The sequence below is a fragment of the Ostrinia nubilalis genome, chromosome 24 (assembly GCF_963855985.1).
Source record: "Ostrinia nubilalis chromosome 24, ilOstNubi1.1, whole genome shotgun sequence".
NCBI lineage: Eukaryota > Metazoa > Arthropoda > Insecta > Lepidoptera > Crambidae > Ostrinia > Ostrinia nubilalis.
In genome coordinates this window covers 4,146,032-4,206,979 of record NC_087111.1, presented here as the reverse complement: position 1 = coordinate 4,206,979, position 60,948 = coordinate 4,146,032, and the positions used below count along the sequence as shown (strand labels likewise).

The 60,948-nt window shown below is 38.6% G+C and overlaps 1 protein-coding gene across 2 annotated transcripts; it reads right to left on the bottom strand.

Annotated features, from left to right (window-relative positions):
• Window positions 1-24,061: 24,061 nt before the first annotated feature.
• Window positions 24,062-54,055, bottom strand: LOC135083792 (uncharacterized). 2 transcript variants are annotated; one of them, XM_063978538.1, is made up of 5 exons: window positions 53,951-54,055; window positions 43,440-43,894; window positions 40,553-40,615; window positions 35,390-35,565; window positions 24,062-25,679 (listed from the first exon to the last, which is right to left on the bottom strand). In XM_063978538.1, the coding sequence occupies exons 2-5, from the start codon at window positions 43,876-43,878 to the stop codon at window positions 25,479-25,481; spliced, it is 879 nt and encodes a 292-aa protein (XP_063834608.1). In that variant the 5' UTR covers window positions 43,879-43,894; window positions 53,951-54,055; the 3' UTR covers window positions 24,062-25,478. The 2 variants fall into 2 exon arrangements, with proteins under 2 accessions (XP_063834608.1, XP_063834609.1); XM_063978539.1 differs by lacking the exon at window positions 40,553-40,615.
• Window positions 54,056-60,948: the final 6,893 nt, after the last annotated feature.

Below are 60,948 nucleotides of genomic sequence, written 5' to 3'. Positions count from 1 at the left end.
CCAAAATCCTATCGTAATGGAGCAGGGAGAAAATAAATTTTGCAACGAATAGGGGTTAAGGCCCCGCTATACATAATAAACAGTCTCTAGTACCTGCTTTAGTATGAACAGTATTATCTAAAGGTGCTTTCAAAAAGCCAACGCAACAGAAATTGAATAAATTAAATAACGAAGGATTCGGGTCAAGTGTATGGTAAATAGCAATAATCAATAGAGGTACACGAGGAAACTGTGCAGGCCTTGTAACTAAGAAAGAAGGAAAAAAGAAGGCAAAAGTTTTATTTGGCATCGACAAAAAACAAAATAAAATGTAAAATATGAGTTGCTGTTGTCAAATAAAGTCAGTTAAACACTTTAATCCGGGCTTTTTCAAGGCGAAAGTGAATGAGCCCTTATAGGGCAGATACCTATGTACCATCCTAGACTGCATCTCACTTAACACTAAGGTGACGATTGCGGTGAAAAACCTGCCTTGTTATGTTTTTTTTTCTTTCCTCCAAAATTATTTACATCTACAGGTACCATTCTTTAAGTAAGATAATACATAACTTATCACTTTTAACATCGACCGTACAATAAGATGCAAAATATAGGGTGGAATTTTATGCCACCTGGAGGGAAAGTACTCTTTTCTTTTATTTAAAAGAAATAGAACTGCATTTAAAGATACACACACTACATCCTAACCTATACATGTAATGAATATTATAAATAACTTTCTTTATTCTTATTTAAAAGTTGATGAACATGCGCAAAAAAGAGTAATCGTTTCAGAATACAACTGATTTCGATGACGATACGAAGATAGCGAATGTTCGTTGAGTCGCAAACGAGAACATTAACTGAACTCATCGCATGCCAAAGATGCATGTTATAGACAAGTAGGGAAATTCGTCAAAGTAGAATGTACCCGGATCATTCTCTCAAAAATCCTTTGAGAGATTCTCTCTATAATGTGTACCTAGTACCTAGTAGTAGTAGTTTTTGCTTTTTACTGTACTTTATTGATTGGCCTTTGCTAAAGATTACGATTTCATATAAGATTACAGACGGTCTACATAATATGAATAAGCTTAGCTAGAAGATGCGCTCTTCAATGCTTTGAAGGCCTCAGGCGTGTACAACCACAAAAATAGCAAGTAGCAAGGTACTAAAGCACAATTTCAGAGTGAATTCTGATATTTACTTGTAAAACTGAGAGCAACGGAAGAACAAAAACTGGCCCGTAGTCAGTTGACACAAAGTAGCAAATTCTCAAAGTAATAAAATGTCTGATTTCACAATTTCACCGCGACACAGATACCGTAAGATAACGCGAATAGCCCAAGCACTTAACCGTAACATGTGGCCGTTAAACCAGAAAAGTTACAAGCAAGTTAAATAAAATTAATAAGGGTAAAATAAAATGAGGATCACTAATGTGTCGCTTTCACAAAACCTACTGGGAAACTGTATTCTAATATCGAAAACAAATTGATATTATTTATCATAATATTTGGGCAATAATCAGAAGACGTTTCCTCTTTGGCCAGACAGTTTTGACAGTTCCAGCACCTTGCCAGATAATATTTTAAGGGTTGCTGCCAAAGCCACGATGACCTAAACTTCATGATGCCACCAATTTATGCTAAATTGCTAACCTATATTGGGAGCATACGCTGGCAAACTTTCAGCTATTATAAAATGGCGTAGGTCAGCGTTCACCAGCTCTTAGTCTAGTAGTTTTGTATTCAGGATGTCCAGACTTAATGCACTTAAATAATAATGAAGTTGCCCAGCTCATCTAAAGGTTCTCATCTCCTGTTGTTTATGATTAAAAGTCTATTTATTATAGGCTTAGGGATAGCTCTTTAGCAAAAATGCACTATTTAGTCGTCTTTGAATTTAGATAGATACCTAGATATAAGGTTTATTTGCAAACCATATTGACACACAATAAGCAAAAAGTAAGAGTAATAAACACAAGAGTAGCAAGAAAAAAATTGTACATTACAAGGAATAAAAAAGAAAATCCTGCGCTAAGTGTAAGTGTGCCGCAGCGATGCAAAAAAGCAGAGAGCTCAGTGTAGATACTGAGCAGGACACTGATTTTTAGCTCTTGCTTGAAAAAAAAAGAAGGAAACTTTACTGCATAAGACATCATCATCATCATTCCAACCAATGGATGTCTACTGAACATAGCCCTCCTCCAATGATTTCCAGATAGACCGGTTGGTAGCACCTACATCCAGCGCCTTCCTGCTACCTTTATGAGGTTGTGGTTGGACAGTCTGCTTGAATTACTTCATATATTTTTGATGCAGAACAAGGCAGGTATTTGACCGAAATCGTACCTGATGTTAGGTGAGATCCGGTTTTGCATTTTTGAAAATTTGCATGTAAAGTAAAGTATGCATTGTGCTGCCATCTATTGTCATCAAAACTATAACCACGAATCCACGTTGAATCCGGTCTTCAGCCATTTTCTTCTTTCATAGGCTGACAAAGTATTGCATGTCTCACTCTTTGTACCCCGGTGATTGTGGCAAACTGATATACACTGCTTCTGAGGTTGGCGAACTGACAAAAATTTGTAAAATTTTCCGCCCAGTTTCGGCTGAGGTGAAGGGCCCATTTGGAATGAGTTTCAGAAAATCAAAATTAATTAAATAAGTGGTAGGGCTAATTAGACCTAATTAGCTACTACGATCTTATCTTAGCATTACGCTGAGTAGATGTGAACAAAACATTTTTTTTTTTCATCTTAGTCTGTCGTCTGTCGCCAGATGTTAACTGCATTGTTGTATTCGGACACTTGTAGGTAAAACAATAGGGGTGGGTTGCACCATCTTACTTTAACTTTGACAAACGTCAAAAATCTGTCAAACTCCATACAAAAAGCACCGGTTATCGTCATAGTTACCGTTTAAGTTAGGTGGTGCAACTCAGCCTAAGTAGTTCCTGTATGGTTGAGGATTCCAAAAGTTATTTTTCACTTTCAGCATGAACGTTACTTACTACGAACGAACAAGAGCTTTTCATAGTGATTTCAAAAAACCTTTTTTCCTAATATGCTCACTATTCTACCAGCCCGTGTGTCCCCCAGGGGTCCATAAAAGCTTTTCCTGGGAGTACATTGTCCGCTGCGCATTGTCCGCGACTCAACTGGCACAATACGCCGCCATCATTATGCGTATTTATACCGGGAACTCTAATAATTCTGTTTCTGAAATAGGTATTCGAATGTTACATCGATACCGGTTTGTTTGGGCTCTTTGTGCCCATGACGTTTTCCACTTTGAGCTACACAAATAGCACCTGGCCTATTTCACTTAGAGCACCTATCGTTATTTTGGGCAGGTGCTCTAAGTGGAATTAAATTTACTTTTACGACGCACCTACAACACAGCAGCCTAGTGCTGGCTGATAATTTTGTTAGACAGAACGTTTTTAATTTCTTTATTTTTTTTTCTTTATGAGAAAAACGTACAGCTTATAATATTATAATACAAGTAACATACAAAAAATAAGTCTTTCACCCCAAAAAGTACCAAGGTTAACCTTTACCTTACCAAGGTTTTTTTTTTTCGGGAATACCGAGAAAAATGACAAAAATAGCTCATGTATAAAACTTACCAAGAGTACCACGGCAACATAACTATATTGAAGAATTTAAAAACGACCTGTGGGCTGTGTGAGTTTACATCAATAAATTGTCCTCACTAGTGAGCGTGTTAAAAATATGTATGGCAATTTTAGTTTTTGAACGTTTCCGCTAGGAGCGCTGTACAATCCGTCATACATTTTGATGTCACTTTTTTACGTACGCAAACTCACACTCAGCCCTCTGTCTATCAAATACATTAGCAGCCAGCACTAGTCTGCTGTATTGTGGGTACTACGTCGTAAAAATAAATTTTATTCCACTTAGAGCACCCGCCCGAAATATCGATAGGTGTTCTATGTGGAATAGGCTAGGTGCTATTCATGCAGGTACTATTTGAATGGGTGCTCAAAGTGGAATACGTCGTGCCCATCACTAGCATACGTAAGAGAGTTTGTTGAGTATCTTTTTTTTCTCTATAGGTACCTATTTAGAGTATCAAAGGAAGGAATATATTTCAAACTTGAAGTACCGATGAGAAAATTGATCTAATACTTCAAAGAGCGTTAAGTCGCTCCAATAAAATTTGAATAACCATCGAAAATTGTACGACGTTAAATAAATTGTACTCAATTACAATATGTAGAGTTTGATTATTGATTTATTTGTTGAAATAAACATACAGCTCTTATATTTAAATAATAAATAAATAAATAATTGTTAAAAACGATCGAGTGGACTGTATTATAGAGAGGCCTGCCGGTGGTGATTGTGGTATGCCACTAGAATCAAGGAAACTCCAATAAAAGGGCCAAAACAGTAGGTATATTGTAGCTTTGCAGCTCAAAACATTAACACGAGAGTGTACAAAAAGCAACTTCAAAAATCCAAAAAACAATATTAAAAAAAAGTAAAAAACCATAAACAATTATCAAAAAGGATTGCTGGCCAAACTGCCAGCAACATCCTCCACCCCCCTGGCAGAGCCGATTTAGTCAGGAGGGGGACTGGATGGTAGTTTGACCAGCTTGGTGACTGGTCGCCGCAGAATTCCGCCGGGAGTGGTGACCTCTGTGACGCGGATTATTCCGTCCTTGCCGGGGTGGACCGCAGATATTCTGCCACGAGGCCATGTTCCCCGCGGGAGATTACTGTCCGCGATAAGAACGAGGTCACCAACTCGGAAATTCTGCGACGAAGAACCTTTGGGCGACCTTCTAGGAGCGATTAGAGGAAGGTACTCTTTGACCCAACGCTGCCAAAATAGTTCAGCAAGGCGTTGAGACTTCCTCCAATCACTCCTACTGAGCAGGTCCCCGGCATCAGTCTTGATGGGATGGTACGGTGACGATGAACCGATGAGAAAATGAAACGGCGTTAATGATTCGGGAGCGTGAGGTTCGCTGGACGCGTGGATAAGCGGTCTGCTGTTCACCAGTGCTTCTGCTTCATGAAGAGCGGTGCATAGAAGCTCGTCTTTGGGCACTTGCTCGGCCAGCATGACTTTCAGCGCCGTCTTCACGGTTCGAACCATCCGTTCCCACGCTCCCCCCATATTAGGAGCTGAAGGGGGCATGAACTGCCAGGAAATATGTTGGTTAGCACATTCGTCTCCGAAACACTGCTGGTAGCTTGCAAGAAGTAGATTATTAGCCTCAACGAAGGCAGTCCCATTATCTGACAATATCTTGCATGGGGTGCCTCTTCGAGCGACAAATCGTCGCAGGCACATGACTGCAGCGTCCGCTGAGAGGCTGTGTACAATCTCCAGATGACTGGCTCGGGTAGTAAGACACGTGAAGAGAGCAACGTATCTTTTTTCTCGTCGTCTTCCCACAGCGACTAGCATCATCGGTGGTGGGACCAGATTCGCACGTCGAATTGTGCATGTAGTACGACGCAGAGTTATGAAGCGGATTGTGTTTCGCAGTCGCAAAATCCAGTAACGTTGGCGTATCTCGTTCACCACAAGTTCATTCAGTTTGTGAGCCTTTTTATGTTAGTGTGTCACAAGGAGGCGAGCGCTGTGTTGACGACCATCCAATATTATCGGTCTCTTAGTGAACGAGGGCATATCAGGCGTGGCAGAGACTCTTCCGTTCATTCGGAGTAGGCCTTCAGAATCGAGCGTGGGAGTCAAACGAAAGAGACGGCTGCTTCAGCTGACAGCTTGACGTCGGCGATTCGACCTCAATTCTTCTGAGAAGGACTCTTCTTGACATTGACGAATGATGTGAACCTCTGCCGTGTGTAAATCCTCGTTGTTGAGCAATGGTAACGATGATAATGAATGCGCTGGATGACTATTATGAGCGCGTGAGGATGAAGAGAAACGTGTAGCCAAATTATGTGACCCCAATTTTGAATTTATGCGATTGCGGAGGATTTTGATATACTGATGCGCACGGGCGGTTGCACGCACCATCCGCAACCAACTGCTAAATCGCGAAGGGTCCGCCGCCAATGTAAACGAAATAGGCGTTGGCGTGTGAGAATTTTGATCGTTTAAGGCATGAATCTGCCTTAAACTCCCGTCCGAAATCATTCTGAGTTAAACTAACGGGTGGCAAAGTCTCCGAGGGCCAAGTTTCATGACTCTTAAGGAGGAAACTAGGACCGCTAACCCATCGAGAGGAGACTGCAGAACTCATTCGAGTAGCTTCATCCGCGACGTTTAAACTAGTCGGAACCCACCGCCATTCACAAACCTCATTGATTTCGGATATTTCTCCTACACGGTTGGCAACAAAGGGTTTTAATGAGCGGGCTTCAGCTCTTAGCCAACCAAGAACGTTCATTGAATCTATCCAAAATACACGCCTACATGGAGTTACATTGTGCTCCGCCAGTATAGTGGCCGCGAGGCGTGCGGCCAGCAGAGCACCCTGTAGCTCCAGACGCGGCATCGAAACTGGCCTGAGTGGAGTGACCCGTGCCTTCGCTGCAATAAAGGATAATTTGACTTTAACGTTTGAATCCAAAATACGCTAGTACGCGACACTCGCGTAAGCTAACTGGCTGGCATCAGCAAAGACGTGTAGCTCCAGCTCAGATTGGTCTAAGTCTGCGTTGCAATGAGACGCATAGCAACGTGGAATGTTCATATTTTCCAAAAACGCGATATTTTCTAACCATGAACCCCATTCTTTTTGTTGGTCCATTGGTAAGGGTTCATCCCAAGATACTCCTGTTCGCCAACATTTTGAAGGAGTATCCTGCTATGAACTGTCAGTGGTGAAAGAATTTCTAATTGTCTTTAGCCATTTTACGCTCTAGACCTAGAGTATTGAAACGAGAACGAGCGAGGGTTATCCTCGCGCCAGAGCAAACCGACTTTAAACCTACCGCTTGATAACCTTTCAGCAGTCTTGTCGATAGTTTGTAATGCGCGCTCGTGTAAAGGTCCGCAGGATGTGGAACGTTTAGTAATTCCTAAAGCTTCTAATTTAAATTGTTCCTTGACCAAATTATCTAGTTCCGATAAATCGATATTTTCCACATTGGTTTTATTTATAAAATCAAATCCTTTAAAATTCCTACTATTGTTAGAAAGACCATGAAGTACCCAGCCTAGACTAGTACGAGTGGCGATTGGTTGTGAACGCAAGCCTGACCTTAACTCTTGTGGTACTGTCAAAAACCAATCCGAGGCGCCAATAAGAACTGTAGGCTTGGCATCTTCATATGTGAGCTCAGAAACAATGTCACTCAGGTGTGAATATTGAATGTCTTGAACCGAAACCGTTTGCCTAGACAGATCAATATTAGAAATAGTTCGAGCATTATTTATTGTATAAAATTCACTACTGTATTTTCCTCTTATTTTAAACGAAACGTACTGTGCATCTTGCTCACAAACCATACCTCCTACGCCTTGTATGCGTATGCGTCCATCTCTGCCCTGGGTACCTATTTGACGCGCGATGGTGGAATCTATTAAGCTCGCTGTAGATCCATCGTCCAGCAACGCGAAGGTTTCAACATCACCTTGGGGTCCCCTTACTACAACAGGAATCACCTTTAGTAAAACTTTCCGTGAGGGATGTGAAGGGGCTAATGAACACGAAAGGGCAGTATCATTAGACAACGGATGCTCAACAGGACTAGATGGTTGAACTATCGGTTGGATATTGCAGTCATTAGTCTCCTGTTCGACGGAAACGTAGGTGGACATGTTGGGCACGGACGGTTGACAAAAGGTAGGTGCAGCAGAATTTTTAGAAAAACTGGTTGACGTACGATGTAACAGTTGATGATGATTGAGTCTACATTGATTTATGCCACACATTTTTCCTTTGGAACATGAACGCCATTGATGTTTCTTTTGAGATAAGCATTTATAACAAATTTTATTATCACGAAGGAATTGTACTCTTTGGTCAACATCGATAGACTTAAAACCTCCACAGTCTATGATACTATGAGATTTATGACAAAAAAGACAAGTGTCAGTTACGTCTGTCACATGGACGTGACACTTCCTGTCATGTGTATCGTTTTGAAAATTCATTTTATTTACAGGAAAATTTTGTTGAGAAATTAAACCGAAACGTGTGTGAATCCTGGATTCGAAACGAAGAAAATCAGATAGTAACTCCAGTTTGGATTTCTCACCTGTGTGTTCAGCGGCATAGCGTATCCACAGCATACGCATCAACGGTGTTAACTTTATTAAAATTGTGTTGTAAAGTTCCGGTGAATGCAAATACTCCAACTGATCTAAATGTTTCAAAACTGAAATTAAATTGTGTACACGACATGAAATGGTGTTTAAATCTTTGAGATCTGTTTGTAGTCTAGGTAATGAGCGAATTTGTGCAAGCTCTTCTAAAACTATGAGTTCTGGCCGTCCAAAAATATCTTCTAGAGCTTGTATGACCTCTTCAGGGTCTCTAGAAGTCAGTAAGAGGGCGGACACAGATAGAGCTGCGTCTCCGCGCAATGAAGATCGAATCCGTGCTAAATTTTCGGTGAGAGAACATGACTGACTGGTATGATAGTATGACTGTTTAAAAGCTATCCAGTCAGCTGGTTTTCCACTAAAAATAGGTAGTTGAGATGGTCTAGGTTTGTTGGTTAAGGAAGTGATGGCACGAGCTAGCTCTCTAATGTCATTAGATTGATGATGACAAGAAGGAGAAACTAGATGTGGTTCTACATGTTTTGACGTCAACTGACTATGATTAGGTAGTAAGCCTTCTGAACCTTTGGGTACCGTGTTGACAGCATCAAAAGGACCTGGACTGTCCTCTGCACTTGAAGCGGCGGGATTCTGCGGCTGTGCGGCGGCTGATACGATATCCGAGAAATGGTCAGGCAAACTGTGAACCCAAGAGTTGACGGAATTATTGCGTGTACTAGACTCGATGGCAGCGAGTTGAGCTGCCAGAAGTTTGTCTTGAGCTACCCTCTTTGCCTTAGCTAACTGCTCCTCAATTTCAAGCATAGCCTTAGCGTGAAGAGCTTCGGCCTGTAAGCGAGCTTTAACTGTGCTGGATGTAGATTTAGACCTATTAGAGTGAGTACCTCCAGCATTTGAGGTGGAGCTATCGACGCTTGGAGCGACTCCACCTGCTTGAGGCACCGTGACACTAGGATCTACACATACCTGTGAGGCTTGGGGCTCTGTAGGGTTACCTGATTGGGTCTTTACCTTGCTTCTAGTGAGCATGGTACCTTCACCTCTCCTATCGGAGGACCAATGTTAAAAACGATCGAGTGGACTGTATTATAGAGAGGCCTGCCGGTGGTGATTGTGGTATGCCACTAGAATCAAGGAAACTCCAATAAAAGGGCCAAAACAGTAGGTATATTGTAGCTTTGCAGCTCAAAACATTAACACGAGAGTGTACAAAAAGCAACTTCAAAAATCCAAAAAACAATATTAAAAAAAAGTAAAAAACCATAAACAATTATCAAAAAGGATTGCTGGCCAAACTGCCAGCAACAATAATAAATAAATATCCTTGGACATTTTACACTGCGCCTCTAGTCACAAACTAAGCAAAGCTTGTACTATGGGTACTAGACGACGGGATAAACATACTTATATACTTTTTTTTTGTAAATACATACATATTATACATAGAAAACACCCAGACCCGTCACAGAAATTAAAATTCATCATTTCAATTTCTGCCCGGCCGGGAATCGAACCCGGGACCTCTCGGCATAGTAGTCCGTTCTGAACCACTACACCAAACGGCCGACGATTTCTAGGTAGGTACATGAATTACATGATGTAATCATAAAAATAAGTAGGTTACACACATTTATACACATGTATACAAACAAACACCCACCTATTTTCATTCATTATCACTACCTACGTTTTATAAGTAACAAAGTCCTCAACCGCGTCGGAATAAATTCAAAAACTATTCAATTATTTTCTTTAGTGTTGTTTTCACCAAAAGATTCAAGGGGAAAGGTTTGTTATATGGTCAGGGAAAACAATGGAATATTTTCTATCCCAATTTTCGAAAGGGCGACGCGATAGACTTTCTATGACATAAGAGTATGACTATGTCTATCTCAATGTCTAATATGTCACGACAGTGAACGGCGGGTAATAGTTAGTTGGAAGGATCAAGACCTACTCAATTTCATTGAGTCATTGGACAAATAACACTAAAGAACCACTTTAGGCTCTCACAGGTAGGTCAGGTGTACATACCTATCTACCTTTTACTTTTTCGTCCATAAATAAAGTAACTAAGGTCTGGCACTAACCAAGTGCTTTCGCTTGATGAAAACATCGTTCGCGTGGAAAAATTACGTTGTCCACTTTGGGTACCTAGGTATAAGGCTAAGAACTCACGGCGCGATTTACACCCGCGCCTGCGGCGGTTGCGGGCCCGCAGCTTCTGTAAAATGCAGATACTTAATCACTTCCTCCAAATGATTCCATCTTTATTTTATTATTTTATGTATGTATTTATTTATTATAATAATAATATATTTTTGTATAATATGATTTATGTATGTAGCATATTTGTTTTTGTTTTTCTTTCCTGCACTAGAAGTACCGCCAAACAAATTTCTTTTCTGCTCAACCCAAAGGTAAACTGGTCGAGAATGCTTTAGTGCATTAAGTTCGCCTTATGTACAAATGTATTTTGGCATTAAAGTTTAAATTAATAAATAAAAAATACTTGTGTAAAAACTAATGCACAACTCACGATGCGGTTTGCGCCCGCAGCGCGCAGCGTGCGCGGTTGTATGCGGGTCCCGCTGCCGCGCTGCACCGGCGGGCAACTAATAGAATCGCGCGGGCCGCGGTAACCGCAGCCTCTGCGGTTTGCGCCCGCACGCTCTGCGATGAATTGGCGGGGGACTGATCGGATCGTTAACTGCCCGTCTTGCAACTGCCCGTCTTGCGATTATTGCTCGCCACGTTTGCAGGCGATGATCGGCGGCTGCGTTTTGAAATAAAACCGTAATACCACAACCACCGCGGGCGCGGGTGAAAATCGCGCCGTGAGTTCTTAGCTTAAGAGTTTTCATTAGGGCAGACATTTTGCTGTATCCAGCTTGTTTCTGCCTACTTCAATTTGGTAAAGTACTCATATTCTATAGGCTGGAACGAAATAATTGTTTTATAAATGACAATACGTGCTTCAGAAGTGTAGCTATTATGAATTTATTGTTGGCTTGGTGAAATATGTTTTGGAAATGTCAAAATAATTGCGTGTGGTGTGGAGTTTTCATTCGAGTTTGTAGAAGTTTGCGATGTTTTGACAGAAGCTTTGTTGTTGTTTTAGAACTGTTTGTTACGTTTTGTGAGGGCAAAAGGCAAAGACAGCAATTCCCAGAAACAAATAATAGGAGTAGAAACTCTTTATTTCACTTTTTTTGTCATGAGGGTTGTAGCAATCCAAGTCAAAACCCTAGTGTCAAACAACCGAGCCTTGCTTGACTCACTCTGACCTATGGAGGTGTCTTCCGATCTTGGAAACTGGTAGAGGCGGATACACAGGGGTTACTCCGAAAAAAGTCATCTGAAGTCATTGAAGTAATATTATACTCAATGTCTGAAGTTTCGAATATTGCCATCCTTGTAACCCATAGCAAGATGCCATAATGAGCGGCGACGGTGACAATTATACAAAAAGTTATATTCTTTATTAGTACATTACATACAGGGTTGCCAGGGAGTTGACGTTCAAAGCTAAAATTTAGATGCCTTACATCAAGGTGTATCTAAATCACCCCATGTATGTTTTACGATTTTGCTTAGTTTAGGAGATAGAGTAATAAATTTTAGCTTTGAACGTCAACTCCCTGGCCACCCTGTATAAGCCCTTTTCAGGGCAATTTAATTACAGTAACTAAAATACTTAATACCCATCAACTAAACTGATTACATACTCGTAACTAAAGCAATTGAAAACGTCCTAACTAAAGTCTAGGTCACATCCCATCTATTCTGTTCATTTAGAGTAGGCGCACACCGTTGATTTTTCGTCGGCCGATAGTTTAGTCGGGCAGTTGATCAGTATGGGCATGTATGGGAGTGCGCACACTACGCCGATTCGATTTGGCCGATTCTTCATACAATTTAAAATCGGGCACAACTATCGGCCAACTAAAAATCAACGGTGTGCGCCTACTCTTAGTTAAGCCAAGTGCTCTATTATGATACTAGATCCAATTAATGAGGTCAAGGGCTACCCTTTACCCAAGGGCTCTCCAGCCGATTGAAGCCATTGTTACGTTCGTCATTAGTTCTTACGAATCGGTTTTTTCAAGGCTTAGGGCTCCGCACGGCTATCCATTTTTGCGGGATCCTACAAAACAGGACTGACGTATGAACACATACATAATTATAAGCACTACTAGCTTTCCGCCCGCGGCTTCGCCCGCGTGGAATTTTGTCTGTCACATAAAAACTTTATCGCGCGCGTCCAAGTTTCAAAAACCGGGATAAAAACTATTCTATGTCCTTTCCCGGAACTCAAACTATCTCTATGCCAAATTTCATCAAAATCGGTTCAGTGGTTTAGGCGTGAAAGCGAGACCGACAGACAGAGTTACTTTCGCATTTATAATATTAGTATAGATAAATTATTGTAAGTGTGTTTGAAATTCTAATTACATATAAAGAATGGATCAAATTTTTGCGATGTTCGTGTACTTATATAAGAAAATATTTAAATACGTACTACTAAACCGGATTCTGCAAAAACAGTTCCTGCAAAAAACGGAATGTCTCCAACTCTCCATGGGAACAAGCCCTTAGAGATTCAGTCAAAACTTTTGTACTCTAAGGGTGGGTTGCACCATCACAATTTGACACTAACTATGACGATAACCGGTGCTTCTTGTATGGAGTTTGACAGATTTTTGACGTTTGTCAAAGTTAAAGTAAGATGGTGCAACCAAGCCTAAGCTTGACTACGACTGCAGTTAATTTTGTTATGAGTATTTTATCTTAAAACACGTTCAAATATCTTCTATATATATATTTATTTATTATTTATTTATTTATTTATAAAAAAAAAGAAAGTCGTGTTAGTTACTCCACTTATAACTCAAGAACGGCTGAACCGATTTAGCTGAAAATTGTCAGGGAGGTAGTTTAGAGCCAGGAGAAGGACATAGGATACTTTTTATCCCGTTTGAAATTAAAAAAAAAAGTCTGCTTATTTATTGCCATTAAGGCGGAACAAAGTTCGCCGGGTCAGCTAGTTAGATATAAAATCATTCTGTGTAATATACTGTCGCTACAAACCAAATCAAAAATTCAAATAGCAATTTAATGAATTCCCTAATTGTAATCAAAGTCAAATTTTAATAAAATAAAACGCCGTAGAATATTTAATCGCATGTCAGTTTTGACCCAAAAAAGATAGAGTTGAAATCTAAATATGTATATAAAAGGAGAAACTGACTGACTTAGTGACATATTAACGCACAGTCTAAACGGCTAAACGTAGGCACTTGAAATTTGGAAGGGACGTAGCTTAGGTACCGTAGAGATGCACTAAGAAAGGAATTTCCGAAATTCCTACGGGAACGGGAATTAGCGGGAAAATCATTTTGTATGAAAAATCTAAACCGCTTAAGTTAGACGCTTGAAATTTGGCATGCAGGTACCTTAGTAAACTTAAAGCTTAGTTACAACAGGATATTGCAAAATTCTCACGGGAATGGGAGTTAGCGGGAAAAAACATTTGTATGAAAAAATCTAAACCGCGTAAGATAGATGAAGGGGGTAAAACGGGATCCACGCGTACGAAGTCGCGGGCGGCTGCTAGTTAATCATAACCGTTTATTTATTTAAATGATGGAATGAGATGAATGAGCTATTTAATTTAGCATAGCTGTCTGAAACGAGGTAACAAAAGCCTACCTAGATTTATCATTAGACCGAATTCCAGACATTTTGTCGTGTCTTCGTACAAGATTAATACCTTTTCATTTGTCAAGGTATTTTAGGACAGACTAGCTTTTGCCCGCGTTTTCACCCGCGTGAAATTTATTTTGTCACAGATCGTCATAAATTATAGCATATATGTTATTCTGGGTTATAAACAATAATACTGTAAAGTTTCATCAAAATCTCAAAATTAGTTTTTGCGTGAAAGAGTAACAAACATCCAGACATCCAAACTTTAACATTTTTAATATTAGTAGGATTATAGTACAGACGAGGGCGAATCAAGTTATAAAAGTAGTATCTTATCTAGTTGTAATACGAGTGGTTTTGCAATAAAAAAATAATTGTGTCATAATAAAGTTGAATATCTACTGAAATATTCCTGAAATATATTAATACCTACTCCACAGAAATGATGTATAATGCACTAGAGATTCAGAATCTAAATTATTACCAGTCTCTAGATAGTGTGATTGAACTGAACATTGACTAAAAATTTATCAATAAAAAATGGCCATAGCCTTTGATTTCGTTTACTTAGAAACCCAACTTCTATAAATCTTCAAGAGATCATAGAGTACTGAATATTAATCCTACTAATATTTATAAATGCGAAAGTTTCGATGTCTGGATGTTTGTTACTCTTTCACGCAAAAACTACTCAACGGATTTTAATAAAACTTTACATTATTATTGTTTATAACCCAGAATAACATAATAGGTTATAATTTACGACGATCTGTGACAAACTGAATTTCACGCGGGTGAAGCCGCGGGCAACAGCTAGCTTCAACATAATCTATACGGGACTATTCCCACCTCTCGTTCCCACCGCTGCAACTCCTGTATAGCCAGGCTCCACAGCTGCTTGACCGCCAATAAAACCCAACGAGTAACAGTAAGCATCAACTATAGGGACCATAGAGATATAGAAAGATGCCAACTAATGCGCTGAGTTCGAAACTGAGTGTCGCATTAGAAATTCACACACACAAAATAATCATGCTCATTATCCACTGCGGTATCAGTACTCAACGTTCGAATAATCTTTAGTACTACGCAAGCAATGTGAACTGTTTACATTACGTCGTCGCTGCTGTCATCATTGCTGTCACGAGCAATGTGTTCTGTTTTTGGCCATATTGCTGCGACGGCCCCGCCCCCTTGTCACATCTCCCTTTAGTTTCTGTGATCTGTGATGGGGACCTATCTTGTTCCATTCACGTAATACAGTCTTAAAAGGGCAATTAGTGAGCGTAAATATCGCCTGCCTAAAGATACCCATTTACCCAGTTTATCCATAGGTAGTACTTATCTACCAAAAGCCTGTCCCTAACCCACTAAAAAATAATTCCAGGCTGAAAAACTTTTACACAGAGATGAAGTTGGTATTTGGCTTTACTTTCTGCCTAATGGCCTGGGATATTAGTTGGCCGAAATTCAAACAGTTTTTAGGTACTTAACATGATTTATTGAGCCTCTAAAGCCGTCCTGTAGCCAGAATAACCTCTGCTAATATTAGTCTCATGAATAATTCAGGCATTTGAGAAGAAACATGCGTGGTAGGTAGTTTTTAATTTTATGTTCTGACTTTCATCATTTCAGCCACAGGACGGCCATTGCTGGACATAGGCCTCCCCTAATGATTTCCATCCTTGCATCCAGCGCCTTCCTGTTACCTTTAAGAGGTCGTCGGTCCACCTTGTGGGTTTACGTCCCACGCTAAACTTTCCGGTACGCGGCCTACACTCCAGAACCTTGCTGCCGTCAGTTCTGCGTACTATGTGCCCTGCCCATTGCCACTTCAGCTTGCTAACCCGTCGGGCTATGTCACCTTACAGATGTATCGCTTCAAATGCGCGTCGAAGGCGCGTTTAAAAAACGCCGTATGCACAGTTGGTCCTAAGATTTTGGAAAACTTTTTCACGTTGTTCCCCAATAGACTTCTTGTAGACATGACTTACCTTGGACAAAAATATTGCCATAACACAATGAGTCATATCTAAATATATTTTACTCAAAGGTGACTGACTGACTGACATAGTGATCTATCAACGCACAGCCCAAACCACTGGACGGATCGGGCTGAAAGGCATGCAGGTAGATGTTATGACGTAGGCATCCGCTAAGAAAGGATTTTACGAAACTCTACCCCTAAGGGGGTTAGACGGGATCCACGCGTACGAAGTCGCGGGCGGCCGCTAGTATTGATTATAAGTGTACATTTATGTAACACCCCCATCAAGGAAAACGGTAGTTTTTCCTTATCGCGACGGATCGGTATAATGAATGGCAATAGATGTGCTGCACTGAATTTGCTGGCCCCTCTCCAATATAACATGATGCATTGTCTTGAATCTAATAAATAAGTAATTATTTGTTTTCGAACAATTTTCTTCCAAGCATTTGAACTTAAATTACACACACAATATTTACAATTCGGTTGAAATTATAAACTAAATAAGACAAAAAAAGGACGAGGAGGCGATGGTTAGGTATATTAGTGAATCCGAATTCCTAAATGATCTTGGAAGATTCGTATAATGTTAATCTAATGTTTAAATACCTAAGACCTCAAACTATCTTTATTATTATATCTAGCCTATTTTTGAATAATTATTTTTAAATAACAGCTACAATATTATTATTTGAACAGCTTTAAACTAGCTGTAATAAGGTTAAACTACAGTTGTATTTGAACAAAAAATATCAAAATGCAAAATTGAAACGTGATGTTCTAGGTCGTTGTCCGACGTATAGAGCTTTCGGACAGCTTTATGGTATTTTAACAGGCTATGTTATTTTGAAGAGCTTATCTAGAATCATAAAATATAGGTATAATTATTAACATCACATTTCAAAGAAATTCTTCCATAATCATCATCATTCAAAATCAACCGTTTAGTCTCCACTGCAGGAGCACGATTGTCTCTAGTTCTACATAATTAACCTACCAGAGGCAAAGCAGATGGAGGATTTGGCCAACACTCCGCACACTGGCCAGACGGGTAAGGGAGGACTGGTTTTAGTCTTCCAGTGACTTGGTCCACTTTTAGCTTGGCCGTCGGGCCAATTTACTATACTTACGAGCAAAAGTATGGAATCACCCCTTTGTGTTCCGAGCGGTCTTAAGAACTGAATGACTATGTATTATATGTATCTATGGTATCAATTTAAAGTTTATAATATTACCTTTAAAATGGTGCCATTTTTATTGATCTCCTATTAGTCATTTAGTTCTTATGATCGCTCGGAATAAATAGGATGATTCCATATTTTTGCTCGCGAGTGTAGATTGAATTTTTAAATATTTTTTCTTCCAGCAACTGGGCCCACTTAAACTTCTACAGTAGATTTTTGTTGTTATGGTGTTTAATTTAATAATAAAAACATTGAAGGTTACTGGAAAAAATATATTTAAAAATTCAAACCAGCGACTTGGCCCGCGGACCAAGCTAATAGTGGGTCAAGTCACTAGCTAGAAGACTCCTGGTTCGCTTATTTGTCCTTAGTATCCTTTTACGAAATCAACGACATTCGCTTCGCATCGCTCGCACGGTACGGACGTGCGCTCCGCCTCGCCCGCCCGCTCGCATGCGCTGCGCTCCGAGTTCCTCGAGCTTATCGCCCTCGCTCTGCGAGTCTTGTTTCTGTGGTGTTTTGTCACAATTACGTGGCTTGCCCGCGGCTGCGCTTGGGATACCTAACGGTGATAACGAACAAGCGTAGTTAAACGCCTTTCTAAAGGCGGTTCGGTTCGATTGGGAGCGACCGACAGTGCCTTTTTCAAGGCGCTGAAATTTCCTGCCGCCGCCGGTATATTAGGCTGTGAACCTTGGCCTCCTGGAAGGCACGTTTGAGAGGGTGAGGCGTTCCTCCTTGCTCTTGAGACACTCGGTTTCACAGTCTTTTCACTGCCGGGCGTGACCCCCCCTACCCCTCCCTACTTTCCATCCCTGAAGGAGCGTATCCCTGGTTGTTTTTACGACCGGGGCCCTCCTGAAGGACTGCTAGGAGTAGGTACTCACCCTACGTCGCGGCGTTGCTACGTTGCGGCGTAGTTACATTGGCTAGGGCACACTTTTCCGACACACCCCGCTCGGTTTACACCGACTGTGCGGGACTTACACACCGCTATAACCACCGAGTTTCTTGCCGGCTCTTCTCGGTGGTTGCGACTTGCGAACCGGCGTAGATTCACGCGTCGCGAATACACCCTCCATGCCATGGACACGGAGGAACTATTAAAGTTCCTCCGGGCCACTCACCCGGAGGTTCTCTCCGGGTTTAAAGCCCACATACGGGCAAAATCCCTCGCAAGCTCCGTCTATGAGGAGCCTGCTTCCCCGTCATGTCCCGAGGACGCCATGTGCGATCCTAACTCGGCCCCGCTACCAATCCCGCTCACGAACGAGCACTCTATTGTGATAGATCACCAATCCCATGCCCCCAGTAGGGACATGGAATGTGACTCTGTCTCAGACGCCGATGACGGTGGCTTCACCACCGTCAGTCGTCCGAAGAGGACCCGCAAATCCGCGGCCTCTCCCCCTCCTTCCCCCCCTGCGAAGGCGCTGAAGGCCAACTCGGGCCTCTCTCAGCCCTCTCAATCTTCCCAGCCCTCCGGCTCGCAGTCGAGCACCGGGCGGACTGTCAGAGTCCCCCCAGTCTTTGTCCAGGACAAGGCGTCCTGGAACAAGATTTCCGGCGCGCTCAAGGAGCGTCACATTAACTTCTCGCACGCTAAGTCGTACAACGTAGGTATTAAGGTGTCCTTGTCCACCTCGGACGAGCACCGAGCCCTAACACGATTCCTAGATGAAAACCGTATCGGTTATCATACCTTCCCCCGCGAGGAGGAAAGGGAGCTGCGGGTTGTTATCCGTGGCCTTCCCAAGGAGCTAGACTCCGCCTCCATCTTGGCCGACCTCAAGGCCCAAAACTTCCCTGTCAAACAGGTTCATCGTCTGTACAGGACTCGTACTCGTGAACCATTTGACCTTGTCCAAGTAGTCTTGGACTATTCCGATGAAGCAAAATCGATTTTCAATTTGAAATCGCTTTGCTTTATCTCCGGGCTCAAAGTCGAGCCACCCCGTAAGCGCGGCGCTCCCGGCCAGTGCCACCGCTGTCAACATTACGGGCACGCTGCCCGTAATTGTCACGCCCGTCCTAGGTGCGTTAAGTGCCTAGGCGATCACGGCACAGCCGACTGTGTCCGTGACAAGGCCACAGCCACCGAACCACCGAGCTGCATACTGTGTGGTAGCCAGGGTCATCCTGCGAATTATCGCGGTTGTCCCCGGGCCCCACGCACTCAGCCGCGTGCCCCCATCCCCTCTGCCCCCAGGCAGATCAATGCTACTCGCAACTTTGCGGTAGCAAATGAAGCTCCAAGCCTCCGCCCCAACAGGCCCAATGCTTGGGCTAGGCCTCTGGCCTACACCCAGGCTGCCAGCCTTACTCCCGCACCCGCCCAAACAGCTGTGGCCCCACCCGCACCCCAGCAGGCTCCTCAACCCCACCCAGCCCCTAAGGCCACGCCAAAGGCACCTACCCATCAGGCGCCTAACCCTAGTCCCCCTGCCCCTAAGGCACCGGCCCACAAAGTCCCGGCCCCTCAGGCCAAGCCCCAGCCGTCACATTCACCTGCGGCTGACATTAAATTGGTCAGAGACTTCTTTGGCCAAATTAATGTCGGCGAGATGTTTGTGATCGCCGCAAAACTGCGCGCGACTAATGGCGAAGGCAACATCATGGATAGGTTATCTATCCTCGCCGAACACGTAGACTTTTGCTACGCTATCTCCTCTTTCCACGCTCCGTAATGGCTAACCCCACCGCTAGGATCAAACCCCGGTCAATCACCTTAGCTTTTTTCAACGCTAACGGTCTTAGACAGCAGAAGGACGAGGTTACTCAGTTCCTTACCGACCACCAGGTCGACATCTTTCTGGTTCAAGAGACCCTCCTAACACCCTCTATTCGCAATCCTAGGATAGCGAACTACAATATCATCAGACACGATAGGCCCACACGTGGCGGCGGCACGCTTATTTACTATAAGCGTTCTCTGCACTGTGCTTTAGTCGATCCCCCTTCTCTCTCTAACCTAGAAGTCTCACTCTGTCGGCTAGCCATGACTGGACACGAGCCCATTCTCATCGGCTCGGTTTACCTCTCCCCGAACAAGACTCCCTTAAGGAGCGACTTTGAGGCCCTGTTTGCTATGAATAGTGCAGTCATTCTTGGCGGCGACTTTAATAGCAAACACACTCATTGGGGTTGCGTAACATCCACTGCCAACGGCATGATGCTAAGCGAACTCTCTGAGGAACTCATTTTTGACATCTTAGTCCCTATGACGCCCACTCACTATCCTTACAATGTCGAGCATCGGCCCGACATTCTTGACATGGCAATTCTAAAGAATATAGGCCTCCGCCTACACTCTATAGAAACCATGCACGCGCTCACTTCTGACCATCGCCCGGTCGTACTCCAACTAGGCTCTCCTGAGTCTACACCCACTATGAAGACAGTTGTGGACTGGGACAAACTCAAGGTAAAACTTGGGAACTGTCAGAGCCCACAACTGTCCTCAATCCCCGACGATATAGTTTCGCCTCACGAAACTATTCACGCGATCGATGCCCTCACTAGTCACATCTCGGTCGCCATCGGCGACTCGTCTAGGCAAGTGCCTGCGATGGCTAACCACCGTCTCAGGTTGCCTGACGACGCGCGAGAGCTATTGAGGGCAAAGAACGCAGCCACTCGCGATTATGACGCTTATCCAACCGAGGAAAACAGAGCCCGCCTACGTTCCTTACAGCGCGCTGTCAAGGCTCGTATCGCGGAACTCCGTAACAATCAGTGGGATGATCTACTTAAAGAAATCTCGCCATCTCACCAAGCCTATTGGAAGTTGACGAGAGCCTTTAAGTCCGACACCGTAGCGTCCACGCCACCGCTTTTACGTCCCGATCAAACGCTTGCGTTTGACGACGACGCCAAAGCCGAATGTCTAGCCGACAGTCTAGAAGCACAGTGCTCCCCCAGTACCCTCCCAGTAGACTCTGCTCACCTCCGCATGGTGGACAGCGAAGTCGAACGTAGAGCCGCCCTCCCTCCGACCACAACCCTAGACCCGACCAACGTCGACGAGGTGCGAACGATAATCAAAGGTTTCCGTCCCAACAAAGCCCCCGGCCCGGACCGTATCTCTAATAGAGTCTTACGCGCCCTGCCCGCCCCCCTAGTATACCTCTTGGTTGCTATTTTCAATGCGGCTATGTCTCACTGCATCTTTCCCGACGCGTGGAAAGAGGCAGAAGTCATTGGCATCCCGAAGCCCGGTAAGAAACTGGCTGACCCCACAAGCTACAGACCCATCAGTCTCTTAAAGACCATGGGTAAGTTATACGAACGTATAATTGTCTCTCGATTAAGAGATTATGTTTTTTCTAATAATCTCTTAATAAACGAACAGTTTGGCTTCCGCGCCTCACATTCCTGCGTACAACAGGTGCACCGCTTAACGGAGCACATACTTAGCGGCCTCACTGCTAAGCCACCCGTAGGGACAGGAGTGCTATTCTTCGACGTAGCGAAGGCATTCGATAAAGTCTGGCACAATGGCTTGATTTACAAGCTTTACGAACTCGGTGTGCCGGACAGTCTCGTGCACATCTTACGTGACTTTTTATCGAATCGCACCTTTCGTTACCAAGTAGATGGCTCCCTCTCCTCCCCCCGCCCCATAAGAGCCGGAGTCCCCCAGGGCTCCGTGCTCTCGCCCATCCTCTTTTCATTGTACGTCAATGACATCCCCAAATATCCGAATACGGATTTAGCCCTCTTTGCGGACGACACCGCACTCTACAAGTCCGGACGTAATCGGAATTACGTCATCTTGGCGCTCCAACGCGCAGTCACGCAATTAGGCGAATGGTTCAGGAAGTGGCGTATCGAGGTAAATCCCGAAAAAAGTGCAGCAGTGTACTTTTCTAGGGCTTTGTCTGCGAAACGTCCTCCGGTTCGCACTCGTCCTAATGTCCCCACCCATCTCACCTTATTTGACCAAACTATTCCTTGGAAAAGTGAGGCCAAGTATTTAGGTGTCACTCTCGACCAGAGATTATCGTTCGCTCCGCACCTCAGACGCGTCTTGAGCCGTGCGAACCACTACATCCACCGACTCTACCACCTAGTTGGAAGGAAAAGTAAATTGTCACTTAGAAATAAGTTGACAATTTACAAAACCTGCATCCGTCCAGTGTTGACTTACGCCAGTCCGGTGTTTGCTCACACTTCCTGCACAGACCTTAAGAAATTCCAGACCCTCCAAAACAAATTCTTACGCCGAGCCGCGGATGCCCCGTGGTTCGTGCGTAATACGAATCTCCATAGAGATTTCGAGATCCCATCGATTGATCACTTTATGAAAGAAGCCTCTCGCCGCTACTTTGATAAAGCGATCAACCACAAGAACCCTCTTATCGTTAGCGCCGCCACGTATACACCCCAGAAAGATGTCGCTGCCCAATACCGACGACCTAGGCATGTCCTAGACGACCCGGACGATCCTATTACCGAATTTCTGAACACAGACATCACTGCCTTAAGCACGCCAACTACTCCACAACACAGTAGCTCGTTACACCGTACTCGCCGGCGAGTACGAGGCCCTGCTTTCCATTTCGGACGGTACAGACATGTACCGGGCCGGTTCTCCCCTATCCGTCCCCCGGACACGGCCTGAGCCGAGGTCCGAGCCTACCGTGGCGCCCTCAGGCCGCGTCCGTAGTCCCCTCGATCGGGCCCACTAGAGTGAGCCCGCCGTAGGCTGGACTTTGGTCCAACACCGCGGTGGGCAACCCTCTAGTTGGGTTCGCCACTGATCGGGCGCCTTATGCGCTCGATACGGCCCGATCGCGAACGTCGGTCTGCGACCGACGCGGACGAGCCTGGGCTTCGCTTCGCGAAGCCCACACTCGGCCTCGTCGGCACGCGCACCGACGATCGCCAAACGGCTAGAGTACCTTCTGTACTCGCCACTCTGCCCGGTGAAGCTGGAAAAGCTCCTCAAGCTACCAGTGCGCGTCCCTTCAAAAAAAAAAAAAAAAAAAAAAAACGAAATCAACGGGAAAAGTAAGTGGTCCTTTTTTGGTAAATTACACAGTAATTGATTTTTCAGCAGGTAATTTACACAGCATTAATATTTTAGTTGTTAAAGACGTCTTAAATGATTTTCTTAATGGCTGTCATGTTTAACTTCCCTGGCTCATCCAATTACAAGAAATAAAATTAATCTGGAACTCCAAGGAATGTCAAAGAAGAATTGTTTTTTAAAATATTGAGCTAAGCGGCTTACTGAAAAGGATTTTTGAGATTAAAAATCTTAATTAATATTTTTTGAGATTAATTAGTTCCAAATTCACGGACAGATTTTTTTGACATCTTAGGCTGAGTTGCACCACCTAACTGTGACCGTAACTATAACGATAACCGGTGTTTTTTGTATGAAGTTTGACAGATATTTGACGTTTGTCTTAGTCAAAGTAAGATGGTGCAACCCAGCCTTAATGAAAGGTCGAGTTATTTTTCATAATTTATTTATTTTAAGTAATAAATTATTAAAACTAAAATAAATAGTTTCTTACCTATTCAATAAATTAGGAAAAAAATTCTTATTTTAAAGTATTAATCTAATAATAAATTATTAAAATCTACAAATTCGCTGAGTAGTCAGTCTGTAAGCAAGACAATTTAAAAGACTGTCATAATATTATTCACTGTCTCTGTGTTCATTTAATATCTTTATAATAATACTGTTTAACATAATACGAGTACGCTCTAAATAAAAATAAATACAACAGCATTACTATGTCTTTTTCTTAATATTATTTAAAACATTAACATTAATTGAATACTGAAAAGGTACTGACGTAAATAAAATTATGTACATATCATTGTTATTTAGAATGAATATTTAATACATTTTACTAATAATTTATAAATGTTTAAAAGAAATAAGTACAATTGAATTTTTCTAAGTCAATGTAAAAGTTGAAGAATATTCAAGCAAGGGAGAATAATTTAAATACATAATTTAGATGGCGTTTCATGAATAACCACTAAATCTTATACTTCTTTACAAAACAATATTAAATCAAACAATCTTTGGAATAAAAATTGATATCAACCAAATATTTCATAGACAAATTAGTTTTCATTCGTAACAAGTTAACTGAAATATTTAAATTAGTTGAGATAGTTATTAATTACAAACAGGCTTTTAATAAATTCCAATCACCAAAGGTAAACTCAACAGTCTAATTTCTCGTTATAATTATCAGAACTGAATACAAAGTTTGTAATAGCTAAGGAAAGTGTTTTTCAAATAATATACTTGTAATTATACAATTTATTAATACTCGTAGTTTGTACTTTAACAATAGGAACTAGCCACTGGCTATTTGTAGTAAGCAATGTTTTGGTTTGAAATATCTGCTGTAAAATTAATTTCAGGCGTTGCTGAGTCTGTTCTAGAATTCAAGCTATGTCCAGTCTATGCCACTTTAGGTCAGATATTTATTTCATGAATGGTTGCAAATAAAATGTTAAATAGTGGAAGGTTTTCACAGTAGTATAGGATTTTTGTAAGAAAAGAAGAAGTCTATTTACCTACTTATCAGAAAGTATATATAACTATTTGTCATAAGTGCTCCCGTAGTCAAAATTAAGGTCATAGCACAGTTATCAACCCGAAAAGCGATCAACTCCGTATCGCATTTCGCCGCGAGGCGAGGAGTTTACGGTGCGTATAAGAGTGCGTTGCAATACGGAGTTTCATACAAATAATACTGACCGCCTCGAGTTGATACGGTTACGATCCGTTTCCGGGTTGCTAAGTGTGCTTCGTCTTTTACTGTCAGTAGTCAGTCGAAGTCTTCAAATTCAAATTCAAATTATTTGCTCAAAAAATAGGGTAAATACATAATTAAGTGGTGTTGGTATTTTATTAAAAGTGCATTCTTGTTTTTTTTTCAGTTCACCAAATAAAGAAAAAGATAGAGAAATCAAGAAATCTTAGATCCATTTACTTAGCAGCTCCAGGTGCGGTAATATACACAGGCGCGGACGTAGGTCTGTGGTATTTAGGCATGTTGTATACCCTGTTGGAAGCCCAGTCCTTGTTGTATCCAGCTCCTGAAGAGTACGCATACTCCTGTAGTCCGAATTGAAGTCAGTCGTAGTCTTGTCTCTTTTAGCTTACCAAAGAAAGAAGAAGATAGAGAATGAGTATTATAGAGGACGAAGCACACTTATCATCCCGGAAACGGATGGTAACCGCATCAACTCGAAGCGGTCAGTATTCTTTGCATGAAAACTGTAGCGTAAACGCCTCGCCTCGTGGGTGACGACAGCGATGCGAAAGGCGATACGTATTTGATCCCTTTGCGGGGTGATAAATGTGCTAAGACCTTAAGAATCGTTACTTAGATCCGTTTACTTAGCAGCTCCAGGCGCGGTAATATAAACAGGTGCGGGCGTAGGTCTGTGGTACTTTGGCATGTTGTATGCCCTATTAGAAGCCCAGTCCTTGTTGTATCCAGCTCCTGATGAGTACGCATACGTACTCCCGTAGTCCGAATTGAAGTCCGACGCGTCGCTCGACCCGAAATAGGAGTAAGAGTGCGGGTGGTGGTGCTGTAAAGAAAAAAAATATAAGTATAATACTCATATTGGCTACAGAATATTGCTTTGAACTTGTATATTTGTCGAGATAATACTATTCTCATAAGGCCCACGTTAGGACGTCCACCCACAAAGTGGACAGACATCATAAAGGTAACAGGAAGGCGCTGGACGCAGGCCGCTACCAATCGAGCAACATCGAAATCATTGGGAACTATTTGGAAACCTATGTTCAGCAGTGGACGTCCTATCGCTGAAATGATAATGATGATGATGAAGGCCCACGGTCCTAGCAATAATTCAATAAATAACTATAGTAATTTAGACCTAACCTTTTCATACGACTTTTATAATTTAGAAAGCTATTAGTCACTATAAATACCATGGTATTTACTATCAAATTGTTCATGTAACTATTGTCTCTTGGCGACGATTATAAATACCAAAGACAACTTTTTTGGTTAATTAAACGCTGGTAGAATACCTAACTGTTCAGAATATAAAAATAGTATCAATCGCGGGCCCAAAATAACACCAAATTACCTAATAAAAGCCGCACGTAATCGATCTTATCAAAGCATTGTACGTATTGAATTGATCTATACATTACAGTTCGTAGGCCTATCTATATACAGGGTGTCCCAGAATGGGTGAATCAAACTGAGAGAGAGGTAGCTCTAATAATGTACTATCCCTGAAAAATATGAAAAAAATAGAGCGCATAAGGAAACAAAAATTTATTTTTTTTAAAAAGTGAAAATAAATCAGCTTTGCCTAAGTATCTGGCTATAATTGCTGCGTTTGGAGTTTACTTGTACTTTTTTCTTAGTAATATTAATTTTACATAATCGCTTCTTTTATCAGTAAACAAACTTTTGAAAATAATGACTGGATTTCGAGTTTAGAGCACTTTGTTTAAAAAAATCCGAACTCAAAAATTTTTTTTTCATATTTTTTTGGGATAGTACATTAGTTTTTGAGCTACCTGGGGAGGTAGCTCATGCTAGGGATATCAGTTTGATTCACCCATTCTGGGACACCCTGTATGTTATTGTTTGTTGACATAATCAACGTAGGTACTGAAACTTTTTGATATATCTGTATCAAGTAATTATGTAATATTATTCAATATTGATTTTCCGATTACAGCATGCAATATCGTCATTAGGGAACTTTGTAATTATACACAAATGACTGAGATGATTAAATATAACTTTACGTAGGGGAGACCGGGGTGAGTTGTAACAGAGGAGAGTTGTGACATTTTAGATTTTTGTATTAACTACAGTTATGGAGAGGGCTATGCTATGTGTTTCTTTGCGAGATCGAATCAGAAATGAGGAGATCCGTAAACGAACCAAAGTCGCTGACATAGCCCGACGGATTAGCAAGCTGAAGTGGCAATGGGCAGGGCACATAGTACGCAGAACAGACGGCCGATGGGGCAGAAAGGTTCTGGAATGGAGGCCGCGTACCGGAAAACGCAGCGTGGGACGTCCACCTACAAGGTGGACCGACGACATTGTAAAGGTAGCAGGGAAGCGCTGGACGCAGGCCGCTACCAATCGATCAACATGGAAAGCATTGGGGGAGGCCTATGTTCAGCAGTGGACGTCCTATATGGCTGAAATGATGATGATGATGATGATTAACTACAGCAAGCTCGTATCAGAATAGAAGAGATATATCTTTACTTTTATCAGTGCGCGTTTTTACCCGACTGTACCAGAAGGAGGGTTATGTTTTTTAGTTAGTTAATAGGTTTCCAAATCGACAATGTCACAAACAACTCTCCTCAGAACCATCTAGCACGAAAAACTTTCGACTTCGAATCGTTTGCGTTCGAAAACGTTATCGTTAAATTCGAAGGCTGCGTATCTAAGTTAGTCGAATAGGTACGCAAACGATTCAAAAACGAAATTTGTTCTGTTACAACTGCCCTCAGTCTCCTTTAGTTTCAGAAACGCGTTATTGTAAAGTTTGTGCCGTATCAAAAAGACGTCAAGCAATTTGTAACCAATTAAGGAGTTTGAACTAGTTTTGCTTAATCAATTTTAGATACTTAAGGGGAGTACTGTAGCGATACCTTTCCCTTTAGTAAAGGTATAGGTAACTAAAGTTTTTATGTTTATTTTAACTTAGGCATTAGATACACTCAAGGTCACCCAAAGGGCGAATATGGAGCGGGATATGCTCGGAGTTTCCCTGCGCGATTGAATCAGAAATGATGAGATCCGCAGGAGAAACAAAGTGACCGACATAGCCCGCAGAATAGCTAAAATCAAGTGACAATGGGCGGGGCACATAGCTCGTAGAGACGATGGCCATTGGGGCAGAAAAGTTCTCGAGTGGCGACCACGGGCTTGAAGACGTAGCGTGGGCAGGTCTCCTACTAGGTGGACCGACGATCTGGTGAAGGTCGCGGGAAGAGCCTGGATGCGGGCAGCGCAGGACCGTTCATTGTGGAAAACCTTGGAGGAGGCCTTTGTCCAGCAGTGGACGTCATTTGGCTGTAACGATTAGATACACTGCAGACTTTTAGTCAGTTAATAGTTTGGGCGGCTTCTGATTTGTATTCCCGACCAAACCATCGGCCAACAGAAAGCCTGTAGTCTTATTTTGTGACTAGCTATGCCCGCGACTTCGTACGCGTGAAAACCCGTTCTCGCAACATTTTTCATTGTTGCTCTGCCCCTATAGATTGTAGCGTGATGTTGTACAGCCTTCCTCGATAAATGGGCTATCTAACACTGAAAGAATTTTTCAAATCGGACCAGTAGTTCCGGAGATTAGCGCGTTCAAGTAAACAAACAAACAAACTCTTCAGCTTTATAATATTATTAGTAAAGATGTAGGTAATTATTATGAAATACGTTGTGATGCAATACTATAAATTACGTATGTAATTGGAGTGTTTCCCTACAAATCTTCTAAATATACAAAGTTGACTGACTGACATAGTGATCTATCAACGCACAGCCCAAACCACTGAACGGATCGGGCTGAAATTTGGCATGCAGGTAGATGTTATGACGTAGGCGGATGCCACGAAAGGATTTTACGAAACTCCACCCCTAAGGGGGTGAAACGGGATCCACGCGTACGAAGTCGCGGGCGGCCGCTAGTGCCTAAACTATATTAATGACCGTCAGGAACTCTACCTGTATCGACGATCTTCAGGCGAGTTCCTTCGAGTACATTAAGCCTTGGCTTGACTACTGATCGATCCTATTGTACTGACTGTCGCTCTGTAAAAGATAAGAAAAATACTATTGGTTCATTTGTTTAATAAAAGTTAGGTACAAATACAATATGATCGATTTTGAACAGGAAAGGTTTTGTAATAATAGTCCAGCTACCCATTTTCGATAATGTCGTCTCGTTTTATCGCAAAGAATCACCATTTGATAAGAGCGAGATAAAAACAGAAATGGGTAGCTGGAACAGTGGCCGATAGTACCTTTCAACGAAGAAAATACACCAACTAGGTGTACGTTCATTCTCTATCTATTAGAACGGTAGGTAATATTATTTTGAGCAAAAGAAAGCTAAAATACAAAATCTACAATGATAAATTATGTGACAAAAATAATAATTAAATAGCAACAAAATAAAATCTATACTAATATTATAAATGCGAAAGTAACTCTGTCTGTCTGTCTTGCTTTCACGCCTAAACCACTGAACTGATTTTGATGAAAGGCATATAGAGGTAGTTTGAGTCCCGGGAAAGGACATAGGATAGTTTTTATCCCGGTTTTTGAAACAGGGACGCGCGCGATAAAGTTTTTCTGTGACAGACAAAATTCCACGCGGGCGAAGCCGCGGGCGGAAAGCTAGTATATTATATTATTTCAACTCTGTTTACTTTGCAATACGGCCACCTGATAGGCAAAAAGACAGTGTAGGTAAATTAGTAGGGTCCCCTTAGTACCTTTTGGGTACGGAACCCTACAAATCAAGGTGCTCGGAACAACTTGTTCGTAATTCAAGATCACACCCGAGGGACTTAAAGGTGAAATGAATTATTAAATCCAAGGGCCTATTTAATTACTCGTAAAAATGTTATTCATCATACTTATTATCGCGTAACCTTCGTTAACGTGAAATCTTTCTGTATATTTAAGCGACTTCGAAAAAAGGAGGAGGTTTTTATAATTTTTTACAATCAATTTACAAGTAAAGATACGTTTTTGGTAAATAAATATAATTAATTTCTATCTTTATAATATTATCTTTAAAAGCGAAAGGTCACTGACTGATTGACTGACTCAATCACTCATTACAAAATCTTAGAAACAACATGTGGTAGGAGTCTCAAATTTAGCATCAGGGTTCCTTTTAGAACATAGGTATTCACTAAGATGGGATTTTTGCAAAATTCAGCCCCTAAGGGGGTAAAACGGAGTCCACGCATACGAAGTCGTAGGCGGCCGCTAGTAGTAAATATTTCCTGGCATAATATAGAAGGAATTCCTTATCCACGAGTACATGATTGATAACATAACGTAATTATTTATGGCATGAACGAAAATAATAATGTAATAATCCCCTATCAACCTTGACAACAGAGGGCAAAGGCTCAATCAGACCAACGGCTTTTGCCCTTCGAAGTACAACCTTATTATCGCAAAATAGCTCTTGTCACAACTACTTAAGATGCTTTACTGTATTCTTAATGTGCTTTTGTTTGAATAGAATGTTCTAGAGACAAAAACATAAGAAAAGCACAAATATCTAGAGAAAAAAACAAAAGAAAACACAATTTCTTCGTTGTGACATTTCAGTCACAGCATATGCGTGAGTGACGTATCCATTATTCGGGGGACTATAACAATATTAGACATCTGATATTGTTTGTGTGTTGTAGCCACGGATGGCGTCGATAATAACTCGTTTATCTCGATTTGTTATGAGCAGACTTAAGGTTTATTTACATTAACATTATAAGGAAAAAAAGAGAAAGAATTGATGTGTACCGGCAGTTAGAGGTTAGATACGGGACTATTTCCACCTCTCGTTCCCACCGCTGCAACTCCTGTGTAGCCAGGATCTACAGCTTGACCGCCAATAAAAACTCAACCAGTGAAGGTCAAGTTTGTCCCGGGGGAAAGTTAAACTGTCATTGGACCATTGAAGTAATATTACTACTACATTATAACTCAATGCATTGGACCAGCAACCAGACGAACGTAGGAGGAGTTCGAAGGTTAGGTTAGTTCGAAGGTAAGGTTAGATAATAAATAGCCAGTTCCACTGTTGTTTAGGACTCCGGGTGAAGCTTGCTAGACCTGAACACTGAACATCACTTTCCATCAGGTGATTCATCTCACCTTGGCCTTCAGGCTAAAAGCCAGAAAAAAACTGAACTTGGATTTTTCGACGCGCGGCGTTTCCCACATCAATATAAAATGTTACTTTTGCAGGTGAGATTTTTTGAGAATTGGACAAATACTCGTAAGTAAATGTTCAAATTCATTACTTATGCTGAAAAAGCCTATTGTAATACACCCATTTCAGGAGCAACAGAACGCTGAAAAAGTTTCACAATTCTGGCATAAGTGTGATTTTTGTTGACGACTTGAACAGGTAAATCAATAGCATATAATTTTCCAAAATCACACACTTAAGAATGTACACAGTTACGTAAGCATATACCTACAGTCGTCGTCGTCGTCGTCGTTTCAGCCGAAAGACGTCCACTGCTGGACAAAGGCCTCCCCCAAGGATTTCCACAAAGACCGGTCCTGCGCCGCTTGCATCCAGGTACTTCCCGCGACCTTCACCAGATCGTCGGTCCACCTAGTGGGAGGCCTGCCCACCTACATACCTACAGTGTCCTACAGAATTTATTTTCAGAAAATTCAAGGTTTTTTGTATTTATCGAGCTTACGTGTACTACAATAGCATCAAGGAAAACTACAGCGAAAATAAAATATCCCAAATCTATGGGGCCATTTGGATTAAATTGCTCGCTAAACGGCAACACTCAAGTACATAATGTGGAACTACCAAAAATAATAAAAAGAACAAATAAATGTACAAATATTCACAAACTGGAATGGAATTGGGAGTGTTCAATTCTTTACTGTGTTGAGAAACTTCTTGAAATGTAAAACGTAAACAATGTTTTCAAAGTTGATATATAAATATGACTTTTCATAATAAAGATAGACATTTCCATTCATGTTTTCACTTTTACATATGTAGTATGATTGACCACATAATATAAAATCTACCTTTAAGTAATAATAAATTGTTATCTAATCACCTTGTTGGTGATCAAATAAATAAATAAATAGCACAAACTGATGAATTTCTAATGCAACAGTAATATTTTATCGATTATTGAATTAAAAAAGGTTTATTACTGTTGCACCTGACTGTACAGTTAGTTTATCAACTGCAGATTGCTTCGGCGTAATTAGTCCCAAAGCAATCACGGCTAGCGTCAACACTCGGAAAATATAGGAAAGGGGCTACAATATACACTTTATTGAACAGTAGCTCTGCCTGCGACTTCACCTGCGGAAACGGTCTCTTATAACCTATGTTACTAATGTAGCATTCTAATGGTAAAAGAATTTGTGAAAAAGGCGTAGTAGTTTTTGAGTTTATTCGTTACAAACATACAAATACCGCTTTTTGATATTAGTAAGTTTAGCTAGCTGTGCCCGCTACTTCGTACGTGTTAAAATACAAAATCCCGTCTTAGTGAGCACCTACGTTCTAAAAGGAACCTCCATGCAAAATTTGAGACTCTTAGCACTTGTAGTTTCTGAGATTTCGTGATTAGTGATTGAGTGAGTGACCTTTCGCTTTTATAGATATAGATACAAGAAAACTTTGAAAAGATGAATGAAACAGTAAGGCCCAGATCAGACGGTGAAACGCAACTGCAACGAAACTGCAACTGCTAGTTACTTTTGAGTTGCATCTAAGTTTCTGCCATAGCGTCCGTTGAGAGACCACACATGTCGCGACCAGTTTGAAACTTTCAGTTTCAGTTTCATTCATCAGAATCATCACAAAGTTGCAGTTTCGTTGCAGTTGCGTTTCACCGTCTGTTCTGGGCCTTGAGACTCTTTAGCACTTGTATTTTGAGATTTCGTGATTAGTGAGTGAGCGAGTCACCTTTCGCGGTTGTAGATATATTATATATACAAAAAAATTTTGAAAATATCAATGAAACAGTTATGGTTCTATGATGTTATGGCGTCACCAGAGGGAGAATTGAAATAAATAGGTACCCGTAGAAATTCCCTCTCAAAACCCGCAGCTGTGCTAATCTTTATTTAACCTCTCTAGTATTTATATCTGTGTTCACCTCAAAATGGTTCACTAGCTCTAAGTAATTAGCTGTCAGTCCCAGGTCCTATTTGCTGTGTGACAAATGAAGACTTCAAAAGAAAATCTAGAAAAAAGCACATTTTCGGTCTAGACGTAGACTTTGATCAAACATGATTGAATAGGAGGCGTATTTCTCAAGCATCGGATTTTTTAAACTCGTAAAGGAATTCCTAAAACAATAGATTGTTGACGTCATTCCGTACTTTGAAAACAAAACATAATCAAACATGAAGAGATAAGAAAATACAGAAAATAATATTATTAAGTAAGCTATGTATGTATTAGGTAAGATTAGGTTTTCATAGCTTGGGTATTTTTAAGTGCTTCAAAATACACAAAATCACCTACTCGTAGCGGCGATTCCTGGTAACTTTAATTTTAGTATCGCACAATATTAATAAAATTTCCGTGCTCCTCAAGGCATTCTAGATTCTAGGGTCTATTCGAGTGCTTCAATAATTCAACTCCTCTAAATGCCTTTTTCCTGTGATACCGATTTCGACACGTGTGCGGAATTAGAGTCAAAATTTTTGTTTGCGTAAAAACATGGTGTACAAAATTACACATAGCACGCATAATTAGCGGATCTATGCGGATCTTCCGCATACGGGCTGCCCATATTTCATCATTTAAAATTTTCCTATTACTTGGGATACACGCGCGTGATTATATACGCACGCCACAGATTAGAGAGACCAGGGGGCTTAGTGTGAGTTTACATCAAACGTATTCGATATCAACTGCGTAAAAAATTATATTATAATAAGTTATGCGAAATTTCACAAGCAATGTTTGCTTAAGACAAGCAGCAAATCGAACGTACAGCGTTGAATAGAGCTCTGTGATTGGTTCATGTGTCACCTTGTGCGTCCACGCGCTCTGTGAGACCAGTCATGTTTGTGAGACGGGCGTAAATGTATGAAGGATTGTACAGCGCCCCTAGCGGATACTTTCAATAACTAAAATCTTCATAGATTTTTTGACGCACTCGATATCGAATACGTTTGACGTAAACTCTCACTACGCCCCCAGATCCGCACGCGTTCCGAAATCACAGGAAAATGGCACTTAAAAAACAGATCCGCAAAAAACAATCATGTTTGGTAGACACTTTTGACACGTGACAAAGAAACGCTACACTTCGGTTTCTCATACCTTCCTTTGTTTGGCTATAATTTAAAGGGCAATTTCACACAAATTACTGATTATTTGAACCGAAGTCGCAACTCGAGCGTGGATGGAGCGATGACTCGTTTGCCGAAATTCTTCGGAAGGAAATGTTTTGAGAGATTTTTTTAACTGTTCTTACAATGAAACAAATGCTTGATTATGCTATGTCACTGCAGTTTGTGTCAAGTTTATAAAAGAAACTATAGTTCTTGCAACTCATGTAGACAAGTGAGCTTTACTTGTGTGAGTACGTATACAGGGTGTTAGGTAAATGGGTATATGAGCCGACACTAGCCCATGTTAACATGGGCATATAAATGGTATGGTGAAGTCAGAAATTTGATATCATCATTTTAATTTTTTTTAATTTTCATACAAAATAAATTTTATAAAATCTGATTTGTATTATAAAAGTTGATTTCTTTTGTGTTTGGCTTTACGGTATGATGTCACGCCTTAACGTAGGTATGTTCTTGTTGACCCATTAGGATCTTTTGTGCTTCTCCTTTCTTTAGGTATTCTTTGTCATCCCCATTAAATTTGTAGGTAGTGCCTACTTTATTGATAAGTACTCGTATAGTGAACATTATTTTCGTGAGAATGTTCATAAAAACTCACGAAAGTTTTCGGAAACAGTACACTATGCTCATAGATATACCTAATAAGAGACTTGGCTTACAGTTGTTCCTGAGACGCACGAACGTGCATGCTCTTTTCCGGGAAATTAAAGTTTTCCGATTGTCTTTTATATTATTTCTGATATAATTGGTCCATTTAAAGTTGCCTCCATTCAGTCTTTTGGCAAAACTCTAAAATTTTTGCTCCCAGTTGTTAGAGTTTAAAGAAGAAGGAGGTTCTAAAACTTCTCAAAAAAAAACTTCACTAAAAAGTAGAAACATATTTTTTATTAGGACAAATAAGTATACCATGATTGATATTTTTGGAGTTGGTGCCAGCCCATCTAGTGCCCAAGTTTAAGAAACGTACAAAAACCGACACCGACTCCAAAAATATTAATATGTTCACCTCCTAACTAGTCTAAATAAAGTCCCAAGGTCAGAAATTGTGTTCTACGGATTGCTCTCTACACCGTCGTTGAAGCATTCATTGGCTGGACTAGTAGTATTTGTCGTAATAATAAAAAATATTTTTAGTGAACTTTTTTGGAGTATTTTTTTTGTTAAAATTAATTAATGTCATACCTTGCAAGCCTTCAGAGTGTTCAGCAGACTTGGCAGTAGTAGTGCGCCAACCAGCAGCAGTTTCTTTAGCAGCAGCACGGCTAGCAGCACTGGAATGAGGAGCAGCTTCGTCTTGATGGCAGTAAGGAGAGTCAGGAGCGGGACGATTATGGCCAGCTTATTCTTCTTGCCGCGACCTGAAAATAGTAGGATATTGATATAATATACTGTTAGTAAAGTCGAGTAAATGTGGGCAGGCCCTCCACTAGATATTGACAATCTGGTGAAAGTCTTGGGAAAAACCTGGATGCGGGCAGTCGTTATGGAAATCCTTGGGAGAGACCGTTGGCTAGCAGTGGACGTCATTTTTCTAAAACGGACGAACGAAAGTTGAATGAAGTATCTAGATACTAGCAGCGCAGAGCAGGTTGTTGTGGAATGCCTTGGGAGGGCTTTGTCTGACAATGGACGTCCTTTGGTTGAAGCGACATTATTTTCACTAGTCGATAGGAAACGACTTCGGTATGTGAAAGAATATTCATATTACGTTCCCTTTGACAATTGCTTTATGAGATTGTCTTTGATCAAACGTTTTCACCACTCTTTAACGACCATGTTTCTTGTAGACTCATTAAATTTATCTATAAGACAACATTATGATTATCTTTGACGATACTGGTAGCATTTTTAGTTGGTGAAAATAAATAAATAAATAAATAAATCACTAAATAAATAAATTTTATTTAAATATTCTGCAAGCTCACAAATGTTACCATTGACTCATAATGTTTTATGAGTCATAAATCACTGTAAATCTAACTGCACACTACTCTACAAATAACAGGTCAATCGACTATCCAAATACGGAACTAAAAAATACCGCAAACGTTAAGTGCATTAAATCCACAATTACACAGTTTAGTTCCGTTCCTAATGAAGAGGTCGAGTCTCGTCTCGACCTAATGATTGTTGACCTGCTCCATAATCAATATTGATTTTAATGGTAATTATGAACGAGTCACTGGGTCAAAAAGACGATACTTTTCCCGAGGGAAATGTGTATTTGTGAGAATGGATCTAGGCTACCAAATATTGCAAGAATGTGGGAATTTTTGTATTATGAATTTATTTATGAAAATAACTTTAACGCAATATGAATGCCATAGGAAGTGGAATTAATTCTGAAATACCATTTTTTACCAGTCAACCATTGGAAAAAAGAGAGAAAATACGTAACACGTATCAGTAACTGCCAAAAATAATTTAATATAAATATGATTTTATGTGTATAAAAAACTTCACAAATACCTATAATACGAGGTTGCGTATAGTATCTACATTCCTAGACACAATAATATTTAATCTTTAACTTTATTAATACTGCTGTAGCCTGGAGCCTCGACTGTCTGTGCTAACAAGGAACTAAGGATATCAAATATTTGAGATTGAAGTTTCATATTTACTTTATTGATATCAATATAAAGGTACGTAATACGCGCCGTGTCTTCGGCAATTTTGTAAAAAATAAAGTCGGAGAAACCCGCACACTTCAGACTTTTACTCTATCGATAATTCTAATGCCAAATCGATGTAATGTATTTACTTTCATACTGACTAAATCATGGAAAATCGATGAAAGGAGTTTATTTCCAGAATTCGTAGCGGATCATAAGTACCTACACTGACCTACAGTCCGATCAACTATCGGCTGTCAAAAATACTGTAGTTTACGGGGGCTCTACCATTGATAATGAGCTGTCTTGCATAGCTAGATGCAATCCAGAAACTTAACTTTTATTGCAAAGTAAAGCAATAATAAGGTTTCAGATACAGGTTTTTGTCCCTTTGAGTCGATTTTTGTTGGCGTGGGCTAAAGTTGGTACTTCAGGAGATTGAAAGAATATTAATTTGTGGAAACCTCTTTTCTCCTGTAAGCCTTTTCAAGTCTATGGCAATATTGTAAGTATATTTTGCACCTTATTCCCTCGTCTTAAGACCGCAGATAAAATCAACCAGTCTGGTCCATTAAAAGGAAGTTTCCGTGTTTTGTTTCGAATTAAATATTTGGGAAATAATTTGCATTGTTAAGTCTACGATCCTATTACAAACAAAACGAAAAGTCGATGCGAATTCAAGCGGAAATTATTATAGCTTGGGATTTATGAATTGCAACACCGTTGAGTGGAACTTCTTATTTTTAGATTGATATTTTTATTTAATGGTCTATTTTGTTGTTGATACTTTTCCGTGTATTTGTGTAGATAACTTTAGATTAAGAGTGCTTTTAAATTAGAGGCTTGAAGAAACGCTACAGTGGCGTAACTGTGGCACGCGTACCGCAATTAGGGATTGCAATTGCTGGATCCAGCATACAACAATCCAGCTGTATCCAGCGCCTTTTTAAACATGCTGGATCCAGCATACAGTGCTGGATCCAGCGATGCGGATCCGCAAACGTATAATTTTCTATTGCTTAGTTTCGAATTGCCGCCATTTTCAAAACGGCGAGGTGACGTTGCCGTTCTGTTATTGTGTGCGTTGAACGGCGCCTCTAGGAAGTTACTGATACGTTAGTGTGCTTGAAAAATCCAAAAAAGTATGAAGAAGAAGTAAAAAAAACTGTCTTTTTTCCTTTGCCAAAAAAGAATGCGATGCGACAGGAGATGAAAACTTTGTTAAATCGAGTAAATAAACAAAATACCTAATATTGTAGAGCCGGTGCAAGAAGATAAAGATATCATGGAGTTAGGAGAGAATGGTCTAAAACTCTAAATGATGTCGCAGAACCCGTGAAAATGACTTTAGAGCAAGAGCTTGAGATGGAACTTAAAAGAGAGAAGGAGAACTTTAATAAACAAAAGCCAAAGCCAAGATTAGATTACGAAAAGGTACTGAAAAAAGAAATGAGCGTTTATGAGACCGAACGAGTGCGAGATGAACATTTATCTATGGTGTATGACTATTTAATGATCCTAAAACCGACTAGTGTAGAGGTCGAAAGGGCATTCTCAGCAGCCGGCTGAGAACATGTGCAGTTCTGTGCGGTTGGGAGTTTAGACTATAGATAAAATTTGTTTTCTAAGGTCTTACTTCCAGAGGATTCAAAAAAAGACATGGTCAGGCTCTTGTTGTCAGATTTTAAACTGCCTAATTATCGCAGAAGATTATTTCGGATTCGTAACTTCTATTGGTTGCAGATAAAATTACGGTCCTTTTCGTAGTTAATTTTATAAGAATTTTTAAGACTGTTTGTCCTACTGATTAGCCGTATTTCATAGATTATCGTAAGAAGTACGATAATATAAAAATGAATCGCAATGTGTTGGTAAGCCCAGACCTCAACAACGCCTGGACCATTTTTTTTTAAATGTTCGTTGAAGTCCAAGGATGGTTTTTACGGCGAGAAAAATTCGAATAATTTCCGGGAAAACCCTAAAAACAGCCCTTTTTTCACGCGGGCGAAACCGTAGATGGAAAGCTAGTTACTTAATAAAAAAAAGCCTTAAAAATGTCGTATTTTTATATTTTTTCCACATTTTGCTGGATCCGCGCTGGATCCAGCTGGATTCAGGTCAATCCAGCAAGAATCCAGCTGGATTGAAAACGCCGCTGGATTGCAATCCCTAACCGCAATACTATTAACTCTGCTATTCGTTTTTATACAACTTCTTTAAGCGCAGTTGCAGCGCTATAATGAAAAATGCAAACGAATCAAATCAAATCAAATCAAATTTCTTTATTTGCGTAATTCCAGGTACATAAGTGGTCTTACATAGATTTGGTAGGTTTCACTGAAATTTGCTCGAACTAGGAAGCGTGCAAATATTAAAAACAGTAGTAGACTTTATATCGCAAATAATACCAACTCAAATAACAACATGTCATATTACATTAATTGTGGTAACGGTAGTAGCACTGCAACTGCGCTTTTAGTAATAAAAATTCTAGATTCACGACTCTATGTGAAGGCTCTTAGAGAACTAATTATTCATATTTTAATATTACATGCCAGGTGTATGGTAAGATACATTGATGCTATTCAATATCATTATAGAGAATGAAAACTGATTTAGTTTTTAAATTAATTTAAAATTATCGCATGAAAATATTTTACTTAGTACAAGTACACGTTTAAAATTATCGCATGAAAATATTTGGCGATATCAAGTTGCCTCGGGCGATGTCTGGTTCTGGCAGATTATTCGATGTAATTAATTGTAGGTTATTAAAATTATTTACTATTCAACAAGCGATGCGTACACTCGAAAAAATCTGTTTAACCTGTAAAATTAATTATCTTATGTGTACAGTAAAGATATTGTTCATTCATTGCGATGTAATACAAAGTTAATTAAAAATTCATTTTTTTTATGAGATTATTTTGATAGTTTTTAATTCAAAAAGTCTTTACATTACATTTTCACTTACCTAATTATCGATGGGTTTGAGCTGTCGTTCGATTTTGAAATACTTAGCTTCATATAATGTGTATATTATGTATGTATTAACAAAAAAAAAATATTTAAGTATGTTTATATCCGTTGTCTAGTACCCATAGTACAAGCTTTGCTTAGTTTGGGGCTAGCGGCGCAGTGTAAAATGTCCAAGGATATTTATTTATTTATATCATAATAATGAAAACAAAAGAAAGCCTGCATCGAACATTTCAATTTAAACTGGAGCTGTTTAAATTTTAATTCCATTTTCAAAACAAATTCTTTTTAGACAAAAACAAAACACTGTCGTGTTTTTAACTTAACCAAATTGAAATGTTTTTGTTGATTAATTCCCAAAGGATATTATTTTTGTACTTAGCTTTTCTTAAGAACCTTTTAGCCCCTTAAAAGTGATTAGGTACATAAATTCTATTTATTTAAGCAAACTTTTACGATTTACGAAGAAATCTGTTAAATTATGGAACACTTAATAAAAATCCCATTTTGCTTTACCTAAAAACCTATTAAGAGAGAAGCGTTTGCTATGATTTTTTTCGAGCGTATATTGCAATAAATATTACATTTCACATTTTTTTGTCAATTAATATTTAAATTAATAATTAATACTCATATATTTTCTTGATAGAGTTCTATTAATGAAATAAAATTAAGTGCAATGTGCAAAATTATTTTTATCAAAAATAGGGTGATATTTTAAAGTGCATAATAAAAAAGTGGGGTAATTAACCTTTATAAAGAGGGAATGTCTTGTTCAAGGCCGGCGCTCTGTCAAACACCCCATCGTCTTCAACTAAACAAAAGCAAATAAGGGATTATTAGTTAGGGATACTACGAAAATTTGTTTACTAAATGTCTGTTAAACCGTCTTAAGGAGAATATGTCAGAGGCAAGCGCCTCATTCTAGCAAATACGACCAAACGTTTTAAGTCCATTTTTTTTCTGCCAAAGGTCAACAACTGTGAGCATTTACTAAAAATCTACTACTTCAAAAGTGTCAAAGACAAAACATCTGATACTTAGTTTGAGTTATCACAAAAGTAACTTGAAAGAAGAACAATGAATTTCATATTTACATTAAATTGCATTGAAACTCAGCAATTTAGTGAAAAAAAAAAAAGTTTTCTATTTTTGATAAATCATGACTTAAGCGACTCTACGTGTTGGCCTCCAACCCTAATAAGGTAAACAACGCGGACACTGCGGTCTATTGCTCTATTTACTTTGGTTACAACTGTGTCGCTAACCACAACTGCTTTCACACCAAAAATATGTAAAATCACACGAAAACCAAAGTTTTAAACAACGAAAATATTAGAAGCTGCCTTGTTATTAATCACAACACTATCAAAGGAGTTCTCTATCATTAAAAAAGATAAGAACGAACAAAAGAGAGTCGACAATATTCGAAATTTAAATTTTTATTTGTCAATTTTAACTGTGCGTGCTAAAGATTTAAATGCTGAGTAGACTGGCACCACAGAGGTCTGTCACTGGCACATTTTAATGATGGAAATTATTGATTTAAAAATGTGTTACGATTGGAAATTGGAATGACATTTATGGTTATTATAGAGACATACATATATACGGCATCATATTTTTTTGAACTTTATTTCCTAGTTTCAAAGCCCAAATACAATGAAAAATTTGGGTTTCCACTGCCTGTTTGTCTTTTGAGGTATTTAAAAACATTTGGTGGTTTCCGTAGCTGCTTCTAAACTTTCATCGTCAAATTGATTCCCTTTTTTTCACGATTGAAATCACATTTGAACGTGATATAGACATTGTGGTCAAAATGACGAGCTTTGACTTTCTAGAAAATTATAATTGAAAAATCAATCGACTGAATCTAATGGTCAAAGGTTTAGAAATCACTTTAATGGGAAAAATATGAAGGAATGCATAAGAAAAGGCATAAGCTGATTGACGGAACGAAGGAAATTGTATTTGGGGAACGCGATCTCGTTGAAAATCTGATTTTTTAATGATACTAAAATAAATTAATTACAGTCCAATTTGGTGTAGGTATTTAGAAAGAATCAAAATGACTTTTTCTTATCGGTGAACATTACAAAACAAAAAAATAATAATTAACCCTTTTCCTTTTCTAAAGTTATTAAAAAATCAGTACAATATTGATCAAGAACAAGCAGGAGATAAAATTAAATCCTTTCTTCCTCTAAAGAATTATATTTTTTTAAATTCAATTGAATTGATTTATGCAAAATTATTCCCAAATCAAACATCAAAGGAAAGGATCGTTTGAAAATATTCATCTGCCTTAATCTAACCTCTATTATCGAATGCAAAAATAACTTCGTAATTACAGTCCGGCTGCGGTTCCTCTGTCGAAAGGCTTGATTGTTTTAACACAAAATTTTAAATTCATCAAACTTCTAAAGGCTTGCCTTCGATTTTAAATTCTAAATTAAGCGTTAATGAGTTTCGTTGTTTGAGATATAAAGAAACATAACGAAAATCAGGTTAAAAGAATCATTTTTTTTATTGTATGATGTTTATTTATACACTAACTAGTAGTTTTTTTATGGGACAGCAGCAATTCAGTAAACAAATCACCTATGGTAAGTGATTTCCGCTGCCCACAGAAACTTTTAGACCATAAGTAGATAGAGATAGTTTTTGAATAAGTAGGTAATTTATTTAATTATGATTTTTCTTTATTTAAGCAATTAAAGGTAAATAAGGTAATTCATTGGTACATTAATCTTTACGTATGAAATCTAAAACTTAATTCAAATAATATTATGCCTAGCCTATGAAATTAATACCAAAGCCCTTCAAAGTTCTGATTAATTTTGTTTTAGGTTAGCCCTAACATTGTTCAGGTTTCTCCCGAGACTATCCTTTACAGTTTGATTAAATGAGGGTCAAATATCAAAGGTATTTTACAATAAATCAAAACAAATAAATAACATTAGAAAGGTGAAAATGATCAAAAAATTGCGATGGGTTGAATTGTATCATATTTTTGTATTTTATATTGATTGCACGCGTTAAACTTTGGCCACCCGTTTCGTCCCTTAGGATCGAATTTCGGAAAATCATTTTTAGCAAATTCCTACGTCATAATAACTATGAGTCTGAGTGTTTTTCAGCACTATCCGTTCAGTGGTGTGAGTTATATGTTAAAATATCAGTCAGTATTAATTATTTCATAACATCAAGTATATTTATGTCTAAGAAATAATGATACGACAATGTTCAACGTGATTTGTTCACAAGATTCCAGCTAACGGGATTACATTACAGTAGGATTCTATTCTAACACCTCTAGGAATTGTAATTACGTTTAGTATTGAGATCTAGGGCATTAACTTTCAAGGAATTCAACCAATCCAATTGTTTATGAAGTATTTAGGTGAGATAATTCATAGAATTACAGTTAATTTTGAGCTTAAAATAACTTTGCTTTCTTGTAACCAGTAGAATTGATTATTATTACGTTTACTTCTGTAGTGTGTATCTTCTGCCAAAAATCGTTTTATCTACCATAGATGCGGGTTACCTTAGCCCTGGAGGTTGAAGCCAAAGTTGCCCTCTAGAGATAAGGTAACCCGCATCTACTGTATCTTATGTCTATTTAATTTACTTACTGTCAACATCATCGTCTTCTTCCACAGTCCTCGCTCCTTCAGGCAAGTTCACCCTCAGTCCCTTCACCTTGAAGAAGTCCTTCATCAGCTTCATCAGATACTTCGCCAACTCCGCCCATTCTGACATGAATCCTTTGGGCTCACTCGTCAGAACCTCTGCCTTTTCTCCTGCAGAGAGTTTTTCTATCGTATCCACGTCTAAAGGCACGAAACTGATCATCTGGTTTGCCTTTATAGTCTCATTGCTGTTTATATTGTCTCCAAATAGAGTCTTTTTAGCAATCTTTAGGGCTTTGTATTTGACGCAAGATAGCGCTTCTCCTTTTATGAAGCAACCGTCTTTGACGTATCGAAGGTAGCCATCTTCGGTGCTGTGGGTTTGCTTGAAGAGTACTAGCACTAGCAGGATTTGGATGGAGAGTGAGAGTGATGATGCCATTTTGATGGGGTTTGTTCTGAAATTAAAAAGTTTCAAATTCAAATCATTTCTAAGTACCTAGCTAGCCTTTTCAGGGCAATTATAAGTACACGTCTCAAATACATATTAGTATAATCTGCCATCACTTCGGGATAACATGTTAACTGGTGCTGAGAAGAAGTTTCAAAAGAAACAAGTCACCATATTCAGCTTTTTTTTATTGGAGAAAATACAATTTATAATTAACGTGATCTATCAATGATTTTAAATAACGTAGAAAATATTTAAAATGATTTTTTTCGCTTGACACAAATACTTATACTACAAAGTATACAGCTAGGGGCAAAAAATAATATTTTAGATAATAACCAAATAACAATACTAATACTACAGACTACAGACTAGTCTAAAATAGATTCTATTTTTCCTGAAACCCTCGTGGTCAGGTTGTCATTTCAAGAAAATGAGATAATTTAAATTCAGTAGGAAGTTTGGCTCTCAGGTCTCTTGTTATAAGTTCCAAGAGTATAATTTGATCTTCCTTACTATAAGTGAAATGCCTTCCCATTTTTTGAAACCCTTTTCTAAGAAATTTCACGATTAGCCTACCAAAAGAAAAGTCCGTTGACTTATTTAATTTTGCCTTAGTTTGGATGAATAAAATGTATATATGTATAATATAATGTATAATATACAGTTAATTACGTAGTAAATGAAAGTAATAACGTATCATAAGTAGGTAGATGGCTTTGTGTGAAATTGACCAAAAAACTAAACCGCTAAAAGATCTACATAGAGAAAAATAACAATTACATTAAAACTAGGTAGCTTACCTACCTATTAAATTAATTATCTTTATCTTAACACAAACTTATCTGTATTTATAAGATACCTATCACTTTTCTTTCACTTTCAACTTTTCTTTTCGCCACGAACATCTTTTAATTACTAGATAAGTCATTAGCTCAACACATTATTATGTTGATTGAGATAAACATCTACAATGATATGAGTAACGGTACCTATTAGTTAGTAAACTCTCGTTCTTACAAGCTTATTTATTAATTAATGTAATTTAGATCTTTGTTACAACCACAAGAAAGAAATTCTTGAGCCAACCTACTAAAGTGTAAGGCTGGGTTGCACCATCTTACTTTAACTTTGACAAACGTCAAAAATCTGTCAAAATCCATACAAAAAGCACCGCGGTTATCGTCAAAGTTACGGTCAAAGTTAGGTGGTGCAACTCAGCCTGTGATCAAAGTTACAGGTCAAGTGTTAATGTTACGCTAACAATGCCTAAACAACCCAAATCAGTCCATCAGTACCAACTAACTTTTAATGGATTTTTCAAGCTATGAAAAACTTTGTCACAAAACGTTTGTTTTAAATTGTACGCTTTGGAAATTATATTGTTTGGGAAAACTAATCAGGTACCAGAATGAAGTTATAAAGCTACCAAATGCCTTGCATACGACCTTCTGAAATGACAGTGAATAAAAACTACGAAATTAGTAGTGTTGAAGTAGTGCTTCAAACCCCCTATTCAAACTAAGCTAATAGACCTGCTTTATACTAACAAAATATCATCAAAATAAATAAGGAAGTTAAATGCATGCATACAGTAGAAAACATGAACATGAAAGGCACTTGTAGACTTGTACACACAGCGAAACATAAAACTGACAAACTGCAACTTTAGATTTAAGTTTTAATTCCGTTTCATTTGAGTTGAGAGCTCTATAGAAAACCACATAATGAAACTAGTTTGAAACGTACCTATTTATTTAAAAAAATGTATATTTTATTTTGTGATTTTCTAGCAGTAACTAACGTTTCCCGGTGGGAATTCCACCCACAAGGTGGACCGACGACATCATAAAGGTAGCAGGAAAGCGCTTGACGCAGGCCGCTACCAACCGGGTAACATGGAAAGCATTGGGGGAGGCCTACGTTCACCAGTCATGGACGTCCTATGGCTGAGATGATGATGATGATGAACTAACGTTAGTTTTTGAATAAAAATATTAATCTTAAAAGAGAAGCGAATAAGTTTTCTTTCTTGTCTAGTTGAAAAGGTGTTGATTTTTATGCTGATGAAAAATTTACATTTAAAAGACTCCAATCTACAGTTAAGATTGCTCTTGTCTGCACCTGGCTGGGATGATTTTGATGAAAATAATATTATGAACTAGCGGTTATTCGAAAATAATTATGAATGTCGGTAATTTATTTGAACTTGAATATATAATGAGAACGTGTTTAAAAAAACAGTAATTATTTTTTCTCTAAAAAAGCTATTTCTTTGACACAAGCGCAACTTTTCATCATCGTCATCATTTCAGCCATAGGACGTCCACTGCTAAACATATGCCTCCCTCAATGATTTCCATAATGACTGGTTGGTAGCAACCTGCATCCAGCGCCTTCCTGCTACCTTTATGAGGTCTTCAGTCCATCTTGTTGGTGACCGGCCCACGCTGCGTTTTCCAATTACCTTCTAGCTTAGCGCAACATTTATCTTATAGTATATCATAGTTAAGTAATGATATAATTGTCATCAAATCAAACCAAAGAAAACCAATTATTTTAACTTTCCTAGTTTACAACAATTGATAATCGTGGGATGTGAAAAAACTGACATATGAAAGCTAACGACGTTAAACCCAGAGGCTTAGTTGACAGAATTAGACTTCCATAATTTGCGTTCATAATACGGACAATTTCGTTTCCCTTTGTTTTGTTTTATTTGCTAACTTTTGTACATGATTCGACTTTGCCATCATAGATTTTGATTTACCACATGTTTGGTGATCAAAAACATACCTAGTCGTTATAATTAGGTACCTAATTACAAAATGTCCTAAACTTTAATTTTAGTTGACGTTCAGCGATGTTTAATAATGTAGACTTTTAATTAAATGCCAGCGCTTAATGATGAGGCTAGCAGCTGAATTGACCGTTTTAATCAGCTGATTGCACCATGCATTTATTACCCTTCCCAAAAATCAGGAATTTCCGAAATAACTTGATTTAGTACGATGTTCATAGATTCATCTGTTTTTCCTTTTTCAATTTCACTATCATGCCCAAGATTACTTACCAGAATCTATTATTGTTTTAGAGCTTTTTGGTTTTAATTTTAAGTACGGCTAGCACGAAAAACTTTCGAGTTCGAATGGTTTGCGTATTCGAATCGCCACCAAAACTACAACAGTGCCCTTGTGAACGTGTCGTAAAGTGAACTTGGTATGATATATGGTTGCACGAAACTTATTTTGAGAATCAAAATTGTCACGTTATCGCTTAATTAACGATCAGCTCGGTACAGCGAGGTACAGCTCACATCTAATAATATAAATAACGTATCTTAATAGCCGTAAACTTAATGTGCCCATATCTTCAACCACAACATTCAATCCTTGCAATATTTCCTACGAGTGGGTATTTCATGCTTTTGTTGAAGAAACATAACAGTTTTTGTACAAACGGACAGACTGGTCAGTCCATTACAATACAGAGATAACAACTTGATTTACCTACACAGCTGAATGGTTTTAAAAACAGCAATGAATATCAGTATTGTAACATTTTGTTTTCGTTTCATCAGCTTCAAAACATAAATGGATTGTTCAAACGCTGTATTTTCCAATTCAATTTCTAAATAAAGTGTTTTCTGACAAAAGAGTGATTTATTAGTCTAGCGCTAACTCAGTCAATGGCTGAGGTATGGGACTGACACGGGAGGGTGATTTTGTGACGGTCAAACGTCAGCGAAACTTCAGATTTGTTTTTTTGAAGGGACGCGCGCTGTTGGCTTGAGGAGCTTTTCCAGCTTCACCGGGCAGAGTGGCGAGTACAGAAGGTACTCTAGCCGTTTGGCGATCGTCGGTCGCAGACCGACGTTCGCGATCGGGCCGTATTGAGCGCATAAGGCGCCCGATCAGTGGCGAACCCAACTAGAGGGTTGCCCACCGCGGTGTTGGACCAAAGTCCAGCCTACGGCGGGCTCACTCTAGTGGGCCCGATCGAGGGGACTACGGACGCGGCCTGAGGGCGCCACGGTAGGCTCGGACCTCGCCTCAGGCCGTGTCCGGGGGACGGATAGGGGAGAATCGGTCCGGTACATGTCTGTACCGTCCGAAATGGAAAGCAACGCCGGCGAGCTACTGTGTTGTGGAGTAGTTGGCGTGCTTAAGGCAGTGATGTCTGTGTTCAGAAATTCGGTAATAGGATAGTCCGTGTCGTCTAGGACATGCCTAGGTCGTCGGTATTGGGCAGCGACATCTTTCTGGGGTGTATACGTGGCGGCGCTAACAATAAGAGGGTTCTTGTGGTTGATCGCTTTATCAAAGTAGCGGCGAGAGGCTTCTTTCATAAAGTGATCAATCGATGGGATCTCGAAATCTCTATGGAGATTCGTATTACGCACAAACCACGGGACTTCAAAAGACAATGCCGGAAATTGGCGTCTTTTTTTTTTCGCGCGGCCATAGACCAAACCTTGTTTTTTGATTACAAAATGGTGTAATAAACCAAACTTACTATGACATGTATACCTCTAAACTCAGTCTGAACTGAGTTACGAGCATTAGAAGTTTGATGATTTTCATACTAGATTTGCTTTTTGCGCGCAAGTTTTGTAAGAAATTGCAACAAAATAGTGACATTGTATGTGTAAACAAACAATACTATCCATTATAGGCTCCAGACATCAGTATGGAGCAGAATCAGCGCAATAAAAAAATAGCGCAATATTTTGTTGCAATTTCTTACAAAACTTGCGCGCAAAAAGCAAATCTAGTATGAAAATCATCAAACTTCTAATGTTCGTAACTCAGTTCAGACTGAGTTTAGAGGTATACATGCCATAGTAAGTTTGGTTTATTACACTATTTTGTAATCAAAAAACAAAGTTCGGTCGATGGCCGCGCGAAAAAAAAAAGACGCCACCTTCCATACAAAATCTGGCATTGCCATTTGTGTGCCCTGTCACGTCATAAATGCCAATGTTACCCCTCCCTTACCGCTCTTATACCTCAGGCACTGACTGAATTAAACTCAAGACCTACAGCATGTGAGAAAATAATGAAAATAGCAATTTGAAACAAATACTCGTACATTTATACCCGTCTGGCCTGCGTGGGGAGTGTACTAAATCCTCCATTTGCCTCTGGCAAATTAGAGAGGGTTTTCCTACTGTGACAGAACAAAATTCACAAGAACTGAGCGAGCGATATGTCACTAGCAGCAACCAGGTTTTCAATCAAAGATAGTGCTTCAGAAACGTGGTGACTGGTTCAGTGATTGATTGTACAAAACATTGAAATAATCCTGACACTGACACACAAGTGTCATCCAAAATTGGTTCCGTTTGACAGCTCGTGGTTGTTGCTGTATTCCGAAGAAATATTAACTTTATGGTATGTACAGTCGCGGAATGAAAAGGTTCGTCACCTTAGTGTCGGTTTTCGCTTGCACTAGGTACTGTAAGAGTCAAACCTGCCAACATAACAGTGCAAGAAACAGTGCTGCTAACATTTAAATAAATATGACGTTTGCTAACGAATAAGGTTTTCAACCGACTTCAAAAAAAGGAGGAGGTTCTCAATTCGACCCGTATGTTTTTTTTTTTTTTTTTCTATGTTTGTTACGCGATAACTCCGCCAATTATGAACCGATTTGAACAAATCTTTTTTCGGCGTATAGGTAATACCTCAAGGGTGGTCCCATTTGAATTTAATAATAGAAAAAACAACCCCCAAGGGTGGAAAATTGGGGATGAACTTTTTTATACGCAATATCTCCGCCGATTATAAATCAATTTGAACGATTATTTTTTTGTTGAATAGGTATTATCAAAAGGGTGGTTTCATGCGAATTTGAAGAAAATATTTCACCCCCAAGGGTGGAAAATTGGGGATGAACTTTTTTATACGCAATATTTTTAATTTTTAGTTTTTTTTTGTATTCGCGCATTTGAAGTCGGTTTTATTTTTTTTAATGCTTGTTTATTTTTCTATCCCATCCAGTGCAATGCAATGATGACATTGACCAATTGACAATAGTTTTTTTATTTAATAGGAATAATAATGGCAGGTTGAACCAACAAGAAGGTTTTACTTTATCAATCATAATAATCTTCTTGACAAGATAAATCGTCAAACAACTTTGATCTGAATAATTTTGAACTTTACTGACGAACAGTTAAAGATTATTTTCTCTAACTCGAGATTATTCTGTAACATAGTTTCAAAAGGTAATAAGTGCTCGCGATTCGTTGAAGGAATCAATTTGAAAACTGACGAACCTTTTCATTCCGTGACTGTACTAACCATACAGTTAGCCTAGGCGCAGACCATCGATTTTTCGTCGGCCGATAGTGTAGTCGGGGAGTCGATCAGTATTTGCATGTATGGAAGTGCGCACATTACACCGATTTAATTTAGCCGATTCTTCATACAGTTTAAAATCGGGCACAACAACTATCGGCCAATTAAAAATCGGTGGTCTGCGCCTAGTCTTAGGCCTCAGCCTCGAACTTAGCGGGCGCTGCCCGCTAAGTTCGAGGGGCGGCGGCGGCGGCGGCGCGGGAGCGGCAGGATCTTATGCGTAAAATCAAATAGACCGGTTCTCGAAAACAGCGGCGCGGCAGCGGCGCCGGAGCGGGCAACGAGCGGGCAGCGGCGAGGGAGCGGGCAACGAGCGGGCAGCGCACTCCTTCTTTTGCCCACAATAAATCGAGCGTTAGGAATAAATTTGAATCGAAATAAAATTGTCGCCGTTGTTCAGACATTTCGTTTGCGAATAAAAACAAATATCTCGACAACACAACCCCGAACACAACACTTCGACGCTAAAGCGCCGCGCGAGCTGCCCGCTTGTTTCGAGAACGGGTCTGCGTTGCCCGCCCCGCTCCAGCGCCGCCGCAGCTCCCGCCCCGCTGCCCGCTAAGTTCGAGGCTGAGGCCTTAGAGTCTATAAAACGGTCTATTCCACTTCGATCACCTGGCTTTGATCCAGGTGATCAATGTGGACTCCAGTTAAATTATTGTTTTAGTTTCCTTTGATCACCATCATCCATGGGTGATCAAAGGACATCAAATTGTCTCTTGGAGTCTATTTTGATTACCCAGGTCGTCTTATCTATGGATGATCAAAGGACACCAAATTGTTGCTTGGAGTCCACTTTGATCACCTGGGTGATCAAAGCCAGGTGATCAAAGTGGAATAGACCTATTAAATTACAGGTATTCCAGGAACTCTAGGTTGTTTAAGTTCAAAACTAATAACGATCATCAATATCGCAAGTTTAACTAGGTCGGTAATCTATCTGCTCATTTGAAGTTTGTCATGTGCGATCTAATTTAAACTCTACGCAAGTATTAACTTGGTTGTTATTGCTTTGGTTTAACACGCACGAGGAACTTAATCGTAATTAAAAGTTGTTAAGGTATACCGACGGTAATCAGGCTGTACATTTTTGTTGGAAAACAGACCGTATTACAACGAAATAAGGTGCGAATTTGGGTAACTTGATGTACCTACTGTCAGTACTGAAACGTTTCTCAAAATTTAGTCTGTGTTTAATGTATTTGTAATATTCTTGTGTCACATTAATTCTAAGTTATACATATATGTAGAGGTATTAATTGTAAAAAATCTGGCGTTCAAAGTCGCCTCTTGATCTAAATATTTATAAAATAACTTGAAAAAATCGAACTGCCTAAGGTGTGAATCGAAACCACGACCTTTCGCTTGCCGGGCGACCGCTCTTCCATCTGAGGTACTTCCGTGATCCGGGGAACGCGTATTAGATTTCGATCGAAAAATTACGCCCACAACTTCCTCATTCATCTAAATGGAATTTTATTATTATGATAAAACAAATAGAAGATTGATGTTTGAAAGTATATGGGGCCCATAATTTTTAAGTTACCGAATTCATATTACTTGAAATAAGTGAAATACTTAGGGAATAGAAGTTTGTTTGGCAATCCATCATTTACCAAGTTACGGATAAAAATTCATATGTAAGAAATATAAGGCAAAACCACGCTAAGATTTTGGTAAGAAGGTAGGTATAGAGTGAATTTTGTTTTTAATCCATAAATAGCGGTCGCGATCCTGTTTTACCCTTCTTAAAAGGGTTGAATTTTGCAAAATCCCATTTTAGTCAGCTCTTACGTTCTAAAAGGACCCCCCATACAAAATTTGAGACTAGCACTTGTAGTTTAAGTAGCTTTCGCTTTTATAGAATATATACTTAGATAAAAAAAATATATTTTTCTTTGACCATAGACTTAGTCAATCGAAGGTTTGGTCGGCTACTAACTTGTATGAGAAATTGGTCAATACAAAATCGTTGCAATGTGCGAACTTCAATACATGTCCATACGACCAAACTATCAGCCGGCAAAAAGTCTGTGGTCTGCTAGGTGTCTACAGAATACTTGACGACCATTAATCGTGGGTCAAATAACAAGGTCTGACTAACTACTAAGTAAATAAATAAGCTGCATTCTAATATACAGATGTTTGGTAACAACTAAGTGTATAAATCAGAAACTTTTCCAAAAGCAGCAAGTCACAAATGCAGGAACTTTTGCGAAAAACATAATCGACCTTTCTGAACTTCGTGTTCCATTGGATTCTTTTCAGTGGTTATAAACTATAGTTTTATTAAGAGTCAAGGTGTAGAGCTTAGAGCTAAAAGACTGTAGATAGATAGAGTTAAAATAACAAATAGAAATCTTTCCTGGATTATTCCAAAAGTAGGTTTTTGAATAATTAGGGGAGAGTTCGGTATATGTACCGCCGGGTAAATTGTACCACCCTCATATCTCGTAAAGTATTTATTGAATGTCTGTAATTGAAACACTCAGCGATACGCAACTAAATTCATTGAATATCGGCCATATGATTTTTGCCGTGACAATGAACACGTATGTTTTATTTTGAAAAGTTTTTTTTCGTTGTTTTCATGTAACTTTTGACAATACATGTTTAGTTCGTAATTTTGTAAAATTTAATCACACAGTGTTTCTAATTAATTTTTTAGAAGCGTAAATTAGTGTGGATTACAATTATTTGAAAAAATTTTGGATATTTTATAAGCTATATTTTTAATAGATTTTTTAAAAGTACTATCACCTTGTCGTCTAAATTGTACCACATCAAGTTGTATGTAATTTTACCAAAGGATTTTGAATTTTTTTTTAGAAAATCATATTTTGAAGTTAAAATAGCATAATTATGTTTAACTTAACATAAATTGAAGCAAAAGACTGGCAAAGTAGATTAGGAACAAGTGCGCGTTGCGATAATCGGAATCACAAGTCTTGTAGGTACTCAAAATCGTGATAATGTGTAAAACAATGTCGATTGTCTATGTTATTAACTACTGATCTTTTTCGTTACCTAATTTGTTAAGAATCGTATATCGCTAAGTATTATATACTACTATGGCTAAGTATTATCGTATAATACTTAGCCATAGTTTTTTTATAGGCTTGAAATTTATTGAAATCCTATTTAGTAACCCTGTGGTACAAATTATCGAACCGGTTGGCTAAATTGGACCGGAGCTCTGAACTCGTATTTTGTTGATTTGTGCTAAATGTACAACAACCATGTTGATTAATACCTATGAAATAGTAAGTTGAATAATTTCTCTTTTTTATTATACCATAGACATTAGCAAAAACAAAAGAAAACTGTGTGTAAAATGGGATTAAAAAAAACTGGTCCAAATTAGCGTCAAATAACTACTCTCCCTTATTATGACAACTTTTCGTAAAGCGGGGTCGGTAATATTGATGTTTAATTTTAATTGAATTTATGACATAATATTAATTTGTTTGTCAGATTAGAAAGATAGAAGTTAAAATTTTAGTTCAAAAACGTTTTGCAGGGAATTCTAAACTATTTTCAGAAAATTCAACACAAGTTTCAAAAATTACTAATTTGTGATTCATATCAATCAAAACTGACTTCCCATTGTTAAAGTATTTTATACACAACACACGTAAAGACACAACTGTCAACTTTAACCACCTAAAGCGGAACAAAAAACTAAACTAGGCTATACTTACTTTTAGAATCACTGGGCGGAACACTGAACTTCACAACACAGTAATTTATTAACAATTTTTTTTTTTATAAAATTAACTTTTGAATTTGAATTTATGAAGTAAAAACAAATAAATATTTGAATTTTATTTGTAAAGGCGACCGGCGCGCGCGTCGGTCTACAGATCAATGTCAAGAATGTCCCAGTGATTCGCTATTTAAATGATCTAGAATCGATCCCCTGATACGGATCGATTTGTGATAGCTAGTGACTTTGCGATGCTTGGGCATAGTTATTGTTTAATTTTGTATTCAAAATGTTAAGGGCTTGTACTCAAAAATGCGAAACTACGTGATGCGGCGTTGCAAAAAACTGGGACACTAATTGCTATTGAGATTGGGAGTTCGTAGATTTTTACGATGCGACGTCGCAGCATCGTAGATTTGTGTACATTAGACCCTTATTATCTACTTGAAGATTTGATTTAATAATCCTATTTTATTTAAGGCACAAATCTAAGCTTAGGTAAATGCAGATACTTTTATAAGGCGCTCTTTGGAAAATAAACCCAATACTCAATACGTTTATTGCCTTAATAGTGTTTACATTAGGTTGCACATTAGTGAAGATTACATTAGGCCTATAATATAAGTATTTTTTTGTTTTTGAGTTGAACTGAAATCTTAAAAATAATAAATAACAATTAAAAAATTTACATTTTCCCTATACGGATTCCCTAACTTTTATGAAAATACGCCTTGTTAAATAAGTATGTCAATGGATACTAGCCCCAAAAATTTAATTTGAAAAGATTATTATCAGTGTCTGTGAATTATGTGATATTAATAATTTCATATTAAATTGATAATACAATATTATTATTTCTTAGGTCACATGTCAAATAGAAACTTATTACTATGTAACCTCATCTCATGAATAAAAAATCTGGATCAAAATGAATCTGGAAAGTGAAATAAAACAAAATACCTAGGATCACAGACAGAATAATTATAAAGTAAAGGTCAACGAACAAAGTTCACCAAAAGTTGGGAATATCATATTTGCTTAGTTTTCTCTCGTACTCGTATACTGTTACACTTGCATTTTCTATATCCATTACAGCTAGAGTTTATTGACTTGATTGCTTAGTAATGCTGCTTTTGTAGTTAAATGAAGGTTAATTCACAGAATGATACTTAGTAATACTATTATCGCCGTTTGGCAGATTTAGTATAGGTATATTCATTATTATCTCTACCGAAGTTATGATTTAAAATTAAATTCGTAAGCACTAGTCCAGTAATAGTTTTGTATTTTTTGTAATAGTTTTGTAATGTTAGACATTTAGTATTTAAGCTGTAATTAATTAGGCTTCTTTAATCTAATTCTTCGCAGATATTTTCGCATGGAAAGCTTTAAAAATGAAAATTTCAAAGGATTAAACAAAATTACCTTTGAAATTTTCGTTTAGAAATTCAGAAAATTGAGCTCTTTCAATCAGGTTCAAGTTCCAGGCGGGACACACATTCGGAAAACCGTTTGATTATGGCCTTTCAGGAATCAAAGTATACTCGTATTAAAAACGTAGTTTATTTCATACACAGATAAATAATCACACAAACAAGTGCGAGTCGGACTCGCGCACCGAGGGTTCCGTACCATTGATTTATGAAATTAAAATTATTATTTTTTATTTAAGTTATTAGTATGAAAGATTACGCGGTAATAAGCGGTTTACGATTTACGAGGTATTAAAAAAAACTACTTACTAGATCTCGTTCAAAACAATTTTCGTTGGTAGTTTTTATAGTAATGTACATCATATGTTTTTTTTAGATTTTTCATTTTCTTATTTTAGAAGTTAGAGGGGGGGGGGGACCAACTTTTTTCCACTTTGGAAGCGTCTGTCACGCAAACTATTCGGTTTAGAAAAAAAGTATTTTAGAAACCTCGATATTATTTTTGAAGACCTATCCATAGATATCCCACACGTATGTGTTTGATGAAAAAAAAATTTTTGAGTTTCAGTTCTAAGTATGGGGAGCCCCCAATATTTATTATTATTATTTTATTTTTGCATCAAAATCTTAATGCGGTTCACAGAATACATCTACTTACCAAGTTTCAACAGTATAGCTCTTATAGTTTCGGAAAAAAATGGCTGTGACATACGGACGGACGGACGGACGGACAGACAGACAGACATGACGAATCTATAAGGGCTCCGTTTTTTGCCATTTGGCTACGGAACCCTAAAAAAGGACAGAAATCGGCAAAACTTCCACAGTTATATGAATACACAATGCAGAATACATAATTTATTATGTAGTTCATTGGTTCTTGTTACAGAGCATGAGTCAAGTTATTGATCTATTAATCTTATAAGGCAGTTCAAAAAGCTTGACTATAGAGATTTCAGGTGAAACTTAATTATCTGGTGATCATCATCATCATCATCTTCGGCCTGATCATCTCTTTCAATATGATGCAATGTGCAAGTGCTTCTTCGCTGTAGGTAAAAAACCTTTATTGCTGTAACTAAGAACGGTAGATTTCGTAACCAGAAGAGAGCTACTGCGATCCATAAGAAACCATACAATTTGGTAGTTTCTAAGACAAATTCCTTCATCCCACAAGCTACATCAAAGTAATAGAGCTACCCTAAATTGAGATTGAAATATGTTCCCGTTACTTAAAAGTTAAATTCGCGGTAGCTCACATCTAATAACCTGAGACTAAGAAGGTAACCAGTGTTTTCAGTGTGATAACGAATATGCGAATTAAACAGTGTTTCCAGTAGGTATACAAATACGAGTTTGTAAAATATTCAGTAAACTAGGAAAGAATTGTGATTAATTTGTGAGTGATTAGGATTGTGGTCAAATAACTGCCTTGTTATGCATAAAAAAATACAAATGTCAATCAATGTTTATGTATAAACAAACTTGTGAAGATTGGGTTTTTAATTTTTTTTTTTTTCATGCTTTTTTCTCAGAACTTATGCCCTTTCTATGCTATTTTGAGTTCGTTTTTTGCGATGGAATTTTAAGTGAATTAAATAATCAACTATAATCATTCTGCTTTAATGTGTACCTATGCTTAAACCTATTTGCTTTTTTAAAAGTATATCGTTATCAATTTGGATCTATTGTTAGTGTTGCATTTGATCAAAAATATTTACCAAAAGTTTGATTGAATGCTACATTTTCCTTGAGTTATTGAAAAAAGTAACAATAATCTCGACCTTTATCAAAACGAATATTCGCATTCGCAGCACCTGTCACATCACTAGCCCTAATGTAATACTACACAGGTGCCTCAAAGTTCGTAATACGTGAGCTTGATATGAGGAAGTCTTCCGGTAAATCGCGTGAAATTTCCACTTCCGGTGAAGTTCGGTACGTTTTATACAGGCTGTTATGGGCAAAGTTATTATTTGGTGGGATGGCCTAGTGCTTCGTAACGGACTTGCCAGAGGGTTCGCGGGTTCAATCCCGTGCAATAAAAACATTTGTAGATCGTTTCATCCACGAAGACACGCCCCCCCATTCTTCCGCTAATGTGTGAGTGTTATCAGTACACGCTAAAATTATCTATCAGTGCAGACGTACACTACAATAATAACGCTCGCGCTTCCCTCGACTAAAAATTGGTGGGGCGCGTCTTCGTGGATAAAAGGATCTATAGTATGCATGAAAATACAAAAATATTTGTATTACTTCTAAAACTAGTCAAAGGGTTCCCCTCCAAGGATTTCCACAACGTCCGATCCTACGTTGCCCGCATCCAGTTACTTACCGCCACTACACACTGTATGTATTTATTTTAGGAAGACCAGAAACAGCAACAAAACATATTATTTTCTATACGTCTTCCAGTCCGTCACGAAAATAGTAGTTTTTTGCCTTAACATCAGTTCTTTGAGCTATGTACGAGTACCATTTATATTAGTATTAACATGAATTAGACAGTAACTAAAAGCGATAATATTTTTTCAAAATTTTAACATACATAACAAATAGCCACTCGCATGAGCCTTCACAGAATCAGAATAAACAAACTAGATATCATAACTGGACAACTTCAAAGGGAATCAAAAACTCGGTTGGTTAGCCCGCCCCAGCCACTTGGGGTAAATAATTAAATCATACCTCGGGGACGGTGCGGTTCAAAAAGTGTACCCATTATTATTTATGACTGTACTCGTAGATAGAAAAGCCTATAGATTTGACGCTGTATTTATTATACATCAGCTTAGATTAATAAAGGATAAATGGATGGATAGTAAGCGCAAGAAGCTTTACATTAAGAGCTAGTGAACGCCTAGCGACTAAAAGCTTATTTTTATGTATAGTATTTGGGCAATTATTAGAAGTTGTTTTCTTATCAGCCAGATATTTTTGACAGTTCCAACTCCTTGCCAGACAATCTTTTGAGGGTAGCTGCTAAAGCCACGATGACGCCTTCATGATGCACCACCATTGTAATCTATGAATATTGACAAACTTTCAGCTTTTATAAATGACGTAAAAAATCTGGCGTTCACCAGCTCTTAGTCTATTAGTATTTTCCACCTATACAGACAGTTGACAAAGTTAAATACTAGTGAAAACGTATTTAAAAGTATTTAAGATGACATATTAAACTTGTGCACATTTACAGCAAAGTTTTAATAGTTTATTAAACTTCACAAAAGTTCGATAGCAAAAAGAAAAGTACAAAAAAATGGTGTTACATACTCTACTCATGTGGAATTTCTTAAGTCATCTTTTTCGCTTTATAAGTCGGTGTAATGCGTTGTCTAGATAATCCTTAGTCTATGCTTTTACTCGATGGGTGTAGTGGCAGCAAAATAATCTTAGTTTTATTTTTAATTTATGGTCATAGCTTGGATAATGGAGATTGTAAAGCAACTAAGAGTCGAGTTTCTAAAAACCAATAAGTTTTTCAGTATCGTTTGTTCGTTTCAGCCAAATGACGTCCACTGCTGGACAAAGGCCGCCCCCAAGGTTTTCCACAATGAACGGTCCTGCGCTGCCCGCATCCAGGCTCTTCCCGCGACCTTTACCAGATCTTCGATCCACCTAGTAGGAGGCCTGCCCACGCTACGTCTTCCAGCCCGTGGTCGCCACTCGAGAAATTTTCTGCCTCAACGGCCATCGTCTCTACGAGTTATGTGCCCCGCCCACTGCCACTTGATTTTAGCAATTCTGCGAGCTATGTTTCAGATATTAAGTATACAAGATGTTAAGTATTAGGAATACGTCAGGGATATTATTGCAGTTGGATTATTCAAATTACACACCCTGAAGAATTGCTGCTCATTTAATTTACATTACATACTAATATTCGACGGGCAAGTAATATTATCAAATAGCTCCAATACAGAGCGTGGGCATCAAATACCAACAGACTAGATATTCCCAGCGATATTGATTGCTGACCCATACACTGACGCGTTACTGGAACACAATGGGAGGCCTAGATTGAACCACGTCTGTATATCTGGAATAGTGATGATATTAGACTAAAGTTACTTATCTGGTTGAGTTGAGTAATAACTTGTGTGTGATGTGGCAGATAAAGGATAAAATGTAATGGATTAAAACTATGTGCTAAGCGACAAAAAAAAACTAACTCAATATTTAATTTAATTAGGGCATTTGATTTTTGTCGCATTTTATTGCTATAAGACGCGGATGAAATCAAATCAAATCAAATCAAATCAAATCAAATCAAATTCGTTTATTTGTGGAACATAGGTAAATAACATATTACAGGTGTTAAAAATGAAGTCGGTATCACTATGTTTGGCCCAAGGTCGGCGTACAAATTTACATAACATCATTGAGTCGTATTAGGTTAGTAGAAATTAAATAAAATAAAAAGTAAGTTAGTAATGTCCAATCAGTAACAATTTCATAAACATTTATACATAAAAAAAAAAGTCAAGAATCTTACAATTTGTCAGTTAAAAACTCTGTCAATGTATAGTAGGCTTTGCTTAATAATAAGGATAGCAGCTGCTTGCGAAATATCTGAATATTTGTGTCTTTTAGTGTCTGTGGTAATTTATTGTAAATTTTTGGAGCCATACTAAAGAAGCTTTTTTGTTTTAAAGCAGTTTTTGAGACAGGTGCACTTAAAATGTGACCATGACGTCTACTCTTTTTCAATTGCCCAAAGGATATTGTGGGAAACAAGTGTGGATTTCTCTTAACAAACATTGCAGTTTCAAAAATGTAGAGGGATGGTACTGTTAATATTTTTAGTTCTATAAAATGTGGTAGGCAGCTGTCCATTCTTTTTAGAGTTTTTATAGCTCTCACACATTTCTTTTGGGCTCTAAAGACTTGTAATATGTTTGTGGAGTTGCCCCAAAAAACTATTCCATAACGTAGAATAGAAGCGACGTATCCATTGTAGGCTGTAAGAACTGTCGCCAAATCAGCTACTTTAGATAGAGATTTTAGTGCATACACAAACTTGTTTATGCGGGTGCACAGATTGTTAGTATGAGTTATCCATTTAATTTGATAATCTATATTTAAGCCAAGAAACATTGTTGTTGAGACTGGTTCTATAATTACGTTTTTATATCGAATAGTAATGTTTGGTATTTGAGTGTACTGTCGGAAATGAATTATTTTAGTTTTATCTATATTAATGTTTAAGTTATTTGAGTCAAGCCATTTAATTATGTCAGTTAGCGCTATTGTAATTTCATTCTCATATGTCATTTTGTTTTTACATTTTATTATAATTGTACTGTCATCAGCAAACAATGTCATAGGATGTTCGATATTAGCTGGTAAATCATTTATATAAATTATGAATAGAAGAGGGCCTAATATTGTTCCCTGGGGAACACCGTACTCAAGATCTCTGCATTCAGATAAGTATTCTTTTTCAAATAATGTTCGGTTAGACATACTTCTGATAGATGTTCGTTGTTTTCTGTTGCTAAGATATGACTCCAGTAGTTTCAGAGCAATTCCCCGTATGCCATAGTGATATAGC

What these genes read in the sequence shown, in the direction of transcription:
- LOC135083792 (XM_063978538.1), bottom strand. Translation starts at nt 43,878, where the DNA reads ATGGCATCATCACTCTCACTCTCCATCCAAATCCTGCTAGTGCTAGTA. An exon ending in GACATTCCCTCTTTATAAAG is followed by an intron (nt 35,566 to 40,552) that starts GTTAATTACCCC and finishes TACTATTTTCAG; the next exon opens with GTCGCGGCAAGAAGAATAAG. An exon ending in ACACTCTGAAGGCTTGCAAG is followed by an intron (nt 25,680 to 35,389) that starts GTATGACATTAA and finishes TTTTCTTTACAG; the next exon opens with CACCACCACCCGCACTCTTA.